The sequence below is a fragment of the Eulemur rufifrons genome, chromosome 21 (genome assembly GCF_041146395.1).
Source record: "Eulemur rufifrons isolate Redbay chromosome 21, OSU_ERuf_1, whole genome shotgun sequence".
Taxonomy (NCBI): domain Eukaryota; kingdom Metazoa; phylum Chordata; class Mammalia; order Primates; family Lemuridae; genus Eulemur; species Eulemur rufifrons.
Genome location: NC_091003.1, coordinates 22,600,135 through 22,671,435, shown reverse-complemented (window position 1 = coordinate 22,671,435; position 71,301 = coordinate 22,600,135). Strand labels below are relative to the sequence as shown.

General features: G+C 52.4%; 4 gene segments (V, D, J or C); all 4 read left to right on the top strand.

Moving 5' to 3' along the window:
- Positions 1-15,089: 15,089 nt before the first annotated feature.
- LOC138401513 (immunoglobulin lambda variable 3-9-like) lies at positions 15,090-15,720 on the top strand. The segment is given in 2 exon segments: positions 15,090-15,135; positions 15,413-15,720. Coding segments are annotated over 2 exon segments (354 nt in total).
- A 16,941-nt stretch (positions 15,721-32,661) lies between these two features.
- Positions 32,662-37,638, top strand: LOC138401611 (immunoglobulin lambda variable 3-19-like). The segment is given in 4 exon segments: positions 32,662-32,707; positions 32,853-33,175; positions 36,942-37,039; positions 37,458-37,638. Coding segments are annotated over 4 exon segments (648 nt in total).
- An 8,166-nt stretch (positions 37,639-45,804) lies between these two features.
- LOC138401610 (immunoglobulin lambda variable 3-9-like) lies at positions 45,805-46,427 on the top strand. The segment is given in 2 exon segments: positions 45,805-45,850; positions 46,124-46,427. Coding segments are annotated over 2 exon segments (350 nt in total).
- A 7,348-nt stretch (positions 46,428-53,775) lies between these two features.
- Positions 53,776-65,072, top strand: LOC138401609 (immunoglobulin lambda variable 3-19-like). The segment is given in 5 exon segments: positions 53,776-53,821; positions 53,966-54,291; positions 63,425-63,484; positions 64,016-64,131; positions 64,982-65,072. Coding segments are annotated over 5 exon segments (639 nt in total).
- The last annotated feature ends 6,229 nt before the right edge of the window (positions 65,073-71,301 follow it).

Sequence of the window (71,301 nt, the reverse complement as noted above, 5' to 3'; positions counted from 1 at the left end):
TTTGCGTCTTGTTGTAGTAGTTGTTTTCCATAGTTTTTTACCCTAAAGGGAACAATTTTTAGGCAATGGCCTGACACTTTCTAATAAAGGTGCAGATGGGACCACTTGTCGCCTAGGACACCTAGTGCTATGTGACTGCCTACCGTGTGGCCAGTGTATGGCCTCTTGGGTCCCGTCCTTATGGGGCTTCCTGGCTAAGGGACAGAAAGCAGCATCACACCACTGAGCCCCAGCATGTGTGACCTCAGCAGTGCCATTCCTGTGGTCCCTGACCTCTCATCGCTGCTCACTCAGTGAACCCCAAGGGGCTCCCAGGCACCAAGGAGGCTGGGGCAGGGGTGACTCTTCCAGCACCCTGGCATCTGGCAAGGGACTGAGGACAGGGGAAGCTGAGACTCCTGCGAGTGTAATGGACAAGAGGGCCCCTGTTTGGCTCCGTCCTGTCTCAGGGAGGCCTCGGTGGCCTTGCTGAGCTGTGGGTGCTGGTGCCGTGACTCAAACATAAGGGGCAGCTGTGCTTGGAGGGTCGCAGGCTCCGGGCAACAGAGAGCCCCTGTCTGCAGGAAAGCCCAGGAGGTGGCCAGTCCCTTGTGATTTAAGGGTGTACAGCACGAGGCCCGGAAGGGCAGTTCCTTCCATCAGAGACCCTGGGACAACTAACGGCCATCGTAAGTGGCCCAGAGACTGCAGGAGGCAGAGGAAGGGATCGGCAAAGCTTCTACAAGGAAGGGCTTTCTGAGGGCACTGAAGGAAGTTTCTGCTCATTCTAATTTGTAAGCAAAAGTTGTCAATGTGCAGTATGTTGTCCCCAGAACACGAGAAGACTAAATAGTGTGTCTATGTGTCAGGAATAAGGTCATGAAATGAAGGTCCCTAGAGGGAGATGCCATCCGTGTCCTGTCGTGCCTGTGTTCCTGGATAAAGGTGGCGCCGTCAGGATCCTGTCTGCAGAGACCGTGTGTGACACGAGGCTGCTCAGTGACCCGTGGGTGGCCTGAGAAACAGGTACCGTGTCTCTTCGGAGCTGGAGGCAAACTGCGGCCCAGACGCTGTGGAAACAGGCACCGAACGGACCCAGAGAGCCAGCCGGTAAGAGCGAGCACTCACTGCTGTTGACTGTAGAGAAACAGCAAGGTGAGAAATACTCTATGTGGGGTACGGGGCCCCTGAGGGATGGTAACACGGCGTCAGGTTTGGGGTGACCCATTACAAGGCCCCGTTATGTCCCCGGGTTGAAGATCAGGCAGTTCTGGGCTGTGAAGTGGGGGAGCAGGGAATAGTCGCCCCTTTGCCAACCAGGCTGGGGTGTTGGGTTCCAGTCTCCAAAGGCCCCGTGTGGAGTCACATCAGCCACATTGGTTATTGTCACTGGGGCTCATGGGGTCCCCTCTTGTCCAGCCGACATAGAAGTGTCAAGACTTACTTTAATTTTATTTCTTCATTATTTTAAAGTATCTCAGCTCAATAGGGGACATCTCAGGGCAGTGGCCATTGTAACGATGGGATATTTGGGCAACGCTACAGTGACAGCGACGTGTAAGCATTTTCCTTCTTTTTCAGTTTGACTTTACTAAAGTTAATGATTTACAGTGTTTAAGTTTAGGGGGATCCCCGGGTGTAGCTATAATTAGAGCCCAGTACTGGTGATGCACATATGTTTCGTCAATTAGTGCTTTTAGCAAATGTTACAGTTTCCTTAGAACCCGTGTTGTAGAGGCGCAAATGCCAAGTGAGCTGTTTTGTATAAATTCATCATACACAAATTTTAGATTTGCAATTGGATCATATTGTGGATCTTTAAAGATTTAAGCATGGATATATTATGTAAATATTGTATATGTGTGTATATCATTTATGAATATATAGAATTTCTTTTTTTATAATTTTCTCACCCTGGTTCTGTGGATTTTTTTTTTTTACTTTGGTTTTTAAAAATACTAAGTAATATGAGAGTCATATCACATTTCTGAGATATGCCATTTATCACTTCTTAAGACTTAAAATGTATTTCTTTGTTTCTTTGCTTTGTAGTCACCTAACGTGGCAGTCTTATCTCTCTCTTTTTTATCAATCTGGGTTGTCCAAAGTAAATGGCCTTTATTGTCCAACATGGAATCTTGATCCTAATTTGACTGGAGAGAAGCCTGGCACGAGGAGCACAGCAAGGCATGTGAATGTCCCCAAAGTCACCACTGACACACACTCCTGTTTCTCCTGCCGTGGAGGGAGCAAAGGGAGTGTCCCCACCTTTGTCCACAGCACTCGAGGAGAACAGTGCATCTGATTAAGAGGAGAGGGTGGGGACAAGAGGGACCCAGAAGCCTGGGATGAGGGGGCAGGAGTCAGGGCTCGGGGCGAGAGGCAGGGCAGAGAGGGCTGGAGGGTCAGGCTCTGAGCTGAGTGTCCAGGGTGGACTCTTGACCACACTCACTGCTGTGTGTGGACTGTGGGAAAATCGCGTCACTTCCTGATGTTGGTTCCCTCGTCAGTAGACTGGAGCAGAGATTGGGCCTTAAGCAAAGGGCTGCTGTGGGGTTTTAGGAATGTCCTTATAGGGTAGTGCGTGTCAAACCCTCAGCAGTGCCTGGCATATATCTAGTGCTAAGAGGCAGTCATTGTGCATGAACTAGTGACACAAGTGGGGTGGCATTCCCCCTGTGGACACGAGGGGGCACTGTGGGTCTTGATTTGGGGACTGGAATAACTGCAGTTCCCTGGTAGAGCTCTAGTACAAAGGGTATGACTGATGGTCCCTTTGATCACCTCTCTATTAGGTGAACTCCGTGCTCCACTCATGACACCCTCCTGCCCCTTCTCAGGAACCTGGAAAACTGCCAGCAGGGGGCCCTGAGGCTCAGGGCTCAGACCAGAGCTCAGAGAGACACTGGGGGATGGAACAGATCAGTGTTCACTGCTCACCAGGGAGCTGCCCCACAAGTCAGGAGAGGGAAGGAAGTAGATTTGCATGAAGAGACTCCCCTCCTGTGATAAGACAGCCCTGCAGGTCCCTGCCCAGCTGTGGGCTCAGAGGCAGAGCTCTGGGGTGTCACCATGGCCTGGACCCCTCTCCTGCTCCCCCTGCTCACTCTCTGCACAGGTGCTGCCCCAGGCTCAGCCCCACAGCACCAGGGATCAGCCTGGCCCTGACCTTCAGCTCAGCACAGGGGATGCTGCAGGGTGTGGGGCCCTCTGGGAATGACAGCCTCATCCTCTGACTCACCTGTCCTGTCGTCTCTTGCAGGTTATGTGGCCTCTCAGCTTACTCAGGTGCCTTCAGTCTCTGTGGCCTTGGGACAGACGGCCAGGATCACCTGCCAGGGCGATGGCATAAGCAGCTATAATGCAAACTGGTACCAGCAGAAGCCGGGCCAGGCCCCTGTGCTGCTCATCTATTATAGCGGCAACCGGGCCTCAGGGATCCCTGAGCGATTCTCTGGCTCCAAATCAGGGAACACGGCCACCCTGACCATCAGCGGGGCCCAGGCTGGGGACGAGGCTGACTATTACTGTCAGTCACTTGACAGCAGTGGTAATAATCTCACAGTGACACAGGCAGATGGGGAAGTGAGACAAAAACCCCTTTATTGTCTGTGCCACTCTCTTCCTCCAGCCCAAGGACAAATCATGGCAGGTCTGGCCCAGGTCACTCAGATCTGAGACTCCCAGGTGCCTGTCCCTCAAGCCCTCCAGGCAGGCTCTGCACAGGGTGGGTCAGGAGAAGATTTGGGGCTGTCAGGCTCTTGGTCCCCGGTACTGTCTGCACTAGACTGTGACTCGGTGAGAAATGATTCTGACTGTAATGAAAAGAAGTAAGGAGAAAGGGACACATGTTTCAAGTGGTTATGGGACCTCGATATCCACATATGTGGTGACCGAGCCTGGCCCAGAGCCTCTATGCATGCCCACATATCCCGGAATATTCCTGTGAAACACCCAGGATTACCCCGGCTAAATCATGCAGGCCTCGGGCTCTGGACAGAGACCAGTGTGGTGCACACTGGAGACCTGCTCCTCAGGGCGGACCCACCCACCCTGTGCTGCTGGTGTCCCTGGGAGTCCCAGCTGTGCCCCCACTGGGAACTGTTCAGGCTGCAGAGCCCCCCCCCACCCAGGTTATGCCCCCTATCAGAGTGTGCTCACATCTAATAATTGCCTGAGACCCCAACACCAAGGCCCTGTCTCAGGGTAGCATGAAATTGAAGGACCTCCCAGCTGAGGCCTCCATTGTAGCCATATTCCAGGTTTCCCAGTTGTGCCTCCCACACCTCCTTCCAGAGAAAATATCCTACACCCCCCTGCATGCGATTTTCCTCTCAGAGTCTCATTCCATGGAACCGAAATACAGAACACGCTACAGAGAAGAGTATGGAAGACGAGAGAGCTGCTCAGAGACACAACTCTGGAATCTGCAATTATTCCTGAGTGCTCATGAGCACTGTGTGGAAAGAAAATAATCACCCAAAGATATTTGAGGGAACAGTTTGCAGGGCTCACACACACACACACACACACACATGCACACACACACACACACAATCTGGACTGTGCTTGTTCCTACAACCAGAGTGGAAAAGAACCTAATTAGTGTCATGAAATTAACTTTTTAGAAGAATTTTGCCCCAGTACCAGGGAAAACTAGCTGTACACTGATGCCTTCTCCTGTCCCAACTAGGACAGCGTAAGAACAATCTGAGTAAAGATTAAATTGTCTTCCAGGTACTTTTCTGAATCCAAGAATAAAAAACAAATATACGTATAAAAATACATAAATGCCATGCATCCTACAAGGAAAAACTCAAAATGTCTAGAATTCTATCAAAATTCCTTCAAGAAAACTGGAAAATATGAAGCATAACAAGCAGCAAAGTTGAGCAATTTGCCTTTGCCTGGATATGGCACAGGTAATAGACCTTCTAGGTTAGGATACAAAAGAAGCTGTTATATTTGTGTTTTATTTATTCTGGGGGGTACAGAATTGATTGAACATGTTAAAGAAAAAAATTGAAGACATTAAAAAAAACCTAATTTGAATTTCTAGATATGACCACCAGAATGTATGTGATGAAGGATACACTGGATGAGACTGACAGCCTAACAGATGCAGCCAAAGAAAAGATTGGTGAACTTGAGGACATAGCAGTAAGAAATATTAACAGTGACAATAACTTACCACCCAAAGCAATCTCCAAATGCAATGCAGTTGCTATCAAAATACCAATGACAGGTTTCACAGAAATACAAAATAAATCCTAAAATTTGCATGGAACCACAGAAGACCCCAAATAGCCAAAGCAACACCGAGCAAGAAGAAGACAGCTGGAAGCATCGTGCTACCTGACTTCAGCGTACACTACGAAGCCATAGTAACCAACACATCATCGTGTTGGTGTAAAGACAGACACACAGACCCAGAAAATAGAAGAGAGAACCCAGAAATAAATCCAACATATTTACACCAAACTGAGTTTCCAGAAATGGGCCTAGAACACGCATTGGGAAAAGAACACGTTTTTCAATAAATGTTGCTCAGGAAATTAAATATCCACACACAGAAGAATGAAACTAGACCCCAATCACTCACCATATACAAAAATCTACCCAAAATGGGTTAACGAGTTAAATGTAAGACCCCGAACTACAAAACTACTGGAAGGAAACATACGGAACCGAGGGGAAATGTTCCAGGACAAAAAAGGATTTAGGGCTGAGACTGAAAGCTGAAGGGCCCCCCCCCAGCCCCAAAGTCCCCTCAAGTTCTGCTGAAGACCCGCAGCCCAGTGCCCAGCTCTGCCCACACGGCTCCCCCTTCCTGTCCTCTCCTTGGTGCTGGGTTCTCTGCTCCGCCTGAATCCCACACACTCCTCTCTACGTGGGACTTTGCTTCCTTGGGAACATGCCATGCTGCACTTGTCTTTTTCTCCTTTTGTGTTAATGGTGGTGTAATTTACATCCAGTACTATCCAGCCTCTCCACAGAACTTCTGTGACTTTTGACACATGCATCCAGGTGTGCGAACACCTCAAACAAGACAAATAACAGTGTCAACCCCCATTAGTTCCCCAGGCCCCAATAGAGTCACACCGTCTTCCCACCCCAAGCCCTGGCCCCTGCGGATCCGCACTCCTGTGGTTCTCCCTGCGTCGGAACGTCACACACATGAAATCACAGCTGGGCAGCCCTTGCCTGTGGCGTCTTTCACTCAGCATCATGCACTGGAGATCCCAGGCTGTCGCCTGTGTGCACAGTTCATCCCCCTGGTGTTGCTGAGTGGCATTTCCTTGTGAGAAGAAGCACAGTTCGCTTGTCCGTTCCCCGGTGAATTAACATGCGGAGGGTTTCTGGTTCCACTATGGCTGTTGCAGAGAAAATCTGAAAAAGAATTTGGTAGTAAGTTTTTGCGTGCCCCTCAGAAGGAAGGGGACTCGCACCTGCCTGCGGTTTCAGCAGGACGTGACCATGCTCCGCCTGGCCCAGGACAGACCTCAGCCAGGAGGGTGGGGACAGTGGTCATGGGGTCAGTCCTCACGAAGGAGACTGTGACCTGAGGCCTTGGAGGCCGAGGCTGATTTGCTGATCTGACAAGCAGACGGAGGAAGCTGGGCCCCACCCCTTCCTGCTCAGTCCCCGTGCTGCCCCCACAGCTGTCCGAGAGTGGACCCAGGTGTGTGGAGTCCTGTGCGCCCTCGGGAGGAGCTCAGGGAAGGGGCTCTGCAAAGGCTCGTTTCCCACATGGAGGATGTGGGTGCTCCCAGCTGAGTCAGCAGGACGTTCCCAATGTCATTAGAACAACAGACGAGGCTGGTGTAGAAATCCTCCCCGCACAAGTGCGAAGCAGTGTGTGATGACATGAATATGACAGTAATGGAGAAAACATGATGATGATGATGATGATTTATACACACAACTGGGATTTAGTGCCAGAAACTGCAGGTGTTCCCAATTACAATGCGGCTGTCCTTACTGGGCTAGTGACAGGAGTCTTGGTGCACATGTACAGGAAGTGAGGGTCCCTGTAGGTTGTCACACACGGTTCTCTGGACTTTTGTGTTTTTCAGAGAAGAGCTACAGTTTACCCTGCAGGCTCCATTGTGTGATGAAAACCCATGGACCAGACACGGGCATTTCAACCCTCAGACTCAGACACAGAAGTTGCAACGGCCCCACCTGCCTGCACATCGCATATCTGAGCTCTCTGTGCTGGGCTGGGCAGGGCAGGGGGTTCACACTGGCACAGAGTGAGGCTGGACGGACTGGTCCCCACCCCCCAGGTGACAGGTGCTCTGGGGAAACCTGGAGGGAGGCTCCTGCTCTGAGTGTCCTCCACCAGCAGGGGGCGGCAGAGCTGCAGCTGGAGCAGCAGGAGAGAGGCTGGGGCTGCCCAGGTGGGGCCTGAGGGGGAGGCCAGCCTGGGGCAACAGGTGTCCCAGGGTCACTCGTCAGCCTGGAAGGCAGGACAGTCCATCCTGTCCCCTCGGGCTGCAGAGGCCTTGTCCTGAGGGTCAGACTCAGCGTCACCCAGGACACTGACGGGAACCGGGGCACAGTGAATGTCTCACCTGGGAAACGCAGCTGGAGGGGCCTGGGCCCAGGTGTCAGCCTCGGCAGCTCCCACAGGACTTGGATTCCCGGGGACTCTCCCCGAGGTTGACATGCTCTGTGAGGGGGGCACAGTGTGAGGGGACAGGGCTCCCAGGGCCAGGTCCTTCCCCCGGAGGTGGCCTGAGTCTCCTGCCCACGCTAAGGGCATCGTCCTCCCTGACCAGCTGTGGTCCTGGGAGCTGAGCCTCTGTCCTGGGCATGGCAGAGTCGCCCTGGCCACTCCTCCCTCTGCCTCTCCCTGCTCCAGGCGGACGCTGCCCTCAGGCCGCAGCTCCTGTGTCAGGTGGGGTCAGGGCTGGGGCAGTCGGGACCCTGGGCCTGGATGGAGCCTCCGCTACTGCCCATGGGAGACTCTGCCCAGAGGGAAGGGGACTCTCGCCTGCCTGCGGTCTCAGCTCTGACCTCGGGGCTGGCCTGGGTGTAGTGACAGGATCTGTGTGGGTGGAGGGACCACTGAGCACCCCCCTCCAGAGCTCACACCCTGTGCAGAGACCCTGACCCTGGGACCCTCACAGAGACCACGGGGCAGAAGTTGGAAGCCTGGTGAGCTGGGTTCCTGGTGCTTTTTCCAGGTTTCCATTAAATTTTAGTTAGAAGAGAATGAAGAATGGAAGCATTGAGGGTCACAACCCGTAGTCTAGTGTGAGGAGGCTAATGTCATATAAGGAGCCACAGCGTGTGTGCCTGAGACTAGACCTTGTGACGCAGCCACACAAGTGCATGGTGCGTAAATGACCAAACTACTTTATCAGAAATCCTGTCCAGTATCCTAACGACACAGAACAACATCTAGATGACATGACCAGGATGGGCCAAGGTGAGTCTGGGGACCCAGAGGGGAGATGGAGGAGGAGGAAGAGGATGGTCTGGGTCCCCCTTATGCCGGGTCAGGTTTGGTCAGTTATCTCAGCGCTCAGCTCAGCCCATGGCCAGGCTCCGGGAAGGGACATGGCCCTGCCTAGCCTGGCCCAGGACAGACCACAGCCAGGAGGGTTGGGACAGGGGTCATGGGATCAGTCCCCAGGAAGGTGACTGTGGACTCAGGCCTTGGAGGCCGAGGCTGATTGGCTGACCTCAGAAGCACATGGAGGAAGCTGGGGCCCCACCCCTTCCTGCTCAGTCCCTGTGCTGCCCCCACAGCTGGCTGAGGGACATCCCTCAAGGAGGAGGCCCAGGGGATGTGAATTTGCATAAACAGCAAACACTCACCACCCCACAGGGCCTGAGAGGGAATAAGAGAGGCCTGGGGGAGCCCAGCTGTGCTGTGGGCTCAGAGGCAGAGCTCTGGGGTGTCACCATGGCCTGGACCCCTCTCCTGCTCCCCCTGCTCACTCTCTGCACAGGTGCTGCCCCAGGCCCTGCCCAGGCTCAGCCCCCACAGGACCCCAAGCTGGGCCTGCCCCGAATCCTAAGTCCAGGGCAGACTCAGCATTTGGGTTGAACCCCTTGAGAACGGGTCCTTCACTCTTAACCTCTTTCTCCTCTTCTGTCTTGCAGGCTCTGTGTCCTCCTATGAGCTGACACAGCCACCCTCGGTGTCCGTGTCTCCAGGACAGACGGCCAGGATCACCTGCTCTGGAGATTTACTGGATAAAAAGTATACTGATTGGTACCTGCAGAAACCAGGCCAGGCCCCTGTGCTGGTGATATATAAAGATAGTGAGCGGCCCTCGGGGATCCCTGAGCGGTTCTCTGGCTGCAGCTCAGGGAAGACGGCCACCTTGACCATCACTGGGGCTCAGGTTGAAGATGAAGCTGACTATTACTGTCAATCATATGACAGCAGTGGTACTTATCCCACAGTGACACAGGCAGATGGAGAAGTGAGACACAAACCCCTGCCATGACTGTGTCACCCTCTCCCTCCAGCCCCAGGAGGACTGTGGACACAGCCATGAGCAGGGCAGGCCCAGGTCACACGGACCTGAGAACCTCAGGCTTCCTGTCCTCCCGCCCTCCAGTCAGGCTCTGCAGAGGGTTGGTCAGGGCTGGATTTGGGGCTGGCAGGACCAGACTGTCCTGTTGCCCAGGGTGTGAGTTATGCATAGAGGGTCTGAGTGGAAGCACAGGCAGAGGGTGACATTGAAGTGGGGATGAAAAGCCCAGAGGGACAAGTGACTCTCAGCCCTCAATTCAATGCACTCGGTGTCGTGTCTTCTGGAAGAAGCCTCCTCTTTGCAACTGAAACCTCCAGACCAGCAGAGCAGAAGGCAGGGGAAGGGGACATAATGTGGTTGCTAGTGGATCCCTGAGGACATTAGTGAGTGGAGCCACTCCAGGCCACCCTCATGCTCCTGGACCCATGGATGCTGGCTGTGGGGACACAGTGTCACACACTGGGCACTGACTCACAGCATGTGCCCCTACCTAGAGTACATGGCCCCAAGGGCACATCAGAGACCCCCTGGAGTGCCCTGACAGTGGGGCGTCTGTAGCGCTCAGGTAGTAATTCTGGCAGAAGCGCCGCTGTCACGGAAGCCAGTCGCTATCTGGAGCAAACGTCAGTTCTCCTGAGAAGAAAGAATTTTCCCTGCCACGCGGGAAGACACCTAATGAATGTCATCTCAAGCAGGTACCTGGCTGTCCCCACAGGGAACGGCAGCAACACGGAGCTCAGTGTGGTCTCTGCTGCTGGTGGATGGTCACCCCACAGTGGCTGTCACCAGGCCAGCTTCAAGTCGTGGCCTCTGCATTAATGAGACCATGTATACCCTCTGTCTCTGCCACCAGGGCACTTTGTAACTGAGCCCGTTGGCAGTAACAGCAGGGGCTGGAGAAGGAGGTTGTCTGGAGTCCACAGAGCCACTGTCCTGTCCCCCTACTGTTAAAATCACGTCCTTCTGTGGTCAGACTCTGGTGACTATTTATGTAGCAGACAAGTGTCTTCACGCTCTCTGCCCACTGGGGGAGGACGATTCACATGTTTCTCCTCCACACATATTTGTCATCAGTATTCTGATTGATCTCACGGAGGCAGATGTTGAAATCACTCAGCTCCTGCCTGTACGTGCTGTGAACCGTCCCCGGGGTAAGCACCCGCTGGAAGGAACAGACGAGGATGGACAGAGTGACCCTGTGCTCCCTCCCAGCGCTCGCTGGGGACTCGAGGAGTTTGCAAAGGTTCACAGGGTGTCACCTGCAGTTCAAGGTTTTCTTCAATCAAAAGGAACCCTCGTCAGAGACTCAATAGTCAATCACCAAAACATGACACTGTTTGTTCTCCAAAGTCCACTAAATTTGAAGATCAAGTAAACACAAAAGTTATTTTTGATCTTTAGACAGAGGATTGAGAATTTATAGAAAAAAGGAAACTTTTCATAATTACAGACAATAATTTTACACACTATCCTAACATGAAAAAATATGTAGCATATTTATATTGTAATCATGGTATTAGGTAAATTAGGTGCAAACACTGCAGTAATTTTGGGAGAACACTTTGCTGGGATGGATAAGTTCACAGTTGCTTCTCAGTAGATTTAATTGCCCACTCAATGTTAACAGACTGAGTTGTAGTGTGTTTGAACGTGGGTGCTCTTGAATCCAGTTCAATCAATTCTTGCAGAAAACATGAGCCACATTTGTCACAGTGGACGCAAACATTGAGGGAAATGATATTTTGGTGCCCAGTTCCGTTACGGGAAATTTTTAGGTATCATAGAATATGTAAATATAAATATATATAAATCTACCTTCTCAACCATAAAATTTAAGAAATCTAAATTAATATGAAGTGTATTCTGAGGAAATGTTATATACAAGTTGAGATGTGCTATCAATATGTATTACAGATAGAATTTCAAAGATTATTCTTAAAAAATGGAATATACCAAAAAATTATATGACACTTAATATGTAAATAATATTTTCAACATTTTGTGTTAAATGAATAAATTATTTTAATTAATTTCCTTTTTTTGTTTTTTTTTTTGAGACAGAGTCTTGCTCTGTGACCCCGGTAGAGTGCGGTGGCGTCATCGTAGCTCACTGCAACCTCCAACTCTTGGGCTCAGCGATCCTCCTGCCTCAGCCTCCCGAGTAGCTGGGACTACAGGCACCCGCCATTACACCCGGCTAATTTACTGTTTTTTGTAGAGTTAGGGTCTTGATCTTGCCCAGGCTGGTCTGGAACCCCTGATCTAAAGTGATCCTCCCACCTCAGCCGCCCACACTGCTGGGATTACGGGCATGAGCCACCGTGCTTGGCCCTCTTATTAACCTTCTGCTTTTCATTTTCTGTGGTAAATAGAAACTGCACATTCCTGGGAGGCTCACATGCTCTTGCTCCTGTACAGCATGGGAAGGGACTCCTCTGAGCCAGAAGGGATTTGTCACCAGCAGGGGGCAGCAGTGCCACAGTGGGGAAGGCCCTGGGAGAGGCTGAACCTGCACAGGTGAGACCTGAGGAGGAGACATGTCCGGGGAGGCAGCAGGTGTCCAAGGTCCCTCCCCCAGACTGGCAGGTTGGGACAGTTCATTCCATCCCGAGATGCAGCAAACACACTCTGAGTGTCACACTGAGACCTGGTCCCAAGGAAACGGATGGAGACACCAGGTGCCAATGAGCCCTTAACTAGGAAATGCATCAGAGAGGTTCCTGCTGTGGCCCAGGAAGCAGAGCTTGGGGGTGTCCCCACCATGGCCGGGACCCCTCTCCTGCTCACTCTCTGCACAGGTGCAGCCTCCTGGCCCTGCTTTCGGGCTCAGCTCCCACGGGTCCTAGGCTAGGCCTGGCCCCGACCCGTAGGCTGCGGACGCTGTATGGGGATCTCCATGGAAATGAGTCCCTGGGTCTCTGACAGCCTCTCTGTCCCCCTTGCAGGCTCTGTGTCCTCTCAGGGGTGCTCAGGGCCATGGTGCAGATAGTCCTCGGCTGCTCAGGGTGAGACAGGGACGTCCTGTTCTGACTTGGTACCTGCAGAATCCAGGCTGGTGCCAAGAGTGGGCTGTCAGTGTAGCGACAAACATCCTCGTGCAGTGCTGAGCGATGGTTTTATGTCATTCAGAACACAGGACCCCTGACCTTCAGCAGCGGATGGTCTGAGGATGACGTCACATGTGGGGGACAGCAAATTGGCCTATGACATTGACAAAGGGAGACTGAGACACACACACGCTGTTGTCCCTAGCCTCGCTCACACGATCCACCTTCATTAAGAAATACGCTTGCAATTGGGGTCACGAGACCAGAATTCAATGTTGACATTACCGCCCCCATATCTCCCTCCCTCTCCTCCTCTCTGACCCTCTCCCTCCCTCTCTCTCTGTCTCTCTGTGACACCAAAGCCTTTATTTGCCATCTGCTGTGATGCACACGCAACACTGACTTCCAAGAGTTCCCTCGAGAATCTCAGGACTGGGGTGACCCCGGCCCCATATCTAGGTGTCGTGAAGCATCTACACCACGGCCCCTCACCCTGCTCTTCCCTTACCCAGGTCCCCCCCTAGATCCTGGCCAGGCCCAAATCCATGCCCCGGTCCCCTAAGCCCCACTGTCCCTGCATCCCCAGGCTCCTGAGGGTTTCCCCTGGGGACGGCAGATCCTCCGACCACGCAGGCTGCTGGTGTGTGTCGGTTCTGGGCCGCAGCTGCAGCTGCCAACGGACGCACTCCCAGCCCCACACAGGGCGTCAGTGAAGGGCAGAAGGAGCCCACAGTGACCAGGGACAACCACTCATGAACGTCCCATGGGGCTCCTGCTGTGTCCCTGGTGTCATCGTGTGGGAACCAGTCGCACAACCCGTGGTGAGACTGCTGAGCTCCCAGGACGGGGTGTGGCGAGGCCAGAGTGGGTCGGAGTGAACACGTGCTGGGCGGGTTCTCCTTCCTCTGTCTTTGGGGCAGGAGCCACCCTCACCTGACAGTGCCCCGCACCCACAGCCAGCAGCAGTAATGGCCACCTCAGAGCCCCGCAGAAACAGCCAAGCCCTTGACCTGTGCGCAGGGCCACCCAGCACCGCAGAGAAACGTGCAGGACGCCCCCGGTGGACCTGCCTCCTCCTCCCGCAGACAGATGTGCTCGCGCCTCGCGGGTGTCTGCGCCCTCGAGCCTGGCGTGAGGCAGGCAGGGCACGCAGGGAAGAGGAACCCTCCCCTGGGCAGCAGCCCGTGGGCCAGGGAAGCAGGGACCTGAGCAGCAGCTTCTGGATCTGCACCTGGACCAAGGGGGACCCTGAGCCTCCAGCAGCCAGTGCGGAGCGGCCACCAGGGGGCAGCAGAGAGTCACCTGGCAGAGGCCCCTGGGGCTGGGGGCGGGGCCCCCGGGAGAGAGATACTAACATTCATCAAAGGGTAGCAGCCACTGTCTAATACTTGTCATTCTTTTCCTACTTGACACTGAAGCAAAAATGATTGTGGCTCCACGTCTCACACATCAGGCTGTTCTACGCTTTCCCTGTTTCTCTGGTACAGGTACAAGTGCTTCATTACCCCGCCCAGCGAACCCCCCAGGCTGGAGCTCAGCAACTGCCAAGCTCTCCTGGAGCACTGTCGCTGTCACTGACGTCTGGCACACGCTGGGGACACTGAGCACAGGATCAAGGACCTTCCCCAGCAGCTCCCACCAAAGGCAGAAACCTATAGCCCCTCAGTTGCTCTTAAAAACTGTGAGTGAGCTGGGCGGGGTGGCTCACACCTGTCATCTCAGCATTTTAGGAGGCAGAGAAGGGAGGATTGTTTGAACCTGGGAGTATGAGGCTGCAATGAGCTATGATCACAACACTGCACCCCAGCCTGGGCGACAGAGGGAGACCCTGTCTGTAAACAATGATACTAATTTAGCTGACTCAGGAAAGGGGGGGTGGGGAAAAAATATGAAACTGTTGTTTTTAACTTGCACTGTTCACTTAATAATTTATCATGAATATTTCCCATATTATTTCATATCATTGTACAAGAAATAATGTATACATTATGAGGACATACTGTATCTAACAAGATATACTGTTAGACTCTTTGATTCTGTAAAATTAAATTAAAAAAATAAAATAAAATGCTTAGAAAAAAAAAAAAACAATGATACTAATTTAAAAAAACCCACATGCCCATGACAAAGCTGCAGTTTGAAATGGGCTGAGCTGCTCAGGATCTGTGACCTGAGGCAGGACCTGCAGCTGCTGAAGCTTTGTGCTGTCAGCTGTGACCGGGGTCATGACATGCAGTCTCATCTCTGAGATCTCCGTGGTCAGGCCAGCAATGAGGGCCGGACACAGCCTGGGGTGGCGATGTCGGCCCACAATATGGTACCAGCAGGTGAAGGAGAATCCTGGGGGCTGAGGGTGGGTCTGCAGGGCCTCCCCTCCTCTCCCCTCCCCTGCCTGGGTCCCCTGGGGCTGAGCCCTTCTCTGGAAACCACAGAGCTCCTCAGGCAGCAGCCCCTGGCCAGGGCTGATTTGCATCAGGGCAGGTCTCTCCAGCAAGGGGATAAGACAGGCCTGGGAGGCACCTGCCCAGCCTAGGCCTCGGGAAGCAGCATCGGGGGCGCCTCCACCATGGCCTGGACCCCTCTCTTCCTTGGCCTCCTCGCTCACTGCACAGGTGCGGCCCAGGGTCCCCGACCCGCCCAGCCCCAGGGCTCGGGGACAAGCCTGGCCCTGACTCTGAGCTCAGCAGGGCCCTGGCTGTGGTGGGCAGGAGGCTCTGACCCTGCTGCAGAGTGAGGGGCTGGTGGGGCCGAGACCCCCACACTGTGCTCGCTGGTGCCCTGAGGGCCCTTTCATCCCTAGAGCTGTCCCAGGCCAGATAAGTGGGAAAATATACTTGGTGTAAGCCCCCAGTTTTCAACCCTTTTCTGTCTCATTTTCTCTCCTGGCAGGTTCTGTGGCCTCCTACGATCTCACTCAGCCAACCTCAGTGTCCGTGGCCCTGGGACAGACAGCCAGGATCACCTGTGGGGGAAACAACATTGGAGATAAATATACTTACTGGTACCAGCAGAAGCCCGGCCAGGCCCCTGTGCTGATCATCTATGATAACAACCAGCGGCCCTCAGGGATCCCTGAGCGATTCTCTGGCTCCAACTCAGGGAACACGGCCACCCTGACCATCAGCGGGGCACAGGCTGGGGACGAGGCTGACTATTACTGTGCCACCTACCATGGCAGTGGGAGCAGCTGGCAGTGACTCACAGTGACACAGACAGATGGGAAAGTGGGACAGGAACCTCCACCAGCTTGTCTCACTCTCACACACCCTCTGGGCAATGACCGTGACTTTGGTCTCAACTCACTCAGTCCCTTCCTCAGTGCAGCCCAAGCAATGGGAAAAGCCTGTATTTCCATTTGATACCTGGTTTCACAGATAATTAGTCTCATTTTATGTACAACTTTCTTGTCACTTTAATCCAGGGCCCTGCAGGGACCAGCGCACAGGTTCATGGGATGGAAACATCTCCGGAGAGCCTGGTTCCTGCTCTAGAGATCAGGACAAGGAGCCGTTCTTTGAGTTTCTGTGTCTGAGAACTTGGTCCTCAGAGATGGGGACTGTGAGCCCAGTGGGACCGTGTCCGCAGCGTGAGATGTGCTGATCTGTCCAGACACCTCTGGGTGTCTGAGAACAAGACTCAACCCCCTGTGAGTGAGAAAAAAGTGTGCACGAGGGTCTCAGGAGTAGGAAGGACAGAACCAACCTTTGCAAAAGGCGTGTGACTTTCACTATAAAAGCCATGCAGGTGGCACACCCCATGGGTCCACACTGGGATCGCCTATGGGAGTGTGACATAAATGCAGGTCTCTGCTCCAGTCCCCAACTCGCATATGGAGGAGCCTGCTGGGTTCTAGGCTCAGACGGCAGCACAGCTCACAGCCCTGTGTGACCTGCCGCACAGCCTTCTTCTCTGGGACCTGGGAACATTCAGGAAACGATCCTTGTCTTTGAGATTCATTTTGAGCAACATCCCCAGTGTGAATTATGCTGCTTCCACCAACCAGAGGGACCGTACAGACTTCATGGTCCCCCTAACGGCAGTTGGGATGTAGTAACGTGACCCTCCTTTCGTGGGAGGTGTCAGATGCTCCAAACAACTAGACCCTGCACATCGCAGCTGCTGAGGGGGGAGGACTCTCAGTGCTCACGTTCCACACGCTGACGCCTGTGTCTGCCCAGGTCTCCAATAGCCCTGGCCCTTCGAGCACCCCTGACTCAAATACCAGCACATGGTGGAGCCCTGGAATGTTCTCCTGATGTTCTCATGATGATGTCCCGATGAAGAGGATGAAGAGCTTCATGATAATGCCCTTGTACTCAATAAATAGTACATCTATTTTCTCTTCCTTTTGATTTTAATAACATTTCATTTTCCCTATGCTATTTTATTGTAAGAATACAGTCCACAGTGCATACAACTTTAAAAATATATGTTAATCAACTGTTTCTGTTGTCACTGAGGCTTCCAGTCACCTGCAGACTCTTTGTAGTCACGTTTGTGGTGATTCAAAAGTTTTAAGTGGAATTTCACCTTGGGGAGCATGGGCACCCCAACCCCTGCATTGTTCAAGGGTCAACTGTATATATAATTTGTACACACACGTGCACACACACACACACACATCTGTGACAGCTGTCCAGATAGCTCCCAGCCATTGCTGACATAATGAGAACGTATTGCATGGCTGGATACTTTGCACACACAGATATGTACATGTGCCACATTTGATTCTCTGATGTTTCCACAACATATTGAGGAAAGTTTTGTGTGAGAGGAGGTGTTGACAGCGGAGATTTCCAGAGATATGAAGGTCATCGGTACCAACATGCAGTAACTTATGTCAAACTAGCAAAATGGAGCCAGGGAAGCCCATGAAACAAAAGGCCTCCTGCACACGTGCCTGTTTCAGGACTTAGCACAAAACATTCCTGAAAGTAGACCAATAACGAGACTTATCCCAAACTTCCTCAAGACTTCAGTTTTTCAAAAAAGCCCCTTGCAAAAGGACACTTACCTAGCAATGGCTGCCTCCACCAGCAAACCAGTGACAACTCTGGCGATGAATCTCCGTGGCCTGCAAACTCTGTTTTAAAGCAGCTTATGGGACCTCTTCTCTTTGTCCTTAAATTTCCCCTTCGCCCCAACCTTTCTCGATGTGCCTGTGATCTGTGCTCACACGCGTGTCCCAGCTTGCAGCCCTCTGCTATCCCCAATGACCTCTTTCACTCTGGACTGCCTGCCTCTCTGAGTGTCTTTCCAGGTTGACAGAGAGCACAGACCTTCACAGAAGACATTGTGTTTGAGGACAGACACAAATTTTGGGGCTGGACCCTGACCAAGTTTCCCATGTACGTGGCGTTAGACATGAACAATAGATCTGAAACGTTTCAACCCTCAAAGGTTATCCTGGTGACGTTGTAAAGTGTGTTGAAATATATGTTCATATCAAATAAAATTTGCTCATGTATGAAATAATAAATGAATAAAGTACATGTAATTATTAGAGATATCCACATATAATTAAAGGGAGAGGGTGGCGTCCTGTTACGCTCTGTATTGTGCTGTTCCCATGTGTGGAGCTGGGTGAGTTTCATTTATATTCTGTGTGTCTGTGAGGCAAGAGGTTCCCAGAGTTTGTTTTTGGTTCTTTCAGTTTGTCTCTCTGGGAGTTTTGTTTGCGTCTTATTGTAGTAGTTGTTTTCCATAGTTTTTTACCCTAAAGGGAACAATTTTTAGGCAATGGCCTGACACTTTCTAATAAAGGTGCAGATGGGACCACTTGTCGCCTAGGACACCCAGTGCTTTGGGGACTGCCTGACGCGGGGCCAAGTGTATGGCCTCTTGGGTCCTGTCCTTATGGGTCTTCCTGGCTAAGGGACAGAAAGCAGCATCACACCACTGAGCCCCAGCATGTGTGACCTCAGCAGTGCCATTCCTGTGGTCCCTGACCTCTCATGGCTGCTCACTCAGTGAACCCCAAGGGGCTCCCAGGCACCAAGGAGGCTGGGGCAGGAGTGACCCTTCCAGCACCCTGGCATCTGGCAAGGGACTGAGGACAGGGGAAGCTGACACTCCTGCAAGTGTAACGGACAAGAGGGCCCCTGTTTGGCTCCGTCCTGTCTCAGGGAGGCCTCGGTGGCCTTGCTGAGCTGTGGGTGCTGGTGCCATGACTCAAACATAAGGGGCTTGGAGGGTCGCAGGCTCTGGGCAAGAGAGAGCCCCTGTCTGCAGGAAAGCCCAGGAGGTGACCAGTCCCTTGTGTTTTAAGGGTGTACAGCACGAGGCCGGGAGGAGCAGTTCCTTCCATCAGAGACCCTGGGACAACTAACGGCCATCGTAAGTGGCCCAGAGACTGCAGGAGGCAGACGAAGGGATCGGCAAAGCTTCTAGAAGGAAGGGCTTTCTGAGGGCACTGAAGGAAGTTTCTGCTCATTCTAATTTGTAAGCAAAAGTTGTCAATGTGCAGTATGTTGTCCCCAGGACACGAGAAGACTAAATGGTGTGTCTATGTGTCAGGAATAAGGTCACCAAATGAAGGTCCCTAGAGGGAGATGTCATCTGTGTCCTGTCGTGCCTGTGTTCCTGGATAAAGGTGGCGCCGTCAGGATCCTGTCTGCAGAGACCGTGTGTGACGCGAGGCTGCTGAGTGACCCGTGGGTGGCCTGGGAAACAGGGTACCATGTCTCTTCGGAGCTGGAGGCAAACTGCGGCCGAGACGCTGTGGAAACAGGCACCGAACGGACCCAGAGAGCCAGCCGGTAAGAGCGAGCACTCACTGCTGTTGACTGTAGAGAAACAGCAAGGTGAGAAATACTCTATGTGGGGTACGGGGCCCTGAGGGACAGTAACGCGGCGTCAGGTTTGGGGTGACCCGTTACGAGGCCCCGTTATGTCCCCGGGTTGAAGATCAGGCAGTTCTGGGCTGTGAAGTGGGGGAGCAGGGAAGAGTCGCCCCTTTGCCAACCAGGCTGGGGTGTTGAGTTCCAGTGTCCAAAGGCCCCGTGTGGAGTCACGTCTGCCACATGGGTTATTGTAACTGGGGCTTATGGGGTCCCCTCTTGTCCAGCCAACTTAGAAGCGTCAAAGACTTACTTTAATTCATTATTATTTTAAAGTATCTCAGCTCAATAGGGGACATCTCAGGGCAGTGGCCATTGTAATGATGGGATAGTTGGGCAACACTACAGTGAGAGTGACGTGTAATCATTTTCCTTCTATTTCAGGTTGTGACTTTATTACAGTTAATGAGGTACAATGTTTAAGTTTAGAGGGATCCCCAGGTGTAGCTATAATTAGAGCCCAGTATTGGTGATGCGCATATGTTTTGTCTATTAGTGCTTTTAGCAAATGTTAGTTTCCTTAGAACCTGTGTTGTAGAGGCGCAAATGCCAAGTGAGCTGTTTGGTAGATTTTCAATTGGATCATATTGTGGAACTTTAAAGATTTAAGCATGGATATAGTGTGTAAATATTGTATATGTGTGTATATCATTTATGAATATATAGAATTTCTTTTTTTCAATTTTCTCCCCCTGGTTCTGTGGATTTTTTTGTTATTGTTGGTTTTTAAAAATACTAAGTAATATGAGAGTCATATCACGTTTGCGAGATATGCCATTTATCAGTTCCTAAGGTTGAAAATGTGTTTCTTTGGTTCGTGGTCACCTAACGTGGCAGTCTTATCTCTGTCTTTATTATCAATCTGTGTTGTCCAGAGTCAATGGCCTTTATTGTCCGACTTGGAATCTTGATCCTAATTTGACTGGAGACAAGCCTGGCATGAGGAGCACAGCAAGGCATGTGAATGTCCCCAATGTCACCACTGACACACACTCCTGTTTCTCCTGCCATGGAGGGAGCAAAGGGAGTGTCCCCACTTCTGTCCACAGCACTCGGGGAGGACACTGCACCTGATTAAGAGGAGAGGGTGGGGACAAGAGGGACCTGGGAGGCCTGGGATGAGGAAGGACGAGGAGTCGGGCTCTGGAAGACAGCAGGGCAGGGAGGGCTGGGGGTCAGGCTGTGAGCTGAGTCCCCTGCATGGACTCGTGTCCCAGGCACTGCTCTATGTGGACTTTGGCAAAATTATATCACCTGATGATATTGCATCGTTCATCAGCAGATTGGAGCAGAGATTGTGCCTTGAAAATAGGGCTGTTGTGGGGTTAACATGAATGTCCTCTGGAGGTTACACTTGTAAAACACTCACCCAAGGGTCTAGCATATATCAAGGGCTCAGAACCTGTCACTGTGCATGAACTAGTGACACCTGTAGGGTAGCATTCCTCCTGTGGGCAGCAGGGGGCACTGTGGGCCTTGATATATGCAATTTACTAACTCCAAGTCCCCTGGTAGAGCTCAGGTGCAAAGACCATGACCTGATGCTTCCTTTGAAGCCATTTTTATTAGGTGAAATACACCCTACACTTCTGACACCCCCTGGCTCTTCTTTTGAATTTAAGAAATTACCAGCAGGGGGCCCTCAGGCTCAGGGCTCAGACCAGAGCTCAGAGAGACACTGGGGGATGGAACAGATCAGTGTTCACTGCTCACCAGGGAGCTGCCCCACAAGTCAGGAGAGGAAAGGAAGTAGATTTGCATGAAGAGACTCCCCTCCTGTGATAAGACAGCCCTGCAGGTCCCTGCCCAGCTGTGGGCTCAGAGGCAGAGCTCTGGAGTGTCACCATGGCCTGGACCCCTCTCCTGCTCCCCCTGCTCACTCTCTGCACAGGTGCTGCCCCAGGCTCAGCCCCACAGCACCAGGGATCAGCCTGGCCCTGACCTTCAGCTCAGCACAGGGGATGCTGCAGGGTGTGGGGCCCTCTGGGAATGACACTCTCACCCTCAGACTCACCTCTCCTGTCCTCTCTTGCAGGTTCTGTGGCCTCTCAGCTGACTCAGGTGCCTGCAGTCTCTGTGGCCTTGGGACAGACGGCCAGGATCACCTGCCAGGGCGATGGCATAAGCAGCTATTATCCAAGCTGGTACCAGCAGAAGCCAGGCCAGGGCCCTGTGACAGTCATCTATTATAGCAGCAAGCGCCCCTCAGGGATCCCTGAGCGATTCTCTGGCTCCACCTCAGGGAGCACGGCCACCCTGACCATCAGCGGGGCCCAGGCTGAGGACGAGGCTGACTATTACTGCAGCTCATATACAGGAAGTTACACTTTCCACAGTGGTCCAAGTTCACGGGGAAGTGAGACCAAAACCCCCTGTGAGCTCACTCAGACACCTCACTACTAATCTAAGGTTCTCATTTGCTTTATTCTTTGATATCATTTTAATTTTAAATAACTACATGTTTAAGGAAAATTTGAAAAATATAATATAGAAGACTCCTGAGTAACCCAGTCCCAGAATCACCTACTTTTAACATTTTCTCATAATTGGTTTTTATTCTCTTTCTCTCTGTGTATATCTGTCTATATAACTATGGGCATATATTTTGTGTATATCTATCTTGTATGCATAGATGTTGTCTATGTGTCTTTACCTGTCTTTTATGTGTATATACACACACACACATTCACACAAAATGTGTTTATTTTCTGAATCGTTTGAAAGACTGTGGCATCCATAAAGCCACTAGGACTTTGTGCTTTTTGGGAAATACAATTCCTGTTCCAGAAAGTCCACCAATTTAAGTTGTATAAGTCAGTAGTTTTGAGTATTTTGATAGGAACTTGCAACCCTCAGTACTCTCTAATCCCAGAACACTTAAAATACCATTTAGAAGAACACGTCACCCGTTTCCTGTCACCCCCTGTTTCCCACGTCCCTGAGCCCTGCCACCCACTCTCTGTCTCTAAGGATGAGCCTACGGTGGGCATGTCCCACATGTGGATCACGCAATCGGTGGCCCTTTGTACCTGGCGTCTCTCACTTGGCGAAATGTTCTCGAGGTTCATCACATGGCAGCGTCTATCACGACTTCATTCATGTTTACAAGGGAACAACGTTCCGTGCACAGATCTCCCGTGTTGGTGTCTGGTCCCAGCTGACTGGCGCTCGCTCACGACTGACGTGTCTCTTCCGTCACAGTCCAGGGCAGAGAACCCTTGCAGGACTGTTGTCATGGAAACGCACCATCCCCAGCACTGCATGTGATCAAGTAAAAATACAACATTCACTGTTAGGAACGATGTTTGGAGGCAGTGAAATCCTGACTCTGCTCCTGCCCTGGGGCCTCCCCGGAACCCCCTTGAGGGGCATCGTCCCTGCTTCCCTCCCGCTGTCTGGACGCGCAGGGGATGAGCTGCAGGGGCAGGGAGGGGCCGTGGCCTCAGCCTCAGCTTCCCCAGAGCAGCAGGAGCAGCCATGCCTGCCACTGACTCTGTCTCTGTCTTGTCCTGTCTCCTGGTCACAAATCCCGGTGACATGGTTGCCACCACCTCCAAAATGTGCACAAGGTCCCTTCTTGCACCTTATTTTTATATATATTCACAGAAACGTTGTTCACTTCTGTATGTGTTCTGAGACACTGCCTATGTAGTTGAGGACAGTAAAATGATTTACATCAATTTTATTTCAATGTCCTATAGATTTTATTGCGAGTCGTACCGTACCTACATAAGTGTGTATGGAATGAACATTTTCAGTTCATGAAAGAAGATGAAATGCAGACCGCATCCACCCTCCCCTGCATCTGCGCAGATCACACCATCCATGTCACTGCGCAACTCGCCAGGACCCAGACTTGGGGTCCATCACTCCATCACTTCCCTTTACATTGTGTCAACTAAGCGTCACCCCAAGAGCACGTGCTGAGCATCTGGGACAGTGAGTGCCAGCAGGGAGCCAGTTGGGTAAGGAGAGGACAGCGTGTCCGTGACAGGACACCCATCACACACTCAGGCCAGGATCTGGGTGAGCTTCCCCGAGAGGCGACCAGAGCCCTCCTGAAGCCCTGAGCAGCAGGTGACCACAGGGGAGAAAAAAGACTCCCCCCACCAGGCATCTGCCACTGCTGGGGTGTGGCCAGGTACTGACGTCTGGCAGGAATCGTGTCCAGGGTTCGGGTGATTCAAACTTCCTGTTTCTTTGCTCAGAATGTTCCAGAGGAATATTCCAAGATCCCCTCCCTGGAAGGTGCAGAGGGACAGGGTTTTAGGGCTGATGGTGACACTGGGTCGTGGCTCACGATCAAGACCAGCCTGGTGCAGAGCGGAGAGTACAGGTGAGAGTCTGGGTCAGACACCCCTGGACGGTACATCTCGGCTTTCAGATGACACCAGTGCTGTCAGAATCCTGTCACTGTCAGCTTCTTCAGAAATGAGCTGGGCACTTTGACCTTACAATAAAGGGGAGGAACGGGGAAGGGTGAGTGCAGAGGGCTGGTCACGGACTCCGCATTCGTGAGCACACGGTGCTCTCGTGGTGCCCACGCTGCCTGCTCTGCCTGGCCTGGCCTCGTGCAGAGAGGTGACTGTCACCCCCTGTTGAGAACCAACCTGGACAGGAGTGAGCCGGGGACTCAGCCTCCCTGCTAGGAGGGGCAGAGGACCCAACACTCCCCTTCCCCTCACACAGCTCCACTCACCCCTTCCAGTGTCACTCCGCCCCCATCCCTGCTCCAGCCACAGTGCACTGACATCCCTGCAGGGCAGCTCCGGTGCTGTCACTGCAGGTTTGGGAAGGGGCTGTCTCAGGACAAGGGCAGTTAACACGTGTCAATGTGCTTCCCTGTTTCCACGTCTGTGTTGCTCTCCCTACTGTGTTTCCGACATCCCTGTGTGCAAATGTGTGTCCTAAACTCTTCCTGCAGCTCAGTGGAGTTTCAGGCTGGATCACACTCCGGTGTGTGTCCACCCACAGTCAGGGCAGCAACTCGATTCCCCCAGGGGCATTTTCTCTGCGGCCCCACAGGCTCTTTGGACACGAGTCACCTGTGATGCCGTGATGTGACTCCAGCACCCACAATGGGCAGAGAGAAATTCATTCCTGGAATTGCTGTTGTGCAGCCTGGGACAGGTAAAGGAAACATATTTTATGATAGACTCAGGGAATGAACTTCTTTTTTTATTTTTGATTTTATTTTTTATCCCTTGCTATTTCTAGAGGGAATGAACTTCTATCTTCAAGATTTTGTGAACAATTGAGCAGTCACTGAAGCCTGGAGAGGGCTCTAGAAGCATTTTTGCCAAAACAAGAACATTTGTGACGGTGAAACTTATGTGGTTTCCATCTCTGTCATTCAAACTCATTGAATTGCTTGAACTTGGGTTATAGCTTTTGCTAGGCTTGGCCCATATTTTGCCATTATTTCCTCTGTTTCTTTCCAATTTGAGATTAAATAACTTGAATAACATGCATTATAGAGTCATCTCAAAAATCACTGCTGATTTCTGTCTTTTGGGGGGGGTGGATTGTTTTTTTTCTTTTTTCTGTATGTTTTAGTTTCTTTAGTTTCTGTGGCAATGGCTTCAAAGTCTCTACTAGTTTCTTCTGCAGTGTCTAATCTGGTTGGAATAGCACGTGTCGGTTTTGATTTTGGCTTGCTGTGTTTCTAGAAGCTCCACTTTATCTTCTATTATACCATTTATTACTTTTGAAAACTTTCTTGCCATTTATTTCAACCGTGTTTTCTCTTATTTCTTGGGGTAGTTTTATATCAGCAGTTCCAAGGCCTTTTTCAGATAATGCCAACTGTGTCCTCTCTGGGTAACCATCTGTCCATTGTCTCTCCCATGTCACTTGACGTTTTCCTGCTTTTTAGTATGTCAAGTGACTTTGGGTTCTATGCTTAACATATGCAATATTATGTCATGAAGCTTTGGGTTCTCTATATCATATATTGATAGTTGTGTTTGCACAGACAATCTGTCTATGAGATTCCTCCCCCATGTGCCCCTGGGTGCTCCATGGGGCGTGTGGGTGGGTGGCCTGGGGGTGACTGATGTGCTTGAGGGACTCGATGCTGCAGATGCTTCAGCACACAGGGTGGGGGTGGGGTGGGGACAGGGCTGCAGCTGGGGAGACCTGAGACCAACAGCACAGCAGGTGTCTCCACGGGGTGGGGGCCCCATTTCCTATCCACAGAGAGACCCAGGAGGTGGGTGCCCAGCAGAGGGCATTGCAGGGCTTGCCCAGGCCTGGGAGGACCACAGAGACATTGTCACATCACAGCATAGACACTGAAAGGCCAGGAGCTCACTAGGCTGAGGGACTTCAGCAGGTCTATCTGTCCCATGCAAATCAGTATAAAGAAATCAAGTTCCTGATATCAGAATATGCAAACTGTGAATTTCAGTCCCCTCAGCTGAGCCCTGCTATCCAGGGACCCAGAAGTCCCCTAGTGCAGGCCCAGGGCAGGGCGGGCAGGAGAGGTGGCTCAGGACGGGGATTTGCATGGAGGCCCCTCCTCTGAGCAGGGATAAGAGAGGCTGGAGCAGGCCCAGCGCTGGGCTCAGGGGCAGCGCTCTGGGCGTCTCCACCATGGCCTGGGCTCTGCTCCTCCTCTCTCTCCTCACTCAGGGCACAGGTGACACCTCCGGGGAAGGGGCCTCAGGGACCTCTGGGCTGACCCTTGGTCTGCTGCTCCTCAGGCTCCCCTGGGGCCCCGCACTGACTCACCAGAGTGTGTTTCTCCCTCTTTTCAGGGTCCTCGGCCCAGTCTGCCCTCACCCAGCCTCCCTCTGTGTCCGGGACTCTGGGACAGACGGTCACCATCTCCTGTGCTGGAACCAGCAGTGACGTTGGGAAGTATAATGGTGTCTCTTGGTACCAACAGCACCCGGGCACAGCCCCCAAACTCCTGATTTATTGGGTCAGTAACCGGCCTTCTGGGATCCCTGATCGCTTCTCTGGCTCCAAGTCTGGCAACACGGCCTCCCTGACCATCTCAGGGCTCCGCACTGAGGACGAGGCTGACTATTACTGCAGCTCACCTAGGAGTGGTGGCACTGTCCACAGTGGTGCAAGTTCCTGGGGAAGTGAGACCAAAACCTGCCCTGAGCTCGCAGCCCCTCCTGCTCTGAAGACGCTTCCCCTCCCTGTGCAGAGGGGGCTGCAGGCCACACGCCTGGGGAGTCCCTCCCCTCCCAGCCCCTCCTCCCCCTCCCTGAAGTCCAACCTTCTCTCTGGTTCACCATCTAGGACAATGACAGCTCCCCCGTCCCTGTGTGACGTGGTCCCAAATGTGCAACTGTCTCCAGCTCTGCAAAGGCGGGGGCTCTGTGACAAGGAGCTGCCTGCTGGGTGCAGCCCCTGCTGTTTGGGGAAATCCTCACCCTAAACGCCTCCCCGTCTCCCACCCCATGAGGACCAGCCTGGAGAGGAGTCATTAGTGACGTATCCAGAAACGGTGTCTTACCCAACCTGGTTTCCACCAGGCTCTAGTGCAGGTGGCCCTGCCTGCTGGGCTCATCCTCGGCACGTCTGTACTGAAGCAGGTTCCCCTGGGACAAGGTCTGAAGGTGTTTTCAGGAGATTCAGCATAAAGTGGAAGATGTCACTTTTTTCCTTCTTGTCCTGCTCTTTGCTCCAAAACCTCAGGCTGCTACACAAGGGAGAGTCTGAATGACACAGTCTGTGCTCTGTCACCATCGCCCCTCCCCTTACAGCACTGAACCCCTGTCTGGAAACACCTACAGGTCCACTGTGTCCCCTTACGATGGCAGTTTCCAAATGGCCCCATAGGGCAGAATTACCTTGAGTGACCCCTTCCCCGTTGACATTGAGCACGTCTAATTTCCACAGGGACAGTAACTTTCTAGCTGGGATCCTACTTACTCTACTGAGACAATCAATTCTAACAATAGTGAAACATGTCCTGGGTTCAATATTGAAATTTTCTGGAATTTTGTGACCTCGTTTTTAAACACGGCCATTGCTATAGTTTAGATTTCACAGACTTCAGTTAAACAGATTACACTAAAAATAAAGTACATCAATTGTCTATTGCTACATGGATATTATTCCTAAAACAGCATGTCAAGGAAGAAATATTTGGGATCAATTTGTTTGGTGCCTCAAGAACTTGAGAGCAGCAGGTTCCATGATCCCGGCTCAGGAAGCTGCAGCCAAGCTGTCGGGCGGGGGGAGCTACATGCAGAGGCCAGAGCAGGGGGCCAGGCCCTGGTCTGAGGGGACCAGCCACTGCACCTGACCTCTTTGGCAGATGTAGGTGACCTCAGGGAAAAGGGAGAGCTCCCGGGGGGCAGCATCCCTGAGTCAGTGGGAAGGGTCCATGGGGCTCTGGGGCTGCCCCCAAGCTGTCTGGGAGCAGAAGGGAGAAGGGGTTGACAGAAGGAACAGGCTGGAGGACACTGCCCAGGGACCTGAGCCATCTTGGCAGCTCCATCACTTGGGCGGTCAAGCAACTCAGAGGTAAACCCTAAGTTGAGTTTTCCTGAAAGAAATTTGAACTAGGCCTGTCTTCAAACTTCTCCTTTCCACATTGTCTTCTTGAGAACTCTCATTTTTTTTGTTTTTTTGTTTGTTTGTTTGTTTTATTTACCTCAGGCTACTTGGGCCCCATGTCTTGCAAATCCCATGCTGGTGTGAAACAGTGTCTATTTCTCTTTATCAGAGCATTTTAACTTTGAACAAATTTCTTGCTCTTTTTGTGTATAGCAGATCAAAGCTCAGACACAGCATAGAGAATCTTTCCCAGATACATTTCCAGACTCTGCACTCGCTATACCTGCAGCTGCTGATCTGTGCCCTGCAGGGTAAGGGAAGTGTTTACTCTCTTGAAATAGCCTCAGCACCTCCCCTGCCCTCGTGCTATTAGGGAAGGGGCTGGGCTTTCTCTCCACCTGTAATATACTCCTGCTCCCTCCCTGTTGTTTCTATGGAATGTGCAGCTGTGTTTCTAATCGTTCTTGCGATCTGGTAAGATGAGAAAATGTTCTCACGGGCAATGACCAGACAGTAGGTGCAGAGATGCTCAGAAGTCACTACCGCAACTCTTCCTGGTTGAAAATACCAAATAAGGTCTCCGATTACAGTAACCGGGAGCTTGCAGTGTAAGCAATTCAGTCCCTGTTACCTGTGGGCAGATTCATGCGTCTGTGGGTGACAATCTGAGCAAGGTCACTTCTGCATCCATGCATGGATCCTTCCCTGCCCCTGTCCTCACACTCAGTCCCAAATGCCTGGCCCTGAACATTGCAGGGGTGACTTTTTAAGAGCACATTGGCGATACATAGAAAATCAAGAATATCCCAATTTGCTTGTTAAGTATAATTTAAAAATATCTGAAGAAGTTATGACACAATTTGGGAGGCATAGTTGATAATAAAAATTAGCAAATTACACTTCTTCCTGTGATGGATGCTCTCTTTTCTCTAAATCATAATGGAATGAAAATCTCAGAACATGAGGAAATAGACTCAAGTCCAAAGTGTCCCTTGCCCATTTGCTCCCCAGTGACTGTGTTGCCCAAACACTATGTGGGCACAGCTGACAGGGCGCTCGGCAACCAGCTGAAGGCGGATTCTCTGGCTGTCTGAGCGTCCTGGAGCAGGGAACGGAAGCATCCCCTCCACGCCTGCCGGTCCCCTGCGTGCAGACACCACTGCATGTCCCCGCTGACCCCCCAGGAGGGCTGTGCAGCCCTGGCCTTGCCGTGATGGGCACCTGCCTGCAGAATGAGACTGGCTGCTCCCTAACACGGGGCGCACGGGCTTCTCCCGCTCGCTGGGACTTGGCTTCCTGCCAGACACATGTCGGAAAAGGTGCGCCACCTGTCACCTCCTTATTCAGAGCCACATGTCCCACTGCTGCTGGCGTGGGAACTCATGGGCCCTTCTCACCCTGAGCGATTTCCCTTCCACAAGGTCACACTCTATTTTCTGGCCCCCACAGGGGATAAAGGAGACTGTGCACAGCGTGGAGATGGGAAGGCTCCAGGATGAGCCCGTCATGGTGGGGAAGGTGTTTGTCTTCCTTCAGCTTTGGGGTGACTTGGTCCCAGCTGTGCTCCCCTGGTTAGCCTGACCCTTGAGCAAGGCTTCAACTTCTGCTTTTTTCTTGTTCATTTGTTGATCCAAAAATATTGACTGCGCTGTCGGTGTCATTGTTCAGCTGCTGCGCCCAAGTCCCACCCAGCAGCCTTCCCTGAGGTGAGCTGGGGCTCTCAACTCAAGCTGTCTCGTCTAGGGGTGACTGGAAGTCACACCCATCACTGATACCACCCATGGCCAATGAGTGATGGGTGCAGGGGCACAAGCCCTGCTACCCGGCCTCCCAGAGGGCCACACCCCTGTTCAGTGATGATCTGGGTTCCCCACAGGAGCAGGCTGGAGCCAGACTTCACTTCGGTCCCATCCCCACCCTCTTCCTCTCTCTCCTATCTGCTTTCTTTTCAAAACACTCCTCAGTAAATCACATGGGCCCAAGTTCCTCTCTCTAGCCCTGCTTCCTAGAGACTGTACATAGGATGGCCTGAAGGGTGAGGCCCCATCCTGGAGCTCCATGTCTAAGATTGTCACATGTAGCATTTCTTGTACATCCTTCCCAGGCCATCCCGGGCACAGGGCTCTGCCCCTTTCATTCTAAGGCTGCAGGACATTCCCTGGTAATATTTTAACCAACTAACCCTAATGGTTATCAGCAAGATTCTGATCTTACAAATAATACAACAATGAGTAACCTTCTGCAGACTCCTTTGGGTTCAAGTGAGATTATGACCATTGGGTGAATTTCTAGAAGTAGAATTATCCTACATGAAGATATCTCTGTGAGCACCATGATAGTTTACTTCTGATCACCATATGGCCTGAGGTCTTTCTTTGCATAGGAAGATGCATACGTCATTATCTGATTGAATCCTGGATCTGTCCATCATAATCCTATGTCACAATCTCATAACTTTTATGTTTCATTTTCTCCTGTTTTGAGAGTATGTCAGTGTCAAGAATAGACTCCTAGATGGATAGTCAGGGTTCGGGGTACAAACAGGCAAGGCCAGGTTATATGAAAGTCTAGAAAAATCCAGCGCATACTCTGAGATAAGGGCCTTAACATCAGCATTTAACTGAGACTGAAAACAAATGACATGGTCAACGTTCTGTGAGTTATAAATAAATGAATAAATGAAGTGTGAGTTTTAGCTATACTGGATATTTATGTAAACAATGAATAGTGCAAAACTTACACTTTAACCGTAGGATAAAGAAGAGAGCTTGAGACAGGAAACTGTAAGGATCCCAAAACAAGCTGCCAGGAAAGAGCAGGTCCTCCTTAGCGGACATGGCTTCTGTTGCAAGTCACCATTTCCCCTAACTCAGACTCCGCCCTTTCTCCTGAGTATGAGGTGATGTCTCCTGGGACACCCTCCTTCGCCACGGCCAAGGGCACCCTCAGCCCATGAGAGCCTCAAGGAAAACTCAACATCTGTAGGCAAATTACACACCTTTGTGTAACCATTGGGAGGTTTCTGCATTTGCACATCAACATGTTGATGCTTAAGGCTGAAACTGGAGTTTGTGGTTTAATTTGCACATGGGAGATTCCTTTCCGTTTGACTCTCCCATTTCTGTCTAGCATTTATCTTAGTCAATTGGGCCATGTTATGCTCTTCAAAAAATTTAAATGAGTATTTTTAATTTCTTTTTCTCTACCAATTACTTCTCTTTTCCACATACTCTCAAAGATATCCCATCACTACCACTTACTAAATTCCATTTCATAAGCATTTAAATTATTACTTTAAATGACTTCAGGAGTGGACACACAGGATAACCCTACATCTGACTCACACGCGTTGCTGATACTTCTTGCTCCGTGTCCTTCAATTGTAGCAAATAAAGTGGCAGCTTTGACCTTTCCTAGAACCCAGATGACAACAGGGAGGGCAGGTGAAACCCCACAAAGCTGTTATTATTAAAAGCCTCAGGTGAATCAGACCTGGAGTTCCACCCGCACTTGATTTGCATGATATTTAGGTGAGATTTGGGACTCACAGTGGATGCTGAGTTAGTGAAGGATTTGGGGTTTGAGAAGGGGGTGCATGTATTTTACAAGTGAGAAAGACATGAGTTTGGGAGTCCACAAGGTGGAAGGTTATTGGCTTCAATGTGTCCCCATCAGATTCATATCATAAAGCTCCCAAACACAGTATAGGATTGAATTTAGAGACAGGGTCTTTAAAGAGGTGATTGAGTGAAAATGAGGACATTAGGGTGGGTCCTGATCCAATGTGACTGGTGTCTTCTTGGGAAGAGATAGTTCCGACACCCAGATATGAGACACAGGAGAGGAACATGCAGAGGAGAGACCCTGTGAGGACACAGCAAGAAGGTCGCCCTCTGCAAGCCAAGGACAGAGGCCACAGGAGAAACCAACGTACAGACACCATTATGTTGGAGTTCCAGCTTCGGAACTGCCAGTTGGTAAGTTCTGCTGTTTAGGCCACTGGGTCTTTGGTACTCTGTGGTGGCAGCACTAGCAAAGGACATCTAGAGGGACCCTGAGGACTGGAATGAGGGGGAGCAGGAGTCAGGGCTCAGGTGGGGGCACGGCAGGGAGGGTGGAAGGTCAGGCTCCCAGGTGAGTCTCCTGGAGGGATCCTGACTCCACTCTCTGCTGTCTGGGGGACCTGGGGAGAAACATTTCACCTCCCAACATTGATCCCTAAGGAAGGTTGGGCCTGGGCACAGGGCTCCTAGTCCTCCTCTCCCACACTGTGAAAATCTTCCTGAGGTTACACTTGTAAGTCACTCACCAGTGCATGTGGCACATAGTAAGTGCTGAGAAGTAGTCATTGTGTATCATCTAGTGACACACGTAGCTGGCATTCCTCCAGTGGGCACCAGGGGGCACTGTGGGCCTTGGTTTGGGGACTTGAGTCACTCCTAGTTCCCCCATAGAGCTCAGGTGCAAAGGGCATGACTGATGCTTCCTTCCAGGCCCTTCTATGAGGTGTAAACCACTCTCCATTCCTGATACCCACGTGGCCCTTTAATGAACTTGAGGAATTACCAGCATGAGGCCCTCAGGCTCAGGGCTTGCACAAGATCTCAGACACATTGGAAATTGAGAAGGATTCGCATCCTCTGCTCACTGGGAAGCGACCCAACAAGTGACAGGAAATAGGGAAGTAGATTTGCATGAAGAGACTCCCCTCCTGTGATAAGACAGCCCTGCAGGTCCCTCCCCAGCTGTGGCTCAGAGGCAGAGCTCTGGGGTGTCACCATGGCCTGGACCCCTCTCCTTCTCCCCCTGCTCACTCTCTGCACAGGTACTGCCCCAGGATCAGCCCCCACAGCACCAGGGGTCAGCCTGGCCCTGATCTTCAGCTCAGCACAGGGGATGCTGCAGGGTGTGGGGTCCTCTGGAAATGGGACCCTCATCCTCAGAGTCACCTCTCCTGTCCTCTCTTGCAGGTTATGTGGCCTCTCAGCTGACTCAGGTGACTTCAGTCTCTGTGGCCTTGGGACAGACGGCCAGGATCACCTGCCAGGGCGATGGCATAAGCAGCTATGATGCAAACTGGTACCAGCAGAAGCCGGGCCAGGCCCCTGTGCTGCTCATCTATTATAGCAGCAACCGGGCCTCAGGGATCCCTGAGCGATTCTCTGGCTCCAGCTCAGGGAACACGGCCACCCTGACCATCAGCGGGGCCCAGGCTGAGGACGAGGCTGACTATTACTGTCAGTCATTTGACAGCAGTGGTGATAATCTCACAGTGACACAGGCAGATGGGGAAGTGAGACAAAAACCCCTTCAATGCCTGTGCCACTCTCTTCCTCCAGCCCAAGGACAAATCATGGCAGGTCTGGCCCAGGTCACTCAGATCTGAGACCCCCCAGGATGCCTGTCCCTCAAGTCCTCCAGGCAGGCTGTGCACAGGGTGGGTCAGGAGAAGATTTGGGGCTGTCAGGCTCTTGGTCCCTGGTACTGTCTGCACTAGACTGTGACTCGGTGAGAAATGATTCTGGCTGTAATGAAAGGAAGTGAGGAGAGAGGGACACATGTTTTAAGTGGTTATGGGACCTGAATATCCACATATGTGGTGACCGAGCCTGGCCCAGACCCTCTACTCATGCCCAAATATCCCAGAATATTCCTGTGAAACACCCAGGATTACCCCGGCTAAACCACGCAGGCCTGGGGCTCTGGGCAGAGACCAGTGTGGTGCACACTGCAGACCTGCTCCTCAGGGCGGACCCACCCACCCTGCGCTGCTGGTGTCCCTGGGAGTCCCAGCTGTGCCCCCACTGGGAACTGTTCAGGCTGCAGAGACTCCCCCCTACCCAGGTTATCCCCCCTCTCAGAGTGTGCTCACATCTAATAATTGCCTGAGACCCCAACACCAAGGCCTTGTCTCAGGGTAGCATGAACTTGAAGAGCCTCCCAGCTGGGGCCTCCATGGTAGCCATATTCCAGGTTTCCCAGTTGTGCCTCCTACACCTCCTTCCAGAGAGAATATCCTACACCCCTCTGCATGCGATTTCCCTCTCAGAGTCTGATTCCACGGAACCAAAATACAGAACACTCTACAGAGAAGAGTATGGAAGAAGAGAGAGCTGCTCAGAGACACAACTTGGAATCTGCAATTATTCCTGAGTCCTCATGAGCACTGTGTGGAAAGAAAATAATCACCCAAAGACATTTGAGGGAACAATTTGCAGGGCTCACACACACACACACACACACACACGCACACCCACACACACAATCTGGACTGTGCTTGTTCCTACAACCACAGTGGAAAAGCACCTAATTAGGGGCATGAAATTAACTTGTTAGAAGAGTTTTGCCCCAGTACCAGGGAAAACTAGCTGTACACTGAGGTCTTCTCCTGTCCCAACTAGGACAGTGTAAGGCCAATCTGAGTAAAGATGAAATTGTCTTCCAGGTACTTTTCTGAATCCAAGAATAAAAAACAAATATGCGTACAAAAATACATAAATGCCATGCATCCCACAAGGAAAAATTCAAAATATCTAGAATTCTATCAAAATTCCTTCAAGAAAACTGGAAAATATGAAGCATAACAAGCAGCAAAGTTGAGCAATCTGCCTTTGCCCGGAAATGGCACAGGTAATAAACCTTCTAGGTTAGGATACAAAAGAAGCTATTATATTTGTGTTCTGTTTATTCTGGGGGGTACAGAATTGATTGAACATGTTAAAGAAAAAAATTGAAGACATTAAAAAAAACCTAATTTGAATTTCTAGATATGACCACCAGAATGTGTGTGATGAAGGATACACTGGATGAGACTGACAGCCTAACAGATGCTGCCAAAGAAAAGATTGGTGAACCTGAGGACACAGCAATAGGAAATATTGATAGTGACAATAACTTACTACCCAAAGTAATCTCCAGATGCAATGCAGTTGCTATCAAAATACCAATGACAGTTTTCACAGAAATAGAAAATAAATCCTAAAATTTGCATGGAACCACAGAAGACCCCAAATAGCCAAAGCAACACTTTGCAAGAAGAACACAGCTGGAAGCCTCGCGCTACCTGACTTCAGCGTACACTACGAAGCCATAGTAACCAACACATCATCGTGTTGGTGTAAAGACAGACACAGAGACCCAGGAAATAGAAGAGAGAACTCAGAAATAAATCCAACATATTTACACCAAACTGAGTTTCCAGAAATGGGCCTAGAACACTCATTGGGAAAAGAACATGTTTTTCAATAAATGTTGCTGAGGGAATTAAATATCCACAGGCAGAAGAATGAAACTAGACCCCAATCACTCACCATATACAAAATTCTACCCAAAATGGGTTAAAGAGTTAAATGTAAGACCCCGAACTACAAAACTACTGGAAGGAAACATACGGAACCGAGGGGAAATGTTCCAGGACAATAAAAGGATTTATGGCTGACACTGAAAGCTGAAGGGCCCACCCAGCCCCAAAGTCCCCCCAAATTCTGCTGAGGACTCGCAGCCCAGTGCCCAGCGCTGCCCACACGGCTCCCCCTTCCTGTCCTCTCCTTGGTGCTGGGTTCTCTGCTCCGCCTGAATCCCACACACTCCTCTCTACGTGGGACTTTGCTTCCTTGGGAACATGCCATGCTGCACTTGTCTTTTTCTCCTTTTGTGTTAATGGTGGTGTAATTTACATCCGGAACTATCCAGCCTCTCCACAGAACTTCTGTGACTTTTGACACATGCATCCCGGTGTGTGAACACCTCAAACAAGACAAATAACAGTGTCAAACCCCATTAGTTCCCCAGGCCCCAATAGAGTCACACCGTCCTCCCACCCCAAGCCCTGGCCACTGCGGATCCGCACTCCTGTGGTTCTCCCTGCGTCGAAACGTCACACACACGAAATCACACCTGGGCAGCCCTTGCCTGTGGCGTCCTTCACTCAGCATCATGCACTAGAGATCCCAGGCTGTCGCCTGTGTGCACAGTTCATCCCCCTGGTGTTGCTGAGTGGCATTTCCTTGTGAGAAGAAGCACAGTTCGCTTGTCCATCCCCGGTGAATTAACATGCGGAGGGTTTCTGGTTCCACTATGGCTGTTGCAGAGAAAATCTGAAAAAGAATTTGCTAGTAGGTTTTGCGTGCCCCTCAGAAGGAAGGGGACTCGCACCTGCCTGTGGTCTCAGCAGGACGTGACCATGCTCCCCCTGGCCCAGGACAGACCTCAGCCAGGAGGGTGGGGACAGTGGTCATGGGGTCAGTCCTCAGGAAGGAGACTGTGACCTGAGGCCTGGGAGGCCGAGGCTGATTTGCTGACCTGACAAGCAGACGGAGGAAGCTGGGCCCCACCCCTTCCTGCTCGGTCCCCGTGCTGCCCCCACAGCTGTCCGAGAGTGGACCCAGGCGTGTGGAGTCCTGTGCGCCCTCGGGAGGAGCTCAGGGAAGGGGCTCTGCAAAGGCTCGTTTCCCACATGGAGGATGTGGGTGCTCCCAGCTGAGTCAGCAGGACGTTCCCAATGTCATTAGAACAACAGACGAGGCTGGTGTAGAAATCCTCCCCGCACAAGTGCGAAGCAGTGTGTGATGACATGAATATGACAGTAATGGAGAAAACATGATGATGATGATGGTGATTTATACACACAACTGGGATTTAGTGCCAGAAACTGCAGGTGTTCCCAATTACAATGTGGCTGTCCTTACTGGGCTAGTGACAGCAGTCTTGGTGCACATGTACAGGAAGTGAGGGTCCCTGTAGGTTGTCACACACGGTTCTCTGGACTTTTGTGTTTTTCTGAGAAGAGCTACAGTTTACCCTGCAGGCTCCATTATGTGATGAAAACCCATGGACCAGACACGGGCATTTCAACCCTCAGACTCAGACACAGAAGTTGCAACGGCCCCACCTGCCTGCACATCGCATATCTGAGCTCTCTGTGCTGGGCTGGGCAGGGCAGGGGGTTCACAGTGGCACAGAGTGAGGCTGGACTGACTGGTCCCCACCCCCCAGGTGACAGGTGCAGTGGGGGAACCTGGAGGAGGGAGTCTCCTGCTCTGAGTGTCCTCCACCAGCAGGGGGCGGCAGAGCTGCAGCTGGAGCAGCAGGAGAGAGGCTGGGGCTGCCCAGGTGGCGCCTCAGGGGGCGGCCAGCCTGGGGCAACAGGTGTCCCAGGGTCAGTCCTCATACTGGAAGGCAGCACAGTCCATCCTGTCCCCTCGGGCTGCAGAGGCCTTGTTCTGAGGGTCAGACTCAGCGTCACCCAGGACACGGATGGGAGCCGGGGCACAGGGAGTGTCTCACCTGGGAAACGCAGCTGGAGGGGCCTGGGCCCAGGTGTCAGCCTCGGCAGCTCCCACAGGGCTGGGATTCCCGGGGACCCTCCCCGAGGTTGAGATGCTCTGTGAGGGGGGCACAGTGTGAGGGGACAGGGCTCCCAGGGCCAGGTCCTTCCCCAGGAGGTGGCCTGAGCCTCCTGCCCACGCTAAGGGCATCCTCCTCCCTGTCCAGCTGTGGTCCTGGGAGCTGAGCCTCTGTCCTGGGCATGGCAGAGTGGCCCCGGCCACTCCTCCCTCTGCCTCTCCCCGCTCCAGGCGGACGCTGCCCTCAGGCCGCAGCTCCTGTGCTCAGGTGGGGTCAGGGCTGGGACAGTCGGGACCCTGGTCCTGGATGGAGCCTCCGCTGCTGCCCATGGGAGACGCTGCCCAGAGGGAAGGGGACTCTCGCCTGCCTGCGGTCTCAGCTCTGACCTCGGGGCTGGCCTGGGTGCAGTGACAGGATCTCTGTGGGTGGAGGGACCACTGAGCACCCCCCTCCAGAGCTCACACCCTGTGCAGAGACCCTGACCCTGGGACCCTAACAGAGACCACGGGGCAGAAGTTGGAAGGTCGGTGAGCTGGGTTTCTGGTGCTTTTTCCAGGTTTCCATAAAATTTCAGTGAGAAGAGAATGAAGAATGGAAGCATTGAAGGTCAGAATTCTCAGTCCAGTGTGAGCAGGCTGGTGTCACATGAGGAGCCACAGTGTGTGTGCCTGAGACTAGACCTTGTGACGCAGCCACACAAGTGCATGGTGCGTAAATGACCAAACTACTTTATCAGAAATCCTGTCCAGTATCCTAACGACACAGAACAACATCTAGATGACATGACCAGGATGGGCCAAGGTGAGTCTGGGGACCCAGAGGGGAGATGGAGGAGGAGGAAGAAGATGGTCTGGGTCCCCCTTGTGCTGGGTCAGGTGTGGTCAGTTATCTCAGCGCCCAGCTCAGCCCCATGGCCAGGCTCCGGGAAAGGACATGGCCCTGCTGAGCCTGGCTCAGGACAGACCACAACCAGGACAGTTGGGACAGGGGTCATGGGGTCATCCCCAGGAAGGTGACTATGGTTTCAGGCCTTGGAGGCCAAGGCAGATTTGCTGACCTGAGGAGCACATGGAGGAAGCTGGGGCCCCACCCCTTCCTGCTCAGTCCCTGTGCTGCCCCCACAGCTGGCTGAGGGACATCCCCCAAGGAGGAGGCCCAGGAGACGTGAATTTGCATAAACAGCAAACACTCCCTGCCCCGCAGAGCCTGAGAGGGAATAAGAGAGGCCTGGGGGAGCCCAGCTGTGCTGTGGGCTCAGAGGCAGAGCTCTGGGGTGTCACCATGGCCTGGACCCCTCTCCTGCTCCCCCTCCTCACTCTCTGCACAGGTGCTGCCCCAGGCCCTGCCCAGGCTCAGCCCCCACAGGACCCCAACCTGGGCCTGCCCTGAATCCTGAGCCCGGCACAGGCACAGTCTTTGGGTTAAACCCCTTGAGAACGGGTCCTTCACTCTTAACCTCTTTCTCCTCTTCTGTCTTGCAGGCTCTGTGTCCTCCTATGAGCTGACACAGCCACCCTCCGTGTCAGTGTCCCCGGGACAGACAGCCAGGATCACCTGCTCTGGAGATTTACTGGATAAAAAATATACTTATTGGTATCTGCAGAAACCAGGCCAATCCCCTGTGCTGGTGATATATAAAGATAGTGAGTGGCCCTCGGGGATCCCGGAGCGGTTCTCTGGCTCCAGCTCAGGGAAGACGGCCACCTTGACCATCACTGGGGCTCAGGTTGAAGATGAAGCTGACTATTACTGTCAGTCATCAGACAGCAGCGGTACTTATCCCACAGTGACACAGGCAGATGGAGAAGTGAGACACAAACCCCTGCCATGACTGTGTCACCCTCTCCCTCCAGCCCCAGGAGGACAGTGGACACAGCCATGAGCAGGGCTGGCCCAGGTCACATGGACCTGAGAACCTCAGGCTTCCTGTCCTCCAGCCCTCCAGACCGGCTCTGCAGAGGGTGGGTCAGGGCTGGATTTGGGGCTGGCAGGACCAGACTGTCCTGTTGCCCAGGGTGTGAGTTGTGCATAGAGGGTCTGAGTGGAAGCACAGGCAGAGGGTGACGTACATGTGGGGATGAAAAGCCCAGAGGGACAGGGGACTCTCAGCTCTCAATTCAATGCACTGGGTGTCGTGTCTCCTGGAAGAAGCCTCCTCTTTGCAACTGAGACCTCCAGACCAGCAGAGCAGAAGGCAGGGGAAGGGGACATAACGTGGTTGCCAGTGGATCCCTGAGGACATTACTGAGTGGAGCCACTCCGGGCCACCCTCATGCTCCTGGACCCATGGATGCTGGCTGTGGGGACACAGTGTCACACACTGGGCACTGACTGACTCACAGCATGTGCCCCTACCTAGAGTACATGGCTCCAAGGGCACATCAGAGACCCCCTGGAGTGCCCTGACAGTGGCCATCTGTAGCGCTCAGGCAGTAATTTTGGCAGAAGCGCCGCTGTCACGGAAGCCAATCGCTATCTGGAGCAAACGTCAGTTCTCGTGAGAAGAAAGAATTTTCCCTGCCACGCGGGAAGACACCTAATGAATGTCATCTCGAGTAGGTACCTGGCTGTCCCCATAGGGAACGGCAGCAACACGGAGCTCAGTGTGGTCTCTGCTGCTGCCAGATGGTCACCCCACAGTGGCTGTCACCAGGCCAGCTCGAAAGCGTGGACATCCACATTGATTAGCCCATGGACAACCTCTGTCCCTGCCACCAGGGCACTTTGTAACTGAGCCCGTTGGCAGTAACAGCAGGGGCTGGAGAAGGAGGCTGTCTGGAGTCCACAGAGCCACCGTCCTGTCCCCCTACTGTTAAAATCACGTCCCTCTGAGGTCAGACTCTGGTGGATATTTATGTAGCAGACAAGTGTCCTCACGTGCTCTGCCCACTGGGGGAGGTCGACTCACATGTTTCTCCTCCAGACGTATTTGGCATGTATATTCTGATTGTGTTTCTTCAAGTCCCTGACCGTGAATCGGAAACCTCCTCTCCTTCCGGGTGAAATGAACCGGGTTCACTGCTCAATGTCTCACCTTACTGGGAGACTTTCCCTCCACAGTGGTGTTCAGGGACGTCCCAGAGTGGAGACGCAGTAATAAGGCTGTCTATTGTCAGTGGCGGCCACATGCTTTGCAGAAACCTCTGTGGACCAAGCTGAGCTGTTTCCTCCTCCATCAGCTGGTCCCAGGGAGCTCCCAGGAGGCCCAGGCTGTGGCTGGGAGAGTCAAGGGCGTGGAGGATGGGTCAGATCATCAGTGTTTGGGCCACCTCTTTAGGCCGCTTCCTGTGCCTCGTGGTGGCTCAGTTCCCAGATGCAGTGGGAGCTGCTGTGAGTGCCCACCCTGTGGCTGGTGGGTCAGGTCACACCCAGGCCACAGGCAGCTCAGGTCCATGGAGAGCTCAGGGGCCCACAGTCCATCACGCAGGCGCTGCCGTGGCCCAGTCACCTCGTTGGTCTCCCTCAGACAGAGCTTTCTGCTCACACAGAGAAGAGCAAGAATCAGTGGGCTGCCCTCGACTTCAGGTCTAGGGACACCAGGATTAACCACACCACACCCATGATCTTGTCAAGTCATTCTGACGTCTGTGGCTCGGTTCTGCATCCTGGTGACCACACCCGCAATGCCTGTGGCAACAAAATGCCACGACGTGGCCCCCGCTGGCCCTGGATCTCTTCGGCCACAGTCTCAGAGCCCAATTCAGGTTTCAGAACCACAATGAGAAATCTATTTTTAGGCTGAGAAGTGGAAAAGTTTATTATTTTAATTATAGAAATTTTATAAGACAATCATGTGCAGATATTTTAACATATTTTATGAAGAATGAAAGAGCTTTTAGTAGATAAGCAAGTAACTGTCTTCCTTTGAGCATTAAATGAAACCAGCAAATGCATGACCCACTGTGACCTTGTTCACCATGTCCCTTAATAATCCATTCAAAATTTGAAAAATTCTAAGTCCTGTCCTTAAGCTATAGATGAGCTGTGCACTATAACAGACACAACACCATCAATATTGGGGACATCATAGCTAAGGGACGTTGAAATCTACGAAGAAACACAGCCTGAAGGGCAGAATCAGCGGCTCAAGTGTGTTGGAATCTCTTGTGTCTGTGAAAGGGAGAATTTATGACAGACACGAGGAAGCTGTCGGTAAGGTAACGCACGGTGTTATGTCTGTGTGGTGTCAGACATCTGGATTTATTGGAATCCTGAAACAAGAGACTGACATTCTTCTCACTGATTCCTTCCCCTTCTCACTGATTCCTTCCCCTGTACAGTTCGTGTTGCAAACATCCGTGCTCAGGTGTCCCCAGCAGACTGGACTGAGAGCCTCACGGAGGCAGATGTTGAAATCACTCAGCCCCTGCCTGTACGTGCTGTGAACCGTCCCCCAGGTAAGCACCTGCTGGAAGGAACAGACGAGGATGGACAGAGTGACCCTGTGCTCCCTCCCAGCGCTCGCTGGGGACTCGAGGAGAAGTTTGCAAAGGTTCACAGGGTGTCACCTGCAGTTCAAGGTTTTCTTGACTCAAAAGGAACCCTTGTCAGAGACGCAATAGTCAAGCACCAAAGCATGACACTGTTTGTTCTTCAAAGTCCACTAAATTTGAAGATCAAGTAAACACAAAAGTTATTTGTGATCTTTAGAAAGAGGATTGAGAATTGATATAAAAATGGAAATTTTTTGTAATACAAATGATAATTTTACACACTATCCCAACATGAAAAAATATGTAGAATATTTTATTGTAATCATGGTATTAGGTAAATTAGGTCCAAACACTGCACTAATTTTGGGAGAACACTTTGCTGGGATGGATAAGTTCACAGTTGCTTCTCAGTAGATGCAATTGCCCACTGATGTCAATGTTAACAGACTGAGTTGTAGTGTGTTTGACCGTGGTGCTCTTGAATCCAGTTCATCAATTCTTGCAGAAAACATGAGCCACTTCTGTCATAGTGGATTGAAATATTGAAGGGAAATGATATTTTGGTGCCCACTTCGGTTATGGAAAATTTTTAGGTATCATTGAATTTGTAAATATAAATATATATAAATCTACCTTCTCAAACATAAACTTTATGAAATTTAAATTACTATGAAGTGTATTCTGTGGAAATGTTATATCCATGTTGAGATGTGCTATCAATAGGTATCACAGATAGAATTTCAAAGGTTATCATTAACAAATGCAATATATCAAAAAATGATATGACACTTAATATGTAAATAATATATTCAACATTTTGTGTTAAATGAATAAATTATTTTAATTAATTTCCTTTTTTTTATTGAGACAGGGTCTTGCTCTGTCACCCGAGAGGAGGCTGGTGGCGTCATTGTAGCTCACTGCAACCTCCAACTCCTGGACTCAGCGATCCTCCTGCCTCAGCCTCCCGAGTAGCTGGGACTACAGACACCCGCCACCACACCCGGCTAATTTTTCTGTTTTTTGTAGAGTTGGTGTCTCAATCTTGCCCAGGCTGGTCTGGAACTCCCGACCTAAAGTGATCCTCCCACCTCAGCCGCCCATACTGCTGGGATTACGGGCATGAGCCACCGTGCTTGGCCCTCTTATTAACCTTCTGCTTTTCATTTTCTGTGGTAAATAGAAACTGCACATTCCTGGGAGGCTCACATGCTCTTGCTCCTGTACAGCATGGGAAGGGACTCCCCTGAGGCCAGAAGGGATTTGTCACCAGCAGGGGGCAGCAGTGCCACAGTGGGGAAGGCCCTGGGAGAGGCTGAACCTGCACAGGTGAGACCTGAGGAGGCGACCTGTCCTGGGGGAGCAGCAGGTGTTCAAGGTCCCTCCCCCAGATTGGCAGGTTGGGACAGTTCATTCCATCCCGAGATGCAGCAAACACACTCTGAGTGTCACACTGAGACCTGGTCCCAAGGAAACGGATGGAGACACCAGGTGCCAATGAGCCCTTAACTAGGAAATGCATCAGAGAGGTTCCTGCTGTGGCCCAGGAAGCAGAGCTTGGGGGTGTCCCCACCATGGCCGGGACCCCTCTCCTGATCACTCCCTGCACAGGTGCAGCCTCCTGGCCCTGCTCTCAGGCTCAGCCCCCACGGGTCCTAGGCTAGGCCTGGCCCCGACCCGTAGGCTGGGGACGCTGTATGGGGATCTCCGTGGAAATGAGTCCCTGGGTCTCTGACAGCCTCTCTGTCCCCCCTTGAAGGCTCTGTGTCCTCTCAGGGGTGCTCAGGGCCATGGTGCAGACAGCCCTCAGCTGCTCAGGATGAGACAGGGACGTCCCTGCTCTGACCTGATACCTGCAGAACCCAACTGGTGCCAACAGTGGGCTGTCAGTGTAGCGACAAACATCCTCGTGCAGTGCTGAGAGATGGTTTCACATCAGTCGGAACACAGGACCCTTCACCTTCTTCATCAGGGGACAGCTTGAGGATGACGTCACATGGGGGGTGACAGCAAATTGGCCTATGACATGGACAAAGGGAGATGGAAACACACACATGCTGTCATCCCCAGCCTGGCTCACACGGTCCACCTTCATTAAGAAATACCCTTGGAATTGGGGTCAGGAGACCAGAATTCAATGTTGACATTGGTGTCTCTCTCTCTCTCTCTCTCTCTCTCTGACACCAAAGCCTTTATTTGCCATCTGCTGTGACGCACACGCAACACTGACTTCCAAGAGTTCCCTCGAGGATCTCAGGACATGGGGTGACCCCGGCCCCATATCCAGGTGTTATGAATTGTCTACACCACGGGTCCCTCACCCTGCTCTTCCCTTACCCAAGTCCCCCCGAGATCCCGGCCAGGCCCAAATCCATGCCCCGGTCCCCTAAGCCCCATTGTTCCTTCAGCCCCAGGCCCCTGAGGGTTCCCCCTGGCGACGGCAGATCCTCCGACCACGCAGGCTGCTGGTGTGTGTCGGTTCTGGGCCGCAGCTGCAGCTGCCAACGGACACACTCCCAGCCCCACACAGGGCGGCAGTGAAGGGCAGAGGGAGCCCAGAGTGACCAGGGACAGCCTCTCATGAACGTCCCATGGGGCTCCTGCTGTGTCCCTGGTGTCATCCTGTGGGAACCAGGACGCGCCACCCGTGGTGAGACTGCTGAGCTCCCAGGACGGGGGGTGGCGAGGCCAGAGTGGGTCGGAGTGAACACGTGCTGGGCGGGTTCTCCTTCCTCTGACTTTGGGGCAGGAGCCACCCTCACCTGACAGTGCCCCGCACCCACAGCCAGCAGCAGTAATGGCCACCTCAGAGCCCCGCAGAAACAGCCAAGCCCTTGACCTGCGCGCAGGGCCACCCAGCACCGCAGAGAAACGTGCAGGACGCCCCCGGTGGACCTGCCTCCTCCTCCCGCAGATAGATGTGCTCGCTCCTCGCGGGTGTCTGCGCCCTCGTGCCTGGCGTGAGGCAGGCAGGGCACGCAAGGAAGAGGAACCCTCCCTGGGCAGCAGCCCGTGGGGCAGGGAAGCAGGGACCTGAGCAGCAGCTTCTGGATCTGCACCTGGACCAAGGGAGCCCCTGAGCCTCCAGCAGCCAGTGCGGAGCGGCCACCAGGGGGCAGCAGAGAGTCACCTGGCAGAGGCCCCTGGGGCTGGGGGAGGGGCCCCAGGGAGAGAGATACTAACATTCATCAAACGGTAGCAGCCACTGTCTAATACTTGTCATTCTTTTCCTACTTGACACTGAAGCAAAAATGATTCTGGCTCCACGTCTCACACATCAGGCTGTTCTACGCTCTCCCTGTTTCTCTGGTACAGGTACAAGTGCTTCATTACCCCGCCCAGCAAACCCCCTAGGCTGGAGCTCAGTAACTGCCAAGCTCTCCTGGAGCACTGTCGCTGTCACTGACGTCTGGCACACACTGGGGACACTGAGCACAGGATCAAGGACCTTCCCCAGCAGCTCCCACCAAAGGCAGAAACCTATAGCCCCTCAGTTGCTCTTAAAAACTGCGTGTGAGTTGGGCGGGGTAGCTCACACCTGTCATCTCAGCACTTTAGGAGGCAGAGAATGAAGGATTGTTTGAACGCAGGAGTTGGAGGCTGCAGTGAGCTATGATCCGACCACTGCACCCCAGCCTGGGCGACAGAGGAAGACCCTGTCTGTAAAAAATGATACTAATTAAAGAAAACCACATGCCCATGACAAAGCTGCAGTTTGAAATGGGCTGAGCTGCTCAGGATCCGTGACCTGAGGCAGGACCTGCAGCTGCTGAAGCTTTGTGCTGTCAGCTGTGACCGGGGTCATGACATGCAGTCTCATCTCTGAGATCTCCCTGGTCAGGCCAGCAATGAGGGCCGGACACAGCCTGGGGTGGCGATGTTGGCCCACAATATGGTACCAGCAGGTGAAGGAGAATCCTGGGGGCTGAGGGTGGGTCTGCAGGGCCTCCCCACCTCTCCCCTCCCCTCCCTGGGTCCCCTGGGGCTGATCCTGTCTCTGGAAACCACAGAGCTCCTCAGGCAGCAGCCCCTGGCCAGAGCTGATTTGCATCAGGGCAGGTCTCTCCAGCAAGGGGATAAGACAGGCCTGGGAGGCACCTGCCCAGCCTGGGCCTCGGGAAGCAGCATCGGGGGCGCCTCCACCATGGCCTGGACCCCTCTCCTCCTTGTCCTCCTCGCTCACTGCACAGGTGCTGCCCAGGGTCCCCCACCTGCCCAGCCCCAGGGCTCGGGGACCAGCCTGGCCCTGACTCTGAGCTCAGCAGGGCCCTGGCTGTGGTGGGCAGGAGGCTCTGACCCTGCTGCAGAGTGAGGCGCTGGTGGGGCCGAGACCCCCACACTGTGCTCGCTGGTCCCCTGAGGGCCCTTTCATCCTTGACCTTCTCTCTAGGACAGGCAGGGAAAGGTGTCCTTGGTGTGAGCCCCTCCATCTCATGCCGTTTTTCTCATTTCTCTCCTTGCAGGCTCTGTGGCCTCCTATGAGCTGACTCAGCCACCATCAGTGTCAGTGTCCCCAGGACAGACGGCCAGGATCACCTGTGGGGGAAACAACATTGGGGGTAAAAATGTGTACTGGTACCAGCAGAAGCCAGGCCAGGCCCCTGTGCTGCTCATCTATTATAGCAGCAACCGGCCCTCCGGGATCCCTGAGCGATTCTCTGGCTCCAACTCAGGGAACACGGCCACCCTGACCATCAGCGGGACCCAGGCCGGGGATGAGGCTGACTATTACTGTCAGGTGTGGGACGGCAACACTGCTCACAGTGACACAGGCAGATGGGGAAGTGAGACACAAACCCCTTTCTCATCTGTGTCACCCTCTCCCTCAAGCCCAGGCGGACTGTGGACACAGCACGAGCAGGGTGGCACCCACGGGCAGGCTCTGCAGAGGGTGGGCCAGGGGTGGACACTGCCTGGCAGGAGCAGGATTATCCTGTCAATCAGGGCCACTGTGTGAGTAGAGAATGGGGGCCTGAGTGGAAGGACAGAGAGAGAGAGACCTCCGTTCACTGTCCTGTCCCTGGATGACCGTATGGTGGTGACGGTCAGACCAACTGCTGGGATCTGTCCTGGGAATGGCCCAGCCCTGCTGAGGTCCTGAGCCCGAAGCTCCCACAGCAGCCTGAGATTCTGAATGGAGCAAACTATTGAAGTTGACATCGTGTCCGCTCCTCAGGGTGACCCACCCCCCCAGCACTGCTCAGCACCCTGCAGGTCAGAGCTGAGCGCTTGCTGGGAAGTGCTGCTGGGTGCAGAAAACTGTGTCCCCCAGCCTGTGCCCCTCTGACAGAGGTCTAGTCTGATGACAGCCTGTGCCAGGATCCCAGCCCTGCCTCAGTTTAGGATGACCTTGGAGGGCTCCAGCTCTGAGCTCCCTGCCTGGGTGCCTGGGGCCTTGGTGGCAGCTGCTTCATGGTGACTGTCCCCTCTGCCAAGTGCTGCCTCCCTCGGTCCCCCAGGTCCTCTGTGCCTGCAAATATCCGTCTCAGAGTCTGATTCTGACCCCACACTTGCCCAGTTGTGCAAGGATGTCTACTGTGGCTGGTTAATTTGTCGCCAGTCAGGGGCCTCAGGATTCCCAAGCTCACACTTGGTTGTTGGCTGTCTCCCGCGGATATTTCTCAGCCAGGGTTACTTGTAACCAGAAACTTGGAAAAAACTTTGGGAAAAGTGCCATGAGAAGGCACAGTGTTCACCGGTGCAGTGGGCCATGTCGCTGCACAGAGGCCATGCGGGTGTGTGAGTGACACTGTGCACGCTCTGCTCCACAGGACGTGCTCTCTGCAAGCAGCTGAGCTCCGGCTGCTGTGCTCGGTAGCACCGTGTCCCCTGTAGACTCTGCATGGGACCCTCAATGGAAGGTCATCATAGCTGCTGCACAGAGGGACAGACAGGGGCTGAGGGCACCCTACCCCTGATGTGCACAAGGGGACAAGGTCAGCTGGAGGAGGAGGAAGGTGAAGGAACCTGTGCTTTGAAGGTGGGATTTGCAGCATGAATCTCAGCCGCCCATTGCCTGCCTGGCCTGGGGGCTCCTTGGAAACGTGGATCACATGTGCAAGAGGTGAAGGGGACAGTGACATGTTCACATTTTGCCCCATCTTCTCCCTTGGTTGTGTAACTCGCCCTTCTGCATGTGCTGTATTAGACCTTGTGCTCTGCACACGTCTGAGGTCTGAATTAGTGATTTTGAAAGTGCAGATGGACGTAGGGACCAGGCCCTTTGGAGACATTTCCCATCCCATGAACCAGTGAACGCGTATCTATAAGGGCTTGCATGTCAAAGTACAAGATTTTTGGATTTCAAAGAAAACTAAATCTTGAGAAGGACACAATACACTGGCAATTCTGATATGTTTCCCTGCTGCTTGGGCTGCAGTGAGGACGGCTCTGTGAGGCCCAGGCTCATGGAGACCTCTCAGGACATCTGCGCTGGGAAGTGACAGGGTTTCCAGTCCTCTCAGCACAGTCTGGGACAGGTGAGGGACCCGTTCTCTGATCTGCTCCCTGAGAACGTGCCCTCCAGGAAAGTGGGAGGACACGCGTGTGACGGAAGGGACACCACACCCGAGAGATGAGATGTGCTCAGCAGCCCAGAGACAGCTGCGCCTCTGGGTTTCCAGAAGGACATTTGTCCTCCCCGAGTGGAGACCTGGAGCAAGGAGGGAGCTTGTCCCAGGAGTGAGCAGGACAGAGTCCCCCTGGTCAGTGGGCAGGAAACCTGCTCGTGCTTCGTGTGACCCAGGAGGACTCACACCACACCTGTGCAGGATCCCCTGGGATGGCCACGGCCACCTGTGAGCCTCGCTTTGTCCCCACACAGGACAGTCCTTCACCTAGACTTTAGCAATTGAGTGACAACAAGATACATGACAGGAACCATGTATTTCTATCTGGTCACCTCAGTGGGATGTCACCCTGTCCCCAATGCACCACACATGTAGATTGTAGAAATCTCTGTTCTTAAAACGTTTCCTCCCATCACAACAAGGTCAAGCACCTGAATCAAACCAAATCTGTTGAGGGCAGGGCAGGTAAGCACCAGACCCAGGTGGCCTCAAAAGACGTGGAGGACACAGGGCTTGATAATAGCAGAGGAAGTGACACTCTCTGTGGCTCAGACCAGAGCTTCTGACATGTCCAGGAGCTCACAGATCCCCTGAGGGGTCTCCCTGGGATGCAGGAGCAGCCTCGGCAGCGCTGGGGGGCACAGACTCTCCGTGTCTGGCAGCTCCCAGGTGAGGCTGGTGTCGCTGGTCCTGCCGGAACCAGACTTTGAGTGGATGAGTCCTCGTCACCCTCCTCACTCAATCACAGTGACACTCACCTAAGGAAGGTGCCTTCTGTGGAGGAAGAGTGACCCTTTTACCTTCTCTCCATGGAGTCGTAGTCTGATGTCTGTTCCCATGAATAAACACCTGAGGCTGGGTGATTTCTGAAGAATAAAGGCTTATTTGGCCCATAATCCTGGTGGCTGGAAAGGTCCCGACTGGGAACTGCATGTGGTGAGGGCCTCAGGCTGGTCCATTCACGGCAGAGGAGAAGGGATTCGGCACGTGCAGAGACAACATGGGGAGAGAGGAAGCAAGAGAAGTGGGGACAGTTCAGGGCTGTCACCTTGGGATCCTGCCTCCAGCTACTTGCATCTACTTCGCACTGGGACAGGCCTTTCTTTTCAGCTTTTCAGGTATTTCTTCTACTGTCCTTACCAAGGAGAGGACGGGGGACAGCTGAGGTGGCTGATTTACAAGTTACTGCAGGATGCAAATGGCTGGGGAGGGGTCCAGCCCATGTGGGGTCAGGCTCAGTCTGTCACCTGCCTCTTTTCAGCCCCACAGGACACAGGTGTGCCAGGCCCTGAGGGCACCTTGCACTTGGTAATGAAGCACTTCCCCTCCCCACAGTGTGTCTCAGCTCCCTGCCCCTCCTCTCTCTCTCTGGAACAATCCTCAGCTGCTCATCACCAAGTCAGCCTTTGTGTCTCTGTTTGAAAGGCCCTTCCTCAGGGAGGCCACCCACGGGCTCAAGACTCAGTGAGAGGCTCTTGGTGCCTGTTCCCATAGGACTCAGCATGTCCCCTTTTGCAACGCGCTTAACGCATGTAATATCTCATCTAATGCCTCCCGTCATGGCAGCCTCTGCTCTGGGAGGGAGGGACTGTGTCTGAGCACAGCAGTGACTGTGTGTTTGCAGAGCACGGGGTGGCTCACATTTGACACTGCAGCATGTGCTTGTGGGACAGGAGGAGGCTCGAGACCCTGTGTGGCTCCTTCTGGGGCGGGAGGATCGTGTCCTATCAACAGTGTCCCCAGAGCTGCCCGTGCAGCCAGGGTGGACCTCTCCACAACCTGCAAATGATGGGACAATCCAGATTTGTGGTTTCTTAGGATTTCTTACAAAGAGGTTGCCCCAACACAAGGGTGTGGACCTGGTGACAGTATGTCACCTCCATACCACCTCGAAGTATCACCATGCACAGGGACAGGTCACATAGAAGCTGTCACCTCAGAGTCTTGCCATCTCTAGGAGCACCAAGTGCAGGTTCTGACTAATGGCAGAGAGCTCGGGGCCCATGTATGAGCATCACCTGCAGTCCAGCCCCTGACCCTGGAGGGATGAATGATCTTGTCCCCACCAGACCTGTCAGTGTGAAGCCATCAGGTGGGATCTGGCTTCTTGAAAGGGGACGTTTTTTGCACAACCCAGGGACATAGTTTTGTTGCCTACAAGGGAACAGCAGCCCCTGCAGTGGCCTCTCACTGGGGGGAAGGAAGCAGCGGGTCTGCTGCTGGGAGGGAAGCAAGGAGCAGATTTAGCAAAGGAACAGCAGGGTCAGGGCCAAGGGCAACTGAGCAGCAATGACCCCAAGAGCAGGGGGGCAGCTCCCAGAGTTGCTGCTGGTGACAGGGAAGCAGCTCAGACTGCAGGGTTGGAGTCGCTCTGCACCCCCCACCGGTCACGTGTGACAGACAGTGCATGTCCTCGCTGGAAGGGGTCACAGGAATAACACAGTCCTCAAGGGCTGGGGCTGCAGGCAGGGGGTCTGTCCTTGAAGCCCATGTCTATTACCTGCCGCTGTGTGGCTGTGAGTTGTTCAACCCCTGAAATCCGTCCTCACTGAGAGGGAAGAAACTTCCTGGAAAACAAGAGGCTGGGCAAGGGCTCCTGTGATCATGTTTATCATGTATTTAACACACAGCCCAACGCACCCTAGGTGGGAATTAGTTGGCAGCAATTATTACTGACCCAGTCATGAAAATGGGACTCAGACGGGGAAAAGAGAGCCCAGAGGGTTTCAGAGGGACAGGGACAAGAGACCTAAATGACATAAGATCCAGGCCTGGGAGCTGAGCTGAGCATCCCAGGGCTGTCTCCTGCCACCTGGCCATGTCTCAGAACCTGTCTCAGGTGGGGTCAGCCAGAGAGGGCAGCAGGGGAGCTGCAGACCCAGGGCTGCGCCTGCATCCACTAGGGGGCGCTGCAGTCGGGGAGGGAAGGGGAAGCTGAGCCCATCTGAAGGGTGTTGAAGGGGCTCTGGCCCCAGGTCCTGGGCCACCCTCCCTGCCCACGACCTCGTTCCTCAGCAGACTGGCAGGAGCTGGACAGTGGCCCATGAGTGTGATTAGAGACCCCACCCGGGACCCAGAGAGGCAGGCCTGGGAGGGAGGGTCTGAGGTGACAGGGGACACTGTTTGCTTCCTGGGGTGCAACAGGCTCCTGGGGAGGGAATTCAGACCAGCTGGGGGAGGAACACTCAGGACAGGAAGGGCCCTGCCCAGGGGACTGTGGCCTAGAGACAAAGGCATCTGCAAGGAGCCCAGCCCTGCAGGTGGTGCCCTGAACACACTGTCCCTAGGGGGTCGGTGCTGCTGTCCAGGACTGCCACCAACCACCCAGACCTGATGGCTCAAAGACAGACACTCACTCCCTCTCTCTTTTGGAGGCTGGAATGAAGGACACTTTCTCTTCTGCTGTTTCAGGAGGAACAACGTCACCACGTCCATCATCCCGAGTAGATGCCCAGGCTGGTTCCACAGACAGCAAACCAGGGTGTCTCCTGTTATGAACCGTGTTAGCCACCAGCTGTCAGTGCTCCCTGCGTCTCCAGGGTCCACCCACGCTCTGTGACCGTCACGAGAGTGAGCACATCTTTGGCATGTGGACAAGAGCTGCTGCCATGGCTCCCAGCCAGGGGGGAACCCCAGTTCCTCAGGGGGTGGGCTCAGTGCAGCTGCCTCCCCGACAGAGCCCCCCAGGCCACTGGGCTCATCTGCTTCTCTCCTGCAACTGCAGGTCCTGGTGTCCTGAGCCCAGCTCAGCTCTGCTGTGGCCTTTGCAGCCCAAGAGCCTGCTCCCCTCCCCCTCATGCCTCAGTGGACTGAGCTGGAGGGAACAGTGTGAGGGGACCTGCTCCCTCTGCCCCAGTGTCTCTGGCCCTAAGTGGCATCAACCCAGCCCTTATGACAGTCCATCGGCACCTGCCCATCCAGACCTCAATGATGCCCTCTGTGGACAGTCACAGGACATAAACTGATTGTGAAATCTGTGCAGATAGTGATGGCAGTTTCTGGAGAACTGGGCACCTCCTCCCAGCACCAGGAGGCCACAAGCAAGGCCAGCTCTAGGGAGGCCACTGGGGGAGCTGCACGCACGGAGTCTGGACAAGACAGTGGTTTTGCTCTAGTTTTGCTGGGACACACCCTGGTGATGTCCTGGGAACCAGTCCAGGTCCCTGCAACTGAAGGCCATTGATGAGGACAGCAAGCTGGGAGGATGCCCTGTCCTTTGGCCTGTACACAGAACAGTTCCGTGTGCACACATGGGTGTGCACATGTGTGCGTGTGTGTGTGTGTGTGTGTCTGTACATGTATGTGTGTGTGTGTGTATGTACATGCACATGTTGCCGTTGCACGGAAGTATTGCCAGTGTCAAGTGTTCAAACCCAGAGCTTGTCTGTTTTCCTCCCCTCCCCCCTTCTTCTGCCTCCAGCGCCCTTGTGCTGTAATAAGCATGAGGGTGGGATCAGGACAGTGGTGGGAGGAGGAATGAACATTCGTACGTGTTTACTACACGGCGGGCGCTGCTCACAGCACTTCCTGTTTATTAGTCCTTTGATCTCAGCCACTCCATGGGACGAGCATTTTCAGCATCACCCACTTCACAGCTGGGGAATCTCTGGCACAGATTTTTACACATGGACCAAGACAGAGACAGGAAGAACAACTTGCCTGAGGTCACAACCTGACAGTGGCCGACCCAGGGGCAGAACCTTAGGTCACCTGCCAGGGAGGGAGCAAGGGGAGTGAACCCACCTCTGTGGGCACACTCAGGGAGGACAGTGCACCTGATTGAAGAGGAGAGGGTGGGGACAAGAGGGACCCAGAGGCCTGGGATGAGGGGGGAGGAGTCAGGGCTCGGGGCGAGAAGCAGGGCAGAGAGGGCTGGAGGGTCAGACTCTGAGCTGAGTGTCCAGGGTGGACTCTTGACCACACTCACTGCTGTCTGTGGACTGTGGGAAAATCGTGTCCCCTCCTGATGTTGGTTCCCTCATCAGTAGACTGGGGCAGAGATTGTGCCATAAGCAAAGGGCTGCTGTGGGGTTTTAGGAATGTCCTTTTAGGGCGGTCCGTGTCAAACCCTCAGCAGTGCCTGGTACATATCTAGGGCTAAGAGACAGTCATTGTGCATGAACTAGTGACACGGGTGGAGTGGCATTCCCCCTGTGGACACCAGGGAACACTGTGGGCCTTGCTTTGGGGACTGGAATAACTGCAGCCCCTGGTAGAGCTCAGGTGCAAAGGGCATGGCTGATGCTCCCTTTGATCACCTCTCTATTAGGTGAACTCCGTGCTCCACCCATGACACCCTCCTGCCCCTTCTTTTGAACCTGGAAAACTGCCAGCATGGGGCCCTCAGGCTCAGGGCTCAGACTAGAGCTCAGAGAGACACTGGGGGATGGAACAGATCAGTGTTCACTGCTCACCAGGGAGATGCCCCACAAGTCAGGAGAGGGAAGGAAGTAGATTTGCATGAAGAGACTCCCCTCCTGTGATAAGACAGCCCTGCAGGTTCCTGCCCAGCTGTGGGCTGAGAGGCAGAGCTCTGGGGTGTCACCATGGCCTGGACCCCTCTCCTGCTCCCCCTCCTCACTCTCTGCACAGGTGCTGCCCCAGGCTCAGCCCTACAGCACCAGGGATCAGCCTGGCCCTGACCTTCAGCTCAGCACAGGGGATGCTGCAGGGTGTTGGGCCCTCTGGGATTGACAGCCTCATCCTCTGACTCACCTGTCCTGTGCTCTCTTGCAGGTTATGTGGCCTCCTCTCAGGTGACTCAGGTTTCTTCAGTCTCTGTGGCCTTGGGACAGACAGCCAGCATCACCTGCCAGGGCGATGGCATAAGCAGCTATTTTGCAAACTGGTACCAGCAGAAGCCGGGCCAGGCCCCTGTGCTGCTCATCTATGTTGACAGCAACCGGGCCTCAGGGATCCCTGAGCGATTCTCTGGCTCCAGCTCAGGGAACACGGCCACCCTGACCATCAGCGGGGCCCAGGCTGGGGACGAGGCTGACTATCACTGTCAGTCACTTGACAGCAGTGGTGATAATCTCACAGTGACACAGGCATATGGGGAAGTGAGACAAAAACCCCTTTATTGTCTGTGCCACTCTCTTCCTCCAGCCCGAGGACAAATCATGGCAGGTCTGGCCCAGGTCACTGAGATCTGAGACCCCCAGGTGCCTGTCCCTCAAGTCCTCCAGGCAGGCTGTGCACAGGGTTGGTCAGGAGAAGATTTGGGGCTGTCAGGCTCTTGGTCCCTGGTACTGTCTGCACTAGACTGTGACTGGGTAAGAAATGATTCTGACTGTAATGAAAGGAAGTAAGGAGAGAGGGACACATGTTTTAAGTGGTTATGGGACCTGAATATCCACATATGTGGTGACCGAGCCTGGCCCAGAGCCTCTACGCATGCCCGAATATCCCGGAATATTCCTATGAAACACCCAGGATTACCCCAGCTAAACTATGCAGGCCTGGGGCTCTGGGCAGAGACCAGTGTGGTGCACACTGGAGACCTGCTCCTCAGGGCGGACCCACCTACCCTGTGCTGCTGGCGTCCCTGGGAGTCCCAGCTGTGCCCCCACTGGGAACTGGTCAGGCTGCAGAGACTCCCCCACCCAGGTTATGCCCCCTCTCAGAGTGTGCTCACATCTAACAATCGCCAAAGACCCCAATACCAAGGCCCTGTCTCAGGGTAGCATGAACTTGAAGGGCCTCCAGCTGGGGCCTCTATTGTAGCCATATTCCAGATTTCACAGTCCCCATTGTGCCTCCTACACCTCCTTCCAGAGAGAATATCCTACACCCCCCTGCATGCAGTTTCCCTCTCAGAGTCTGATTCCACGGAACCCAAAATACAGAACTCTCTGCAGAGAAGAGTATGAGAGAAGAGAGAGCTGCTCAGAGACACAACTCTGGAATCTGTAATTATTTCTGAGCACTGTGTGGAAGGAAAAGAAAAACCCAAAGTCATTTGAGGGAACAATTTGCAGGGCTCACACACACACACACACACACACACACAATCTGGACTATGCTTGTTCCTACAACCAGAGCGGAAAAGCACCTAACTACAGGCACGAAACTAACTAGTTAGAAGAGCTTTGCCCCAGTACCAGGGAAAACTAGATGTGGACTAAGGTCTCCTGTCCCAACAAGGACAATGTAAGAACAATCTGAGTAAACATTAAACTGTCTTCCCATAAGTTTTCTGAATCCAAGAGTAAGAAAAGTATGTATATTCGGAAATATAAAAATGCCACTTATCCCTCAAGGAAAAACTCACAATGTCTAGAATCCTATCAAAATTCCTTCCAGAAAACAGGAAAGTATGAAGCATAACAAGCAGCAAAGTTGAGCAATGTGCCTTTGCCCTGAAATTGCACAGGTAATAGACCTTCTAGATTAGGATACAAAGGAAGCTGTTAATTTGTATTCTATTTATTCTGGAGGGTATAGACTTGATTCAATCTGTTGAAGGGAAAAGTTGAAGACATTAAAAAAAAAGGCCTAAATTGAATTTCTAGACATGACACCCACAATGTGTGTGATGAAGGATACACTGGATGAGACTGACAGCCTAACAGATGCTGCCAAAGAAAAGATTGGTGAACTTGAGGACACAGCAATAGGAAATATTGACAGTGACACACAGAAAAAATAATGAAAATAGAAAGAACAGCACACCAGTGAGTTACAGGACAGATTCATACTGCCCAAAATGATGTAATAGGAATCACTGAAAGAAAGATGTTGGGGAGAATTGAACGAAAAACTATTTAAAAAATAATGATCAAAATGACCTAAATTTGTTGAAAACCATAAGCCTTGTGTTCCAAGAATTGCAACCAAACCCAAGATCAAAATACAGTCAGAAATGTAAATACATTAAGAAAACTCAACAAACACACATCTGATCAAATCACTAAAGAACAGTGATGCAGGGACACTATTAAAGGAGAGGCTGGCACGGTGGCTCAGACCTGTGGTCCCAGCACTGTGGGAGGCTGAGGTGGGAGCATCGCTTGAGTCCAGAAGTTTGAGGCTGCAGCGAGCTATGGAGGTGCCACTGTGCTCCAGCCTGCACAACAGAGCAAGATCTTGTCTCAGAAAAACCACAGCAAAAAGGAAGCAGAAGCAAAAACACAAAGCAACCAAAGAGAAAATACATGTCAGATATAGGAAAACAACAAAACTATAAGGCCAAACTTCTCATTCGAAGCAACACAAGCAAGAAGACAGGGACCCACACCTTTAAATGCTAGAAGAAACCTTGTATTCTTAGCTCAGTAATTTGTGTTTCTAAAATGACGACCAAAACCCCCCAACTTTTCCAAATATATAAACACTTACAAAATTGATCATCCATAATTGCTTACTAAACTAAATAATAAAGGGCTCCCCTCATACAGAGAAGAAATGATACCACAGAGAAATGTGAATCTACATGAAGAAATGAAAAGTATTAGATATGGTAACTGCATGGGTAATTATGTGAATATCATATACTTGTACAAACTGAAGGACTTGAACAGCACTATAGGACAAGTAGACTTAGACAAATACAAAACTCCCCCTTTTTTAAAAGCAGAATACAAATTCTTTTAGAGTGCACTTGAACACTCTGCAGGGTAAATCATAAAAAATGGATTGATAAATTTTAAAAAGAGACAAATCACAGAAACCATGTAAACCAAACATTGATATTAAAGACATCAAAACAATTAAGCACTCATTATTAAAAAACTGCAAGTCAAAAAATTACATGAAATGGACTACTTCCTAGAAATACATATGGTACTGAAATGGACTAAAGACAAAATAGAAAACCTCATTAAACACATACCAGGGGATGAAGTTAGTGATGAAAAATCTTCCCATAAGGGAAGGCCCAGGCACAAATGGCTTCACTGGTAAATATTACCAAACGTTTAAAGAAGAATTTATATCAATATTCATAAACTCTTCCAAAATATAGAAGAGGGAAAATGCATACCATCTCTTTCCATGAAGAAGATATTACCATGATACAAATATCAAACAGAAGTCACAACAATAGAAATCTAGAGACCAATAATGCATCTGGATATAGACAAAGAAAATCCTCCTTAAAATACTAGAAACTCAATGCATCAACACATAAAAAGAGTATACACCATGACTAAGTTGTATTATCCCAGGAATACAAGGCTGGTTTAACATCTGGAATTCATTAATATAAGGCATCGTGTTAGTAGGAGACAAACCACATGATCATCTCAAAGTCAATTAAAATGTTTTCAGGAAATCAGACTTTCCATCTTACTGTTTCTAGTTCTTTGGGACATCATTAAAGGTAAGATTCGAGGTGCAGAATTGGGATGAGGTGTGATTTATGCAAAAATTCTAGATACCCTGTACTCAACGGTGAGGATGCTTTCTGAGAAATCTAAAGGATTGTCATCTTGTATTTCTGTATGTGCTGGTGGTTACAGGAACTTCCCTGGCAGGCTCTATGGACACAGAACTGAAAGGATGGTTAGGATTTAGGCCGGCCTTGAGTAAGGAATAGAGTCACTGGAAATGCTCAGAGAACAGGAAAGATGGCAGGAACGGTGTATTTCTATCTGGACAACCCTTTTGTCTGTTATCCCCTCCTCAACCCGCCACCCACGTGGCCTGTGGAAATGTCCGTACTTAACACATTTCTCCCACATCATTACCAGGTCAGAAACCTGAATCCTCCTCTGTCTGATAAGATGAGGACAGTTAAAGAAACTCCATGTCTGCCAGCTCCCAGGTGTGGCTGTTGGTGCTGGTCCCCTCAGAACCACAGGTTAAGTGGCTCAGCTCCTGAGCCTCCTACTCATGCACAGGTGAGACTCACACCGTCTGTGAAACTCAGGTGACCTGTCCCTCCTCCCAAGGCTCCCCTGGCGTCTTTGCCCAGGATTCACCCTCTGCACCTTTCTCCCTCCTGTGAGAGTTCTGGGCCCCGTCATTCCCAACTCATCCTCTCAGCATCTGGGACCATTGGAGACGTGCTCACCATCTCCTGTGCTGCCGCAGTGACATTGGATTATAATCATAGCTCCTAGTGCCAACAGCAACAGGTTTTACCCCCTGTGGCTGAGGTGTAGGGTCAAGAATCAAATCTCAGAGACTGTAGTCCTATTCTCAGTTTGTGTTTTCTATCCTTTATGAAAAAGTCAGTTCCAGCCACAGGAGCAGACAGAGGGGAGGTTCAGGAAACAAACTGTGTTATGCTCGCAGGTTCTAGGGCCAGGAGGGACTACGTGCCATGAACGGTTGTGCAGGAAAGACATCAGCCTCATCTGAAATTAGAAGACAGGAGGGTGTGAGTCCCCCTTAGGTCACAGGCCATATTAGGATTTCGTGAGTATGATCAGGGCAGGGTAGACAGGGTAGGATTGGCCAGTTTGAAGAATTTCAGCAGACCCTGGGCTGTTGGTCTCTAGCTACCTAGTATGGGGCCCTGGGATAATTAAGGTAGAGGAAGGAACATTGACCCTTAGGTTTCACAGACCAGGCAGGTGAGGTGTGGCTCTGGATTGGGTAGTTTGCATGTCAAAGGCATGTTCCTGGCTGAGCTCAGTGCTACTTCAAGGAATACTGATTGAGTTGCTGGTGGAGGGACGGCCTCTCCCCAGCCAGAAATGTGTTTTAAGATCTGAAAACATCAACGTACATAGCAAGTTACGTACAGTTAATAGTTGAGCAACACTAGTTTGAACTGCATGGTCCATCAGTTTTCTTCTGCCTGTGTCGCTCCTGAGACAGCAAGATGAACCCCTCCCCTTCCTCCTCATCCTCAGCCCTCTCAAACTGAAGATGAAGAGGATGAAGAACTTTTATCATGATCCCTTTCCACTTAATGAGTAGTAAATATATTTTCTCTTTCTTCTGATTTTCTTAATAACATTTCTTTTCCCTAGATTACTTTATCATTAGAATACCATATATAGTACATAGAACATTAAAAACATGGATTAATCTACAGTTTCTGTTATTGATAAGTGTTCCAGCCTATTCCTAGCTAAGTTTTCAGGGAGTCTAAAGTTATAGGTGGATTTGCAACTGTGTATGGTGTTGACACCCCAACCCCTGCATTGGTCAAATGTCAATTGTATATATAATTATACGCACACATGCAGACACACAGAGATATATGTACATATATATACACACATATAGATACACTACCATGGGTTGTTTGATTTCTTTTTTTTCAGACAGAGTCTCACTCTGTTGTCCAGTTTAGAGTGCCATGGCATCAGCCCAGCTCACAGCAACCTCAAACTCCTGGGCTCAAGCAATCCTTGTGCCTCAGCCTCCTGAGTAGCTGCGACTACAGGCATGTGCCACCATGCCCATTTAATTTTTTCCATATATTTTTAGTTGTCCAGCTAACTTCTTTCTATTTTTAGTAGAGATGGGATCTCACTGTTGCTCAGGCTGGTCTTGAACTCCTGAGCTCAAGCGATCCACCCACCTGGGCCTCCCTGAGTGCTAGGGTTACAGGCGTGAGCCACTGCGCCTGGCTGGTTGTTTCATGTTTTGACAACACGTTAAGGAAACTTTGAGTGGAGGAGGTGTTGTTAATGGAGATTTTTAGAGGTATGAGAGTTGCATCCTGTCAAAATTTCCTACAAGGAAGCAAGAGAATATGGGCTATAAGAAGCAGAAATGTGAATCAGTCCTAAGTGGCCCTGAAATTGCATAGACCATAGAATTTGTAGGCAAGGCTACAGAAGCAGGTCTTATTTCTATATTCTATTTGTTTATGAGGGTAGAAGACTGATTGGACATGTTAAGTGGAGATATGGAAGAATTAAATTTCTAGAAATGATCCCAAAACTCCTGATAAAAAATACACTGAATAATACTGATCACAGATTGGATGCTGCAAAGAAAAGATTAGTGAACTTGAAGATTCAATGAGAGCTACACAAGATGAAAATAGAAAAAGAAAAGACAAAAAATATATACAGAGCATCACTGAGTTGAAGGAAATCTTCAAGCTGCCTCAATGGTATAATTGAAGGCTGTGAAGGAGGTCAGATTGGTGCGGGAGAGGAAGGTAGAAAAATCAGTTAAAGAAATAATGACCAAAATATGACCAATTTCATGAAAACTGTGACCTCTGGTTCCGTAAAGTTTAACAGACTCTAAACACACACACACCCTGAAACACAAAACATAACATATATAAAACTGTTAGAATGCTGAGGGACGAACACACGAGGCCTGGGTTAGGTGAAAGCAGAGTTTATTTTAAGGTCTGAATACAGAGGGGCTGAGGTCAAGGTGGCGGCCGCCCACAAATGGCGGGCGTCTGGGGCCTATGTAGTTGGGTTTGGGGGGCCCTTAAAGGGGGTGGAGCCAGTTTAAACGGAAAGTTCCCAAGGAACCTCCCACCAGCCTCTGGGTTTAGTCCAACAAAAACAAAACCAATTATCACCATAATCAAATGGCTAAAAAAAGCTGGTGATGAAGAAATACTCTTAAAAGAAGCCAGAGAAAAAAGACAATTTAGATGCAGGTAAATAACATAATAATAGGGGAACATTTCTCATTAGAAGAACGCAAGAAGGCCTTAGAGGTACAATTACAATATATTAAAAAGAAAAACTTACCACCCAAAGCAAACTACAGATTCAGTGCAATTCTTATCAAAGTACCCATGACATGTTTCACAGAAATTGAAAGTAAACCCTAAAATTTACATTTAACCAGAAAAGACCACAAATAGCCAAAGCAGCTCTGAGCAAGAGGAAGAAAGCTGGAAGCATCGCACGACCTGACTTTACACTATACTGCAAAGCTATAGTAACCAGCGCATCACGGTATTTGTGAAAACACAGACACACGGAACAAGGAAATAGCATAGAGAACCCAGGGATAAATCCACATACATACAGCTGACTGATTTAATACAAAGTGACAAAGAACAGACACTGGGAAAAGGACACCCTTGTCAATAAATGGTGCTGAGAAAACGAAATATCCACATGGAGAAGAATGAAACTAGACCCCAGTCACTCACCATATACAGAAATCAACTCAAAATGGATTAGAGATTTTAAAATGAGACCCCAAAATATAAAGCGACTAGAAGAAAACATAGGGAACTTAGGAGAAACGCTTTACGACTGCAGTCCCCAAGCCCTGGGCTGTGGACCGGTACCTGTCTGGGGCCTGTTAGGAACCAGGCTGCACAGCAGGGGTGAGTGGCCCAGGAGTGAGAAAGCCTCATCTGTATTTGCAGCCACTCCCTGTCACTAGCATCACGCCTGAGGTCACCTCCTGTCAGGTCAGTGGCAGCATTAGGCTCTGCATTATGGTGAGGTGTAGAACCATTTCATTATATATTGCAATGCAACAATAGTAGAATAAGTGTAATGTGCTTGAGTCATCCCAAAACCATTGTCCCCACTCACCATGGTCTGGACCCCTCTCCTGCTCCCCCTCCTGTCCCTCTGCACAGATGCTGCCCCAGGCTCAGCCCCCACAGCACAAGGGACCAGAAATTTATGTATTTCCTGGAATTTATCCACTACCTTTAAGTCACCTATGATTTTGTCATTTATACTTGGTCATATTTCGTATAACCATTCTGTCTTTTATAAGGTAGGTACTGATGTCACTCTTTCAGTCAGAGTTTTGGCATTTTTTTTTTTCCTTTTTTCCTAAAAGTAAAATCAGTGCATTTTATTATGGATATTCTCAAAAAGCCAAGTTTTTTTTTTTTTTTTACATTTTCTGTTGTTTTCCACTTTTCTATTTCATTGATATTTGTCTCTTATGTATATTATTACCTTCTATCTATTTGCATTGAATTTTTATTCAACCCTTTCTGTTAGGTTTATAAGGTAGAAGATTAAGTTATTTAACTTACATCTTTCTTCTTTCCAATGTTAATCATTTAATGCCACAGATTCCCTCAAAGCACTGACTTAGCTGCACTACGTAAAATTTGGTATGTTCTGTTTTTATCTTTAAAATACCCAATATGTTCTGATTTATGTTGTAACTTTTCTTCGACTCAATGGATTTCTTAGTTGTCTGTCCTTTCATTTCCAAATAAATGAGGATTCCCCAAAATTTTTCAGGTTTTAATTCTACTTAATTACTTAATTCTGCATTAAATCATACCTAGTATAATGTTCAATCTTTCAAATTATTAAGATCTGATATAAGGCCTAAAATATGCTATACCTTAAAAATGATAGATATATTTGTAAAAAGTATGTCTATGCTGCTGTTATAAGTATAGTTTTCTATAAATTTAATTTCCTTTTTCTTATTTTTTGAGACAGAGTCTTGCTCTGTCTCCCGGATAGAGTGCAGTGGCGTCATCGTAGCTCACAGCAACCTCCAACTCCTGGGCTCAGTGATCCTCCTGCCTCAGCCTCCCGAGTAGCTGGGACTACAGGCACCCGTCACCACACCTGCTAATTCTTCTGTTGTTTCTAGAGTTGGGGTCTCGATCTTCCCCAGGCTGGTCTGGAACTCCCGACCTAAAGTGATCCTCCCACCTCAGCCGCCCATACTGCTGGGATTACGGGCATGAGCCCCTGTGCTTGGCCCTCTTATTAACCTTCTGCTTTTCATTTTCTGTGGTAAATAGAAACTGCACATTCCTGGGAGGCTCACATGCTCTTGCTCCTGTACAGCATGGGAAGGGACTCCCCTGAGCCAGAAGGGATTTGTCACCAGCAGAGGGCAGCAGTGCCACAGTGGGGAAGGCCCTGGGAGAGGCTGAACCTGCACAGGTGAGACCTGAGGAGGAGACATGTCGGGGGGGGGGGGCAGCAGGTGTCCAAGGTCCCTCCCCCAGACTGGCAGGTTGGGACAGTTCATTCCATCCCGAGATGCAGCAAACACACTCTGAGTGTCACCCTCAGACCTGGCCCCAAGGAAACGGATGGAGACACCAGGTGCCAATGAGCCCTTAACTAGGAAATGCATCAGAGAGGTTCCTGCTGTGGCCCAGGAAGCAGAGCTTGGGGGTGTCCCCACCATGGCCGGGACCCCTCTCCTGCTCACTCCCTGCACAGGTGCAGCCTCCTGGGCCTGCTCTCGGGCTCAGCCCCCACGGGTCCTAGGCTAGGCCTGGCCCCGACACGTACGCTGGGGACACTGTATGGGGATCTCCATGGAAATGAGTCCCTGGGTCTCTGACAGCCTCTCTGTCCCCCGTTGCAGGCTCTGTGTCCTCTCAGGGGTGCTCAGGGCCATGGTGCAGACAGTCCTCCGCTGCTCAGGGTGAGACAGGGACGTCCCTGCTCTGACTTGATACCTGCAGAATCCAGGCTGGTGCCAAGAGTCGGCTGTCAGTGTAGCGACAAACATCCTCGTGCAGTGCTGAGTGATGGTTTAACATCAGTTGGAACACAGGACCCCTGACCTTCAGCAGTGGATGGGCTGAGGATGACGTCACATGTGGGGGACAGCAAATTGGCCAATGACATGGACAAAGGGAGACTGAGACACACACATGCTGTCATCCCCAGCCTGGCTCACACGATCCACCTTCATTAAGAAATACACTTGGAATTGGGGTCACGAGACCAGAATTCAATGTTGACATTGGCCTCCCTCCCTCCCTCTCTCTCTCTCTCTGACACTAAAGCCTTTATTTGCCATCTGCTGTGACGCACACGCAACACTGACTTCCAAGAGTTCCCTCGAGGATCTCAGGACGTGGGGTGACCCCGGCCCCATATCCAGGTGTCGTCAAGCGTCTACACCACGGGCCCCTCACCCTGCTCTTCCCTTACCCAGGTCCCCCCCTAGATCCTGGCCAGGCCCAAATCTATGCCCCGGTCCCCTAAGCCCCACTGTCCCTTCATCCCCAGGGTCCTGAGGGTTCCCCCTGGCGACGGCAGATCCTCCGACCAGGCAGGCTGCTGGTGTGTGTCGGTTCTGGGCCGCAGCTGCAGCTGCCAACGGACGCACTCCCCCAGCCCCACACAGGGCGGCAGTGAAGGGCAGAAGGAGCCCAGAGTGACCAGGGACAGCCACTCATGAACGTCCCATAGGGGTCCTGCTGTGTCCCTGGTGTCATCCTGTGGGAACCTGGATGCATAACCCATGTTGAGACTGCTGAGCTCCCAGGACGGGGTGTGGCAAGGCCAGCGTGGGTCGGAGTGAACACGTGCTGGGCAGGTTCTCCTTCCTCTGACTCTGGGGCAGGAGCCACCCTCACCTGACAGTGCCCCGCACCCACAGCCAGCAGCAGTAATGGCCACCTCAGAGCCCCGCAGAAACAGCCAAGCCCTTGACCCGCGCGCAGGGCCACCCAGCACCGCAGAGAAACGTGCAGGACACCTCGAGTGCACCTGCCTCCTCCTCCCGCAGATAGATGTGCTCGCGCCTCGCGGGTGTCTGCGCCCTCGTGCCTGGCGTGAGGCAGGCAGGGCACACAGGGAAGAGGAACCCTCCCCTGGGCAGCAGCCCGTGGGGCAGGGAAGCAGGGACCTGAGCAGCAGCTTCTGGATCTGCACCTGGACCAAGAGAGCCCCTGAGCCTCCAGCAGCCAGTGCGGAGCGGCCACCAGGGGGCAGCAGAGAGTCACCTGGCAGAGCCCCCAGGGGCTGGGAGAGGGGCCCCAGGGAGAGAGAGACTAACATTCATCAAAGGGTAGCAGCCACTGTCTAATACTTGTCATTCTTTTCCTACTTGACACTGAAGCAAAAATGATTCTGGCTCCACGTCTCACACATCAGGCTGTTCTACGCTCTCCCTGTTTCTCTGGTACAGGTACAAGTGCTTCATTACCCCGCCCAGCGAACCCCCCAGGCTGGAGCTCAGCAACTGCCAAGCTCTCCTGGAGCACTGTCGCTGTCACTGACGTCTGGCACACACTGGGGACACTGAGCACAGGATCGATGACCTTCCCCAGCAGCTCCCACCAAAGGCAGAAACCTATAGCCCCTCAGTTGCTCTTAAAAACTGCGTGTGAGCTGGGCGCGGTGGCTCACACCTGTCATCTCAGCACTTTAGGAGGCAGAGAAGGGAGGATGGCTTGAACTTGGGAGTATGAGGCTGCAGTGAGCTATGATCCGACCACTGCACCCCAGCCTGGGCGACAGAGGGAGACCCTGACTCTAAAAAAAGAAACATTTATAAACAAAACCCCACACGCACATGACAAAGCCGCAGTTTGGACTGGGCTGAGCTGCTCAGGATCTGTGACCTGAGGCAGGACCTGCAGCTGCTGAAGCTTTGTGCTGTCGGCTGTGACCGGGGTCATGACATGCAGACAGACCCACCTCTGAGATCTATGTGGCCAACCCAGGACTGAGGCCAGGTCACAGCCTGGGAAGGAGATGTTGGCCCAGACTATGTCACCAGCAGGAGAAGGAGAATCTTAGGGGCTGAAGGTGGCTCTGCAGGGCCGCCCCTTCCCTCCCTGGGTCCCCTGGGGCTGAGCCCTTCTCTGGAAACCTCAGAGCTCCTCAGGCAGCAGCCCCTGGCCAGGGCTGATTTGCATCAGGGCAGGTCTCTCCAGCAAGGGGATAAGACAGGCCTGGGAGGCACCTGCCCAGCCTGGGCCTCGGGAAGCAGCATCGGGGGCGTCTCCACCATGGCCTGGACCACTCTGCTCCTCGGCCTCCTCGCTCACTGCACAGGTGCTGCCCAGGGACCCCACCCGCCCAGCCCCAGGGCTCGGGGACAAGCCTGGCCCTGACTCTGAGCTCAGCAGGGCCCTGGCTGTGGTGGGTGGGAGGCTCTGACCCTGCTGCAGAGTGAGGGGCCAGTGGGTCGAGACCCCCACACTGTGCTCGCTGGTGCCCTGAGGGCCCTTTCATCCTTGAACTTCTCTCTAGGACAGGCAGGGAAAGGTGTCCTTGGTGTGAGCCCCACAGTCTCAAGCCGTTTTTCTCCTCATTTCTCTCCTTGCAGGCTCTGTGGCCTCCTATGAGCTGACTCAGCCACCATCAGTGTCGGTGTCCCCAGGACAGACGGCCAGGATCACCTGTGGGGGAAACAACATTGGGGGTAAAAGTGTGTACTAGTACCAGCAGAAGCCCGGCCAGGCCCCTGTGCTGATCATATATAGTGACAGCAACCGGCCCTCAGGGATTCCTGAGCGATTCTCTGGCTCCAACTCAGGGAACACGGCCACCCTGACCATCAGCGGGGCCCAGGCCGGGGACGAGGCTGACTATCACTGTCAGGTGTGGGACGGCAACACTCCTCACAGTGACACAGGCAGATGGGGAAGTGAGACACAAACCCCTTTCTCATCTGTGTCACCCTCTCCCTCAAGCCCAGGCGGACTGTGGACACAGCACGAGCAGGGTGGCACCCACAGGCAGGCTCTGCAGAGGGTGGGCCAGGGGCGGACACTGCCTGGCAGGAGCAGGATTGTCCTGTCAATCAGGGCCACTGTGTGAGTAGAGAATGGGGGTCTGAGTGGAAGGACAGACAGAGAGAGACCTCCGTTCACTGTCCTGTCCCTGGATGGCCGTAGGTGGTGACGGTCAGACCAACTGCTGGGATCTGTCCTGGGAATGGCCCAGCCCTGCTGAGGTCCTGAGCCCGAAACTCCCACGGCAGCCTGAGATTCTGAATCGAGCAAACTATTGAAGTTGACATCGTGTCCCCTCCTCAGGGTGACCCAAAACTTTGGGAAAAGTGTCATGAGAAGGCACAGTGTTCACCGGTGCAGTGGGCCATGTCGCTGCACAGAGGCCGTGCGGGTGTGTGAGTGACACTGTGCACGCTCTGCTCCACAGGACGTGCTCTCTGCGAGCAGCTGAGCTCCGGCTGCTGTGCTCGGTAGCACCGTGTCCCCTGTAGACTCTGCATGGGACCCTCAATGGAAGGTCATCATAGCTGCTGCACAGAGGGACAGATGGGGGCTGAGGACACCATAGCCCTGTTGTGCATAAGGGGACAAGGTCAGCTGGAGGAGGAGGAAGGTGAAGGAACCTGTGCTCTGAAGGTGGGATTTGCAGCATGAATCTCAGCTGCCCATTGCCCGCCTCGCCTGGGGGCTCCTTGGAAACGTGGATCACATGTGCAAGAGGTGAAGGGGACAGTGACATGTTCACATTTTGGCCCATCTTCTCCCTTGGTTGTGTAACTCGCCCTTCTGCATGTGCTGTATTAGACCTTGTGCTCTGCACACGTCTGAGCTCTGAATTAGTGATTCTGAAAGTGCAGATGGACGTAGGGACCAGGCCCTTTGGAGACATTTCCCATCCCATGAACCAGTGAACACGTATCTATAAGGGCTTGCATGTCAAAGTACAAGATTTTTGGATTTCAAAGAAAACTAAATCTTGAGAAGGACACAATACACTGGCAATTCTGATGTTTCCCTGCTGCTTGGGCTGCAGTGAGGACGGCTCTGTGAGGCCCAGGCTCATGGAGACCTCTCAGGACATCTGCGCTGGGAAGTGACAGGGTTTCCAGTCCTCTCAGCACAACCTGGGACAGGTGAGGGACCCGTTCTCTGATCTGCTCCCTGAGAACGTGCATCCAGGAAAGTGGGAGGACACACGTGTGACGGAAGGGACACCACACCCGAGAGATGAGATGTGCTCAGCAGCCCAGAGACAGCTGCGCCTCTGGGTTTCCAGAAGGACATTTGTCCTCCCCGAGTGGAGACCTGGAGCAAGGAGGGAGCTTGTCCCAGGAGTGAGCAGGACAGAGTCCCCCTGGTCAGTGGGCAGGAAACCTGCTCATGCTACGTGTGACCCAGGAGGACTCACACCACACCTGTGCAGGATCCCCTGGGATGGCCACGGCCACCTGTGAGCCCTGCTTTGTCCCCACAGAGGACACTCCTTCACCTAGACTTTAGCAATTGAGTGACAACAAGATACATCACAGGAACCATGTATTTCTATCTGGTCACCTCAGTGGGATGTGACCCTGTCCCCAATGCACCACACATGTAGATTGTAGAAATCTCTGTTCTTAAAACGTTTCCTCCCATCACAACAAGGTCAAGCACCTGAATCAAACCAAATCTGTTGAGGGCAGGACAGGTAAGCACCAGACCCAGGTGGCCTCAAAAGACGTGGAGGACACAGGGCTTGATAATAGCAGAGGAAGTGACACTCTCTGTGGCTCAGACCAGAGCTTCTGACATGTCCGGGAGCTCACAGATCCCCTGAGGGGTCTCCCTGAGATGCAGACGCAGCCTCGGCAGCACTGGGGGGGCACAGACTCTCCGTGTCTGGCAGCTCCCAGGTGAGGCTGGTGTCGCTGGTCCTGCTGGGACCAGACTTTGAGTGGATGAGCCTTCGTCACCCTCCTCACTCAAGCACAGTGACACTCACCTAAGGAAGGTGCCTTCTGTGGATGAAGAGGGACCATGTTTCCCTCCTTCCAAGGTGTCCTAGTCTGATGTCTGTTCCCATGAATGAACACCTGAGGCTGGGTGATTTCTGAAGAATAAAGGCTTATTTGGCCCATAATCCTGGTGGCTGGAAAGGTCCCGATTGGGAACTGCATGTGGTGAGGGCCTCAGGCTGGTCCATTCACGGCAGAGGAGAAGGGATTCGGCACGTGCAGAGACAACATGGGGAGAGAGGAAGCAAGAGAAGTGGGGAGAGGTCGGGCTCTTCCGAACGACCAGGTCTCTCAGGAACTAACAGAGTGAGACTCACTGTCCCCAAGGCAGGGCGTTCGTCTACCCACCAGGGACCTGCCCCCGTGACCTCAGCACGTCCCATTAGGCCCCACCTCCAACACTGGGGTTCCCATTTCCACCTGAGTGTGGGGGGACAAACATCCAACCCCCAGCACCTGCCCCCCGGGCCTGGCCGTGCCCTTGGCCACCCCACACACGTCCTCCCCTCAGGCCTGGGGCCCTGACTGTGCTGACTCGGCCCCTCCTGCTCCTGGACCCCTGACGGCCGGTCCTGTCTCCTGTGCTGGAGCAGCAGCAGCACTGGGGTCACAGTCGGTCCCCTGTTACCCACAGGACAGGGCGGAGCCCGCACAGCTGAGGGCTCCAGAAGCAAAACTCAGAGACCCCAGACGCTGCCCAGGCCCCAGGCTGAGCCCATCTGAAGGGTGTTGAAGGGGCTCTGGCCCCGGGTCCTGGGTCACCCCTCCCTGTCCATGACTTCGTTCCTCAGCAGACTGGCAGGAGCTGGACGGTGGCCCATGAGTGTTATTAGAGACCCCACCCGGGGCCCAGAGGGGCAGGCCTGGGAGGGAGGGTCTCAGGTGACAGGGGACACTGTTTGTTGCCTGGGGTGCAACAGGCTCCTGGGGAGGGAATTCAGACCAGCTGGGGGAGGAACACCCAGGACAGGAAGGGCCCTGCCCAGGGGACTGTGGCCTAGAGACAAAGGCATCTGCAAGGAGCCCAGCCCTGCAGGTGGCACCCTGAACACACTGTCCCTAGGGGGTCTGTGCTGCTGGCCAGGACTGCCACCAACCACCCAGACCTGATGGCTCAAAGACAGACACTCACTCTCTCTCTCTTTTGGAGGCTGGAATGAAGGACACTTTCTCTTCTGCTGTTTCAGGAGGAACAACGTCACCACATCCACCATCCCGAGTAGATGCCCAGGCTGGTTCCACAGAAAGCAAACCAGGGTGTCCCCTGTTATGAACCGTGTTAGCCACCAGCTGTCAGTGCTCCCTGCGTGTCCAGGGTCCATCCATGCTCTGTGACCGTCACCAGAGTGAGCACATCTCTGGCACGTGGACAAGAGCTGTTGCCAATGGCTCCCAGCCAGGGGGGAACCCCAGTTCCTCAGGGGGTGGGCTCCGTGCAGCTGCCTCCCCGACAGAGCCCCCCAGGCCACTGGGCTCATCTGCTTCACTCCTGCAACTGCAGGTCCTGGTGTCCTGAGCCCAGCTCAGCTCTGCTGTGGCCTTTGCAGCCCAAGAGACTGCTCCCCTCCCCCTCGTGCCTCAGTGGACTGAGCTGGAGGGAACAGTGTGAGGGGCCCTGCTCCCTCTGCCCCAGTGTCTCTGACCCTCAGTGGCATCAACCCAGCCCTTATGACGGTCCATCTGCACCTGCCCATCCAGACCTCAATGATGCCCTCTGTGGACAGTCACAGGACATAAACTGATTGTGAAATCTGTGCAGATAGTGATCACAGGTTCTGGAGAACTGGGCACCTCCTCCCGGCACCAGGAGGCCACAAGCAAGGCCAGCTCTAGGGAGGCCACTGGGGGAGCTGCACGCACAGAGTCTGGACAAGACAGTGGTTTTGCTCTAGTTTTGCTGGGACACACCCTGGTGACATCTCTGGGAACCAGTCCAGGTCCCTGCAGCTGAAGGACATTGATGAGGACAGCAAGCTGGGAGGATGCCCTGTCCTTTGGCGTGTACACAAAACAGTTCCGTGTGCACACATGGGTGCGCACATGTGTGCGCGTGTGTGTGTATGTGTGTACATGTGGGTGCGTGTGTGTGTGTTTGTATGTGTGTGCATGTGTGTATGTACATGCACATGTTGCCGTTGCACGGAAGTATTGCCAGTGTCAAGTGTTCAAACCCAGAGCTTGTCTGTTTTCCTCCCCTCCCCCCTCTGCCTGCAGCGCCCTTGTGCTGTAATAAGCATGAGGGTGGGATCAGGACAGTGGTGGGAGGAGGAATGAACATTCGTACGTGTTTACTACACGGCGGGCGCTGCTCACAGCACTTCCTGTTTATTAGTCCTTTGATCTCAGCCACTCCATGGGACGAGCATTTTCAGCATCACCCACTTCACAGCTGGGGAATCTCTGGCAGAGATTTTTACACATGGACCAAGACAGAGACAGGAAGAACAACTTGCCTGAGGTCACAACCTGACAGTGGGCGACCCAGGAGCAGGACCTTAGGTCACCTGCCATAGAGGGAGCAAAGGGTGTCCCCACATCTGTCCACACACTCAGGGAGGACAGTGCACCTGATTAAAGAGGAGAGGATGGGGACAAGAGGGACCTGGGAGGCCTGGGATGAGGGGGGAGGAGGAGTCGGGGTATGGCGGACAGCAGGGCAGGGAGGGCTGGGGGGTCAGGCTCTGAGCTGAGTCTCCTACATGGACTGTTGTCCCCACTGACTGCTTTCAGTGCAGTTTAGGAAAACTGAGTCACCTCTTGTTTTGGATCCC